This window comes from Callospermophilus lateralis, chromosome 12 (assembly GCF_048772815.1).
Source record: "Callospermophilus lateralis isolate mCalLat2 chromosome 12, mCalLat2.hap1, whole genome shotgun sequence".
In the NCBI taxonomy this organism is placed as follows: domain Eukaryota; kingdom Metazoa; phylum Chordata; class Mammalia; order Rodentia; family Sciuridae; genus Callospermophilus; species Callospermophilus lateralis.
The window spans coordinates 70,862,104-70,934,192 of record NC_135316.1 but is presented as its reverse complement, the minus strand read 5'-3'; the positions used below and the strand labels follow the sequence as shown (position 1 = coordinate 70,934,192).

General features: G+C 37.6%; 5 pseudogenes; 4 read left to right on the top strand and 1 right to left on the bottom strand.

Moving 5' to 3' along the window:
* LOC143411436 (thyroid receptor-interacting protein 11 pseudogene) overlaps positions 1-2,848 on the top strand; it is a 3,396-nt pseudogene extending 548 nt beyond the window's left edge.
* A 2,388-nt stretch (positions 2,849-5,236) lies between these two features.
* On the top strand, positions 5,237-6,341 carry LOC143411613 (serine/threonine-protein kinase Nek7 pseudogene; annotated as a pseudogene).
* A 20,363-nt stretch (positions 6,342-26,704) lies between these two features.
* Positions 26,705-28,203, top strand: LOC143411610 (alpha-internexin pseudogene; annotated as a pseudogene).
* A 3,632-nt stretch (positions 28,204-31,835) lies between these two features.
* On the bottom strand, positions 31,836-58,389 carry LOC143411617 (coiled-coil domain-containing protein 122-like; annotated as a pseudogene).
* LOC143411609 (phosphatidylinositol-3-phosphatase SAC1 pseudogene) lies at positions 53,043-54,791 on the top strand (annotated as a pseudogene).
* Positions 58,390-72,089: the final 13,700 nt, after the last annotated feature.

Here is a 72,089-nt window from a genome sequence, read left to right as displayed (position 1 = left end):
AAGACTTGAATGTGAAGTTGGCCATTGGAGGCGTAACACGCAGGCACAAGGAACAAATGATTCAGATCAAAGTGAAATCAGCAAACTACACCATACAATTAAGGTCCTGGAACAAAACCGAAATCAGGACATGGATCATCACCAACATGAAATGTCCATTTTGCAGAATGCACATGAACAGAAACTGGCAGAGTTAAATCACCAGCATCAACAGGAGTCAAATGACTATGAAGGACGGATCGCAGAACTGGAAAAGCTGTTACACCAAGGTGACTCAGGAGTTACAGTCACTGATGAGTCTCAAGTCTGGGAGATGCAAAACACTATTCAGGTTCTACAAACTGAAAAACTAGAGTCCACAAGAAGAATCAAAGAACTTGAGGATACAATCAAAGTCATAAAGAAAAAATTATCTTCTGCAGAACACGACAGAGATGTGCTGAAGAGAGAAAAGGAGCGGCTCAGTGTGGAAAAGAGACAGATAATTGAAGAGTGTGAAATCCTGAAAGTGGAATGTAGTAAATTGCAGCCTTCTCTGATGGAGCAGAGTGATCCTGCTGCAGAAAAGGGAACAATTTCTCCGCAGAGTTCATCAGTGGGAGAAGTGTTCAGACTCCAGCAAGCCCTGTCTGATGCTGAAAGAATGAGACTGAGTAGTTTAAGACAGGATACCAGCCTTGCTGAAGACAATCTGAAACTTCAAATGCATGTCCAAGTTTTAGAAAAAGAGAAGTCATTATTGAGTCAAGAAAAGGAAGAACTTCAGATATCACTTTGCAAACTGAGCTGGGAATATGAAGTCATTAAAAGTGCGGCTTCAACAGACATGAATTTGAATGTACAAATACATGACTTAACACTGAACTTGGAGGCTAAGGAGCAAGAGCTGTATGAGAGTATTAACGAAAAGGAAATGCTGATAGCTCAGTTAGAATATCTGTACAGTGAACACCGGGAAACCACAAAGCACATGAATTGGATAATAGATGAGCTATCAAAACAGAAAAATGAAGGAGATGGTCTAATCAAGAAGTTGAAACAAGATCTGAATGATGAGAAAAAGAGAGTTCATCGACTTGAGGAGGATAAAATGGAGATAACTAAAGCGTTGCATGTACAGAAAGACAAGTTAACTGAGAGTGCACTGAGCCTCTGTGGTTTGCATTTAACCAAGCAGAAGCTTGAAGTTAAAGTCAAAGATTTAGTAGGTCAGCTACGTCGTTCACAAAAAAGTAGTTTAAACATCCAGCAGGAAAACCTGGAACTTAAGGAGTACATTAGCCAAAAGGAAGAGGAACTATGTAGAGTTCAGAACCAGTTAAGACATGCTGTTAATGAAGACTCTAATTTTAAGGATGACTTGCTTAAAGAAGGGGAAGTCGAAATTACAAACTTGAAGCAAAATCTTGCAGAAGTAGAACAGCTCAATGAAAATTTAAAGAAAGTTGCTTTTGATCTGAAAATGGAAAATGACAAGTTGATTTCAGCATATGAAGATGTAAGGCATCAGTTGGAAGAATCTATTGCTGGTAACAACCAAATTTCTCTAGAAAAAGACACTATTATGGAGACGCTGAAAAGAGAGAAAGAACAGATACAAGCAGAACTGTGTCAGGCCAAAAAGAGACTGTTGGAAGAGGCAAACAATTACAGGCAGACTATTCAGGAACTCTCAAATGTATGTAATTGGAATACCTCTGCCTTACAGCTGGAACAGGAGCATGAAGTGCAACTCAGTCAAGAGAAAGACTTTGAAATAGCAGGACTCAAAAAGAATATTGAGCAAATGGCTACTGATCTAAAAGAAACTAAGGAAATATTGGCATCTTGTTTAGAAGAACAGAAGCAATTGATGCAACTTGTAAATGAGAAAGAAGTTTTTATTGGCCAACTCAAACAAGAAAGTTCAGAACTGCAAAAGGATTTAGATAAGTGTTCTCAGGCCTTAAAACAAAATGAAACTTTAAGGCAGACCATAGAGGCAAAAGACCGAAGTCATAGCTCCACGAAAGAAGAAAACAGACATCTGCAAGAAGAATTGGAAAGACTTAGGGAACAGCGGAATCAAGTTGGAGCTGTGGCTGAGCCTCAAACCCTTGATAGTATCACAGAACTAGAATCTGAGGTATCTCAACTGAATGTCATCAAGAATCGTCTGGAAGAGGAAGTTACACATCATCAAAAGGTCATTGAAGATCAAAACCAGAGTCAAAAGCAACTACTTCAGTCTCTACAGGAGCAGAAGGAGGAAACAGATAAATTCAAATACCAGTATGAGCAGATGAAGGCTGCACATACCCAATTGTTTTTTAAAAAAGACAAGGAAATTAAGAATTTGCAGAAAACCATCGAACAAATAAAAGCCCAGGGGCATGAAGAGACACAGGACATTCAAACAGAGAATGCTGATAGTTTTCCAGAAACAAAAGTGAAAAGCCTTAATATAGAAAATGGGAGCGAAAACCATGCCATATGTAAAGCCAACATGGAAAAATTTGTGAAAAGAATCAAAGGACGAATCCTTGAGATTCAACTTTGTAATTCAAAGAATGTATCTTTAACCAAACAGTTCAATCAGCTGTGTAAATATGAGGTTGAGAAACTCACTCAAATTATCCAGCAGAAAGACGTGGAGAGGGGAGCTCTTTGTGCTAGAATGTCTCCAGTTTCATACACCTAGGATGTCCTTGACCTCCAGCAGCAACTCCATACCGTTACTATGGAAAGAGAACAAGGATTATTTGGTAGTATACATTTAACTATTTCAATTGTTAAATTCAATTTTCTAGGTGTTAAATATAGCCATTTTGAATGGGAAGATTCAAAAGTGTCCCCAACATACCCTTGAGACCAGAGGAGCAAACTAGGCTTAATAGTTCTTTATCAGGACTTTTTGTTCAACATTGTCCAACTACTAAAACAAAATTACACTTGGAGGGCCCAGATATGAAATTTAGTGGTTCAATTCTAAGATTCTCTTTATCAAAATTCTTTAATCAAAACCGATCCATTTCACTATTTCAATTGGCTACAAAGTCACTTCAGGTTAAATTCAATTTTCTAGGTGTTAAATATGGCCATAAGGAAAATGATTTCTACACGTTAAATGTGAGTCAAACCAAAAGTCTTAATACATCAATCATTTCCAATGGAAAAGTTAATTTGTAAGAATGTATCATTAAAATCTGGACTGTTTATCTAAACGCTTCTCTGGGTTATCAAAAAAAGGATTTAAAATTAATCTTTTTATTTTTGTAAATTAAGATAAAAGATGAATCAAGAGTTTCCAGCTTGAGCTGGGTGAAAGTCGGAGAGGAGAGAAAGCAGATTATGTGGCAATTGCTTCTCTGACACCCGTAGTTTCTAGAACCATTAAGAACATTTTTATTAAAATTAATTTAGTATGAAACACATTTTTAAATACAAATTATATTATAATTAAATATAAATTAACATTATTACATTTAATTTAAATTTATTTTAATAATTAATTTTATGATAGTTTTATTACATTTATTTTAACTTTATTTTTTTGATGTAGCACTTAAAATTTTATTTGTATTGCTTTTTAATTTAATAAAATTAATTTATATTCAATTACAACATAATTTATATTTAAAAATTTATTAAATTTTATTTAAATTAATTTAATAAAATGTAAAGAAATGAATTTAAATAAAATTTAATATAAATCTGATTAATTAATATTCATTACATAATTTAATATTAATCTTCATACAATTAATTTTAATGAAAGTGTTCTTAGTGGTTTTGGAAGCTCCAGGTGTCAGAAAGTTATTTGTTGTATGATCTGCTTTTTCTCTTCTCCGATTTCACCTAGCTTGGGCTGGTAACTTTTGATTTATCTTTTTTCTTAATTTACAAAAATCAAAAAGATAGATAAAATACCTGGTAGCTCGAAATATATATCATCTTTTCTTTCTTTTTTATTTCTTTTTTAAAAATTTTCTCTGTTTCAACTTTTTGGTTTTTTTACACACGATAATTAAAATACCTAACATAGAAAAGAAGGCAAGAGCACTAAAAGCTGCAAGAGAAAACCATCAGGTCTCATTTAAGAGCAAGCCACAAAGGCTAACTTCTGGCTTCTGAACTCAGATCCTAAAGAAGAACAAGGCCCAGAATGAGATATTCAAAGAAAGCTCTTAAAGAGAAATTTTGTCAGTCAAGATTTCTAAATCCAGCAAAGCTCTTTCAAAATTGATGTAGAAAGAATTGCTTTACATGACATGGATAAGCTAAAAGAATTAATGATCACCCAAGAAGCACTACAAAGAATACTCAAAGATAAACTGCACAAAAATATACCCAAAAACTAACTCCCAAAGCTCCTAGATAGATGATGACCATGAGAAGAGCAACCAAGTAAATGAAAATTAAGACAGAATTAAATGTAGTAAACAAACCAAAATATCAGAAAATTACAAACGCATATTCACAATAACCCTGAATGCAACTGGCCTCAACTCCTCAGTTAACAGACACAGATTAATGGATTGTATCAAAAAACAAAATCCAACTAAATGTTCTTTGCAAGAACCCCTATCACCAGCAGACAGGTCATCCAAGTATAAAATTAATAAGGATTTTTCTGACTTAATACTATAAATCAAATATACCTAATAGACATCTACATACTATTTCATCCCAAAACAGCTGAAATGAATTTATCTTCTTCTCTGAAGCTCATGGAATCTTTTCCATTATTGATCATATTTTAAAATGAGTACAGCTTGCAAGACGATATTTATTGAGCTCTCCACAGCTGCACATTCTTTGATGTGCTTTGACATAAACATGTGTTTTTCCAATAGCAAACAAGTATAAAATAAATCAAAGTGTTGCTACAACTGCAGTTCCTAGAACCCATTATTTAAAATCCATTTTTTTAATTAAAATGTGACTCTATATTTTCAGAAACATGGGTTAATTATAAACCAAAATTTTCTTGCTATATTTCATGATATTCCCTGTAAAGTATATTTTTAATTTGTTACATTTATGTTCCTCTCAACAATGCTATAAAGCTACATCACAGTTTTCCTTAGAAATAAAATCATGGTGCAGGGTGGGTTCCTGAGCCTGCAGTGTCCGTGGGGGCGGCGCGGAGGGAGGTGGCCTATAGGCTTCTGCCCTCGCAGCCTCAGCCCCTGGCCCAGCAGGCCTCTCCACCGAGGTGCCCAGCAGAGCCACGGGCTCACTGGGTGTCCCTCGAGGGCGGGAGAATGGAAAACTCTCAACTTCCTGAGTTCTGAAATTCCTATTGCTTCAGACAATGGATGAGCAATCACAAGGAATGCAAGGGCCACCTGTTCCTCAGTTTCAACCACAGAAGGCCTTACGACCGGATATGGGCTATAATACATTAGCCAACTTTCAATAGAAAAGAAGATTGGTCGTGGACAATTTAGTGAAGTGTATAGAGCAGCCTGTCTGTTGGATGGAGTGGCAGTAGCTTTAAAAAAAATACAGATATTTGATTTAATGGATGCCAAAGCACGTGCTGATTGCATCAAAGAAATCGATCTCCTTAAGCAACTCAACCATCCAAATGTAATTAAATATTATGCATCATTCATTGAAGATAATGAACTAAACATAGTTTTGGAATTAGCAGATGCTGGTGATCTATCCAGAATGATAAAGCATTTTAAGAAACAGAAGAGGCTAATTCCTGAGAGAACAGTATGGAAGTACTTTGTTCAGCTGTGCAGTGCATTGGAACACATGCATTCTCGAAGAGTCATGCATAGAGCTATAAAACCAGCTAATGTGTTCATTACAGCCACTGGCGTGGTAAAACTTGGAGATCTTGGGCTTGGTCGGTTTTTCAGCTCAAAAACCACAGCTGCACATTCTTTAGTGGGCACACCTTATTATATGTCTCCTGAGAGAATACATGAAAATGGATACAACTTCAAATCTGGCATCTGGTCTCTTGGCTGTCTACTATATGAGATGGCTGCCCTACAGAGTCCTTTCTATGGTGACAAAATGAATCTGTACTCACTGTGTAAGAAGATAGAACAGTGTGACTACCCACCTCTTCCTTCAGATCACTATTCAGAGGAACTACGACAGTTAGTCAATATGTGTATCAACCCGGATCCAGAGAAGCGACCAGATATCACCTATGTCTATGATGTGGCCAAGAGGATGCACGCATGCACTGCAAGCAGCTAAACACGCATAAGATCATGAAGAATATGAAGAAAATATTTAAAGTATTTTTGTGCAAATCATACCTCTCCCCTTTTTGTCTGGATATTAAGATTAGTATTTTCAGAGCTAATGTGCTTTGAATCCTTAACCAGTTTTCATGTAAGCTTTATTTTGTACCAGTCAAAATCACCTTTATGGAAACTCAGAATGTCTTCAGGATTATGAAAATGCATGTTAGGAAAGCAAGTTAGTTTTTCGCCCCCATACCTAAAGGCTTTTAGAATTATGGCGTTTTCTGCCGATAGACTGAGTGCCAAAGATTGGAAGTGCACTTGGCGCACATGAGGAGGGGTGTGAAACCTGATCAAAAGTATCTGAATATTTGACTTTTGCTTTTTAGTCATTTATGGATATTGAAATGAACACCATTGTGAACTTTTGTGATTTTTAACATTTGAAGCATGTGTCTTAGTTCTTAGAATTACATATCTGACAGCTACAATGCTAATAAGTGTAAACAGACTTTGAGAAACATTTAAAACTCAGCTTTGACATTCAAAATGCAACTATTAAATGTGAAAAGATTTGGGGATGAAATGTGAGTTAGACACTGAAAAGTTTTTGTTTTGCTTTAATAGCGCTGATATTCTCTGCATTTAAATGGTATAAATGAATCCGTTTAAAAAGTGGTTAAGGATTTGTTTGGTGTAAAGTTGCACCTTGCTCAAGGTTTTTGTTTTTAATATTTGTACATTTGAAACATATTTGAATAATTTTGCAGTACTAGATTTCTTTATAAATCTAAAGGCATTTTATCTCATTGTACACTATAATGTAAGCATATGTTTTGTTAAAGTCCTGACTGCTCCCCTTCAGAAATTTTTATATTCAAGTTATTTTCTTATTTAGAGTTCATTAGTGTTTGATTTTGAGAACATAATTCCCTTTTGAGAAATTTTCAGTATACCAACAATTTCTCAGATTGAAAACTTAAAAAATTTGGGCCACCTTGTATACACGTATTTTGTTAGAGGAAGAAAGGATGTGTATTATAATGTACCTGTGAATGTTGACATAGTTTTCATTTGACAATGTTATAATTTTTAACTGTTCAAGGAAATGAAAACTGGCCATTGTGACATTAATATTTCTGTTGAGAAACTTGAGCAGAGTACTGTAAGCATGAAGATGAGAGATGGTAATGCTTAATATAGTTCAAGGAAATGGGTAGAGTTTAGTAAATGCTGTTATGGAGATGTGTTTTCCCTGAATGTAGCAACCAGTTCTTTACAGAATTTTGACACCGAGTGGCAGTCACTCTTAAAGGACGCTGTGCATGCCACCACCAAGTCTTGGGTTGGATTATCTTGCCAACCTGAAAACCTTATGTTCAGGCAATACAACTGCTGGCTTCCCCCACCGTAGTTTTCTTTGGCTCATTTGAATACTTTCAGCTAACTTGTAAAGTTCCAAACTATATACAGGGCAAACAGTATACATCTTTCAATTTAATAGGTTGCACATATCTGAAGGGTAGTGTTTTCTAGGAATAGGCAAAGGAAACCTGGTTGGTGTTTTTAATGAGGGCTGGATGCATTGTATTTCCCAGATTCTGGTGACTCAAAACATTTACACTGTGCATCAATAGGTTTATCCCCAGAAGCCTGAACAGGTGGGGTTTTATTGACCATTAGTGTCACTGTTGTTTTAATATAACATAATCGACTAAGAAATCTCTCTGGTTGGAAGAGATCCTCTTCCTTGCAGTCTTGAACACATGAATGTAAAGTTCATTAGCTTAATTCCCTTACAGTGACAAGATTTCTTCTCTGAGCCTTCCTGCTAAAAAGTGACTACGAAGAGTTTGGTCAGGAGAATGTTACTATTTTCTGTTGATGCAAACTTCCGTTTCAATGTCTTTCATCCTAGTGTTCCCATTTTTACTGAAGAAACCACTGGGTAAAATCAAATTTAATTTTGAGTGAGATAATTTTTCAAAATTAAGATGATTGCAAGTTCTAATTGCCTATGAATGTTCTAAGATTTAAACATTTGAATTGATTTGAAAAGTAGAAATTAGAAGGTACATCCGATTCTAAACCTTATTTAAACATTGGTACCAGTTACTCAGGAAAGCCTCGAGTAACTTTTGTATGTTGAGGTTTAGGAATGGTGAATGAAGAGTATCCATATAAATAAAATGCTCAACAATGTGCAATGATTGTATAGTTAGTAAGATACAGCCATTTCATGAATGCTCTACCATTCTATGTAGTGTCTATTACAAAACACCTTCCTTGTATTCATATACTTCAGGTGTTGCCGTTAACATTTACCATGATATTTATTTTAACCAAGATGTTATTCATATTGTTTATTCTTTAAAATGAATGTATTGTTTATAACCCATAAATACATAATTAGTCTATGCCTCATATTTCAGCAGTACTGTAATATGGACTTTTGTAAAATACTTTTATTTTGTTAAGCTTTAAATACACGTAGAAAAAGATCCTGTTACTAGCTTTGAAAATTGTACAATATCCTAATATATACTAAAAATGAGTACTGTAAAAAAAAAAGAAATAAAATCATATACTTTCAAAGGCTTTTGATGACTATTATTGTGGGGCCAAAAAGGTAAAAGGTTATAACTTTCAAATGTCATTTCTAATTATAGTGAGCAAATCAGAAAGTGATTTCTCTGTATATTACTGATAGAATCTCTATGAGGGTTTTCAGTAGTACTTCCTTCACCATCTATTTTTGAAATGCACAGAATCTTCTGAAACCCAATGTGGGACTACAACTTAAATGTTCTTGTGTATAGCCGTGACAGTGACTGGTACAGAGTTAGCACACAATCAATTCTTAGAGAAGCATGGAAAGAAATACATGGAAAAGATGACTAATTTATATTAAGCACCATTGATCTATTCCCTCTTTAAAAGAAAATATTCTGGGGCTATGAATAAGTGCAGTTCAATGCAACTTAGGTAACAAACGTTGGCCTTTCTTTAGGCACTAGTCCAGAAGTTTTGACTTTTGAAGATCTCAGTAGACTATTAAGACCTATTTTCAGTTTTAGAAATCATTAGATTATTTAATTGGCATTCAGTAAACTTAGTTTTTCAGTGCACAGACTGAGTGACCTCCACATCCTTTGTGGTGGTGCAAGAAGCATGGTCCTCTCGTGGAAAGCATGCTTCATTCTTTGTTTTGGTCAGTAATTCGGAAAACAGTCTGTCTCAGCAGGTCAGTGTTACAGAATTGTTTTATATAATGGTTACGTGTACATGTATCTTTGGGAATCTTTCTTGGCCCAGAAAGGCATTGCCTTTCTGACCTTTTCCTGCCATATCTCCTAGTGATATATATCTGTAGAGCCAACTTGGACCAAGATGATCTAGGGGTGTGCCTATGTGGTAACCCTTGGCAATGGCTCTATTATTTTTATCACTTACCTCTGTTAGAAAATATTCCCTGTTAGAGAAATCTCAGAGATGGAAGTTGGTTTTGAATCTTTAAGGTTTTCAGGAGTACCCACTAAGACTGCAAGTCCCCTGAGCAGTGTAGTACCCAGTGGTGTGCAGATAAGCCAGCTCCTCACAGGCCAGTAGGGAGTGTTAACAATGCCCATTTCCTGGGTATAAGCATTTCCTCCAAGGCTGATGACTAGCTTCCAAAAGTTGAAAGTTTGCTTGTAAAATTCCTGAATATTGAGCAGTTATCTCTCACAAGCTGGTACCCTTTGGCTCCAGCATGCCACTGGCTTAATTAAGTCTTTATCAACCAACTGCCTGAGGAGAATGATGACAGTTACCTAAGAGCGAGGATTTTGAGAAACAAGGCAATGGAATGTGAATAGGAAGAGAGAGGTGAAAGAAAAGGGAAGGGAGGCCTGAGAACACAGACTAGATGGTGTCATGCTGTCTCTGGGAAATGTAGCTGCCTAGAGTTGTACCAGTTGCAGGTGTGCAGGGCCCTTCTTGAACTGGGAGCTTGGTTTGAGCCAAGAATTGGAGAGAAGTCTGTCCTCAAGTGAGATGATGCCCCTGGGTTCCTGTGTAGGGGCCTCCTTTCTTATATCCATTGTATTTCAGAACAAAGAAAACGTGCCACTTGATATTGCATTCTTTCCAGAAGTAATGCTTCCATTGATAACAAGATTATCTGAAATTGTCAAATAGAACTAAAATTAAATCAGTAACCACCTCCTTAAGCAAATCAGCAAGTTTGTGATTTTAGGGAAACTATTTTCATTAACCTTTTGGGCCATACAAGGAGACTGACATCCCTAAAAACTAAGAAAATTGTGGGGTTTATAGACTTTTAAACTAAGGTTAAAAATAGAAATATCAACTTTCACTCTCTAGGAAAGGCCTAACCATGAGAAATTTCTTTTCAAATCATCAGCCGGAATATTTTAGCTCTCTTCTCTCATGACAAGCTTTAAGATCATTATGCTGAATGTTACCATATCCTCAGCACATATTGTTGAGCAACATGATAAATAAATAAATAGGCAATCTTAGAAAAAAATATTTAAGGCAGTTTTCCTTATATAAGGAAAGTAAATTAACTCAGGAATATACCTACTATAAATTGAGGTGTCAAATGCCATGAATAGTTTCATATTCAATGGCTCTACAATTTTTACAATGCTGAACTTATTTGGTTCATAATATGTATAGTCAACACATCACAATGAGTATAGAAAGAAACTTTCTTATCATATTTACAAACATAATTATGATTTTTATTCATAAGCAGTATATATATTGTTTAAGAGCATGAAATTCAGAGTGGTTATACCAGGTTTCAAATCCCTTTTGAACATTGTATGGGATCTTTGACAAATGAATTATTCTTTCAAAACCTCATTTTCTTTACTTTTTTAAAAAGAGAATTATTTAATATTTATTTTTTTTAGTTTTCGGTGGACACACATCTTTATTTTATTTTTATGTGGTGCTGAGAATGGAACCCAGTGCCCCGCACATGCCAAGAGAGCACATTACCGCTTGAGCCACATCCCTAGCCCTCAAAACCTCATTTTCTAATCATAATATAAAGATAATATAAGAAAAATATATGATAAATGCCTGACACTGAGTGAATCCTCAGTAAACAGTAAAAATTAGAAACATAGGATTTAGGTAATATTGGGCTACAGAATACTTATTGCTTACATGGTAACAAAGCAAATTAAAATGAGAGAGTGCTACCTAAATACCCAACTGTTAAATCATGACCCAATGAGTTACATAATTCATCATCTATCGTGTTAAAATGAAACCTTTGTTTGTAATGGAATTGAAATGGAATTGAAAAAAATGGCCTCTGCCTAAACCTGTCAACTTGAAGGAAAGCAGGAAATCAATGATGGGACCATTGTCAGCAGAGGATTATAGTGTTTAAGCCTATTCTAAAGACAAATTCGAAGACTAAAAAACGCACAGCAAAACATACATCATTGAGCCTGACTGAGTCCTGAGAACAGTAAAGAGCAAGTCAAATTTGGTGCTGTGTTTCTTCACTTTTCTTGTTTAGTCTTTTGCCTTCGTTTGCTTTAGGACTTGAAGGCACTGGGTAGCCCTGGAAATTGATGTGTGGGTGGCACAAGAATTTGGAAGATTAGTTAAAAGTCTGTACAGAGGCCGCCTAGGTATCTTGGCTTTCTCCTCTACCTTGTGCTCCTGGACAGCAGCACTCCCCTACCATACAAAAGGCAGGAACTATAATGGAGACTCCTACAGCTTAGGATAGGCCAGGAGTGAGACCATACAAGGAAGAGATGAAGTTAAAGTCTACCCCTTTCCTTACTTGGATCCAAGGAAGCTGCCATCTCTCTCTCTCTCTCTCTCTCTCTCTCTCTCTCTCTCTCTCTCTCTCTCTGTGTATACATATATACACTTCTTGGCAGGAAATTAGCAAAAGTCTTTTTGGACAGTATCGTGCCCAAGGCAAGAATATATTATTTTTAAAGGAGAAGAAAAGTAAAATATATTGCAACGGAATTGAAATTATGATAGAGAGTTTGGGGATCATAGAAAGCAGCTCAGTTTGGTTAGATACAGTAGGAGGGCTGTATAGGAAAGCTGGAGAAAAGGGGGAAGACTAATCTTGTATCATATTATCAAGGTCATGAGATATTTTCCTGAAGGCAGTGGAAAATTAAGCAACCCTTTAATTACCTTTTATCACTGTGAGGGAATAATTTTTATTTATCTTTCTATCTGTGTCCACAGAGAGCATACAGAAAACTAAATAATTAGTGAGAGAAAATTTATTCATTAAATGGCAATTCATACAGGTTGCTGGACATTCTAAGTAGAGTTCCCATCAATTCTTTTGAAAAACATAGTTTAAATATGATGTAAACACATTCTTAGAGATTAAGTCATCTGGCTATTTCCAGATACAGGGTAAAAGCTTTAGAAAGATGGTGCAGAAAGTAACCATTTTTTAAAATTTTCTTTTTCTTTTTTGATTTACATAGAATATCTTCTTATTTTCTGGTTGAATGCAAAGTAGGTTCACAACAATTCGTGTCTTCATACGTGTAATTTGGATAACGATGACCATCGAGTTCTTTCCCTAAAACTTTACAGAGACTTGCCTGTTCACCAGCCCTACCCTAGTGCAAAAATGCCACTTTTTTTTTTACAAGTAATTTTAAATATTAATGGGTAACTTCTTACATGATGTATGGAATCAAAACAAACAGAAAAAAAAAGAACTTTGAAATATAGGGGTGGTACAGATAGTTGAAAAACATTTCACAAAAGGACAATTGATATTCTCAGAGAGGTAAGAAAATATATTAAAATCAAAAACTGAAAATGGATAATATTCTAATGTAGGAAATCTTCAAAGAACAAGGAAGACCTCTAGAAAATTAAAAAGTGATACAAGGTTAAGAAAAGTTGACATAAGGTATTGATGTTAGAGAAGACTTCCAAAACCCAAAGAAAGTTAAAATAGAAAAAAAGAAGATGGGGAAGTTGTATCTAATATGAACTCTAGGAAGAGAACAAGAGGGCAGAAAAGCACACAAAAAGTAATTTCAGAAAATTTCATGAAACAACAGGTATTAGTGTAACAAATGGGAAAGCATATCCACCTGAAATTTTAGAGCCTCATAGATAATGAAGCAATGATGAAATCTTCAAAGCTGGAGGCAGTGGAAAACAGGTCATATAAAATGTGGTAGAAAATTCTAACTATCATGACTCAAATCCTAATGGGAGTAATATGGGAGTACTGGGGTTGTAGCTCAGTGGTAGATCACTTGCCTTGCATGCATGAGGCACTGGGTTCGAATCTCAGCACCACATAAAGATAAATAAATAAAGATATTGTGTCCATCTACAACTAAAAATATATTTAAAAAAAGAAAGAAAGAATGAAAGAAAGAAATCCTAATGGCACTGGCCTTCTTGGCAGCATTAGAAGTCAAAGGGAAAATCATTTCCAACCTAGAGTTATATCTAGCTGCACACTAGTAGTCAGGTGTGCAGGTAGGAAATATTGTAAAAACACTGTCCAATTTTCAAATGTTGTTTTTTTTATTGGTTGTTCAAAACATTACAAAGCTCTTGACATATCATATTTCATACATTAGATTCAAGTGGATTATGAACTCCCATTTTAACCCAAATACAGATTGCAGAATCACATCAATAACACATCCACATTTTTACATAATGCCCTATTAGTAACTGTTGTATTCTGCTACCTTTCCTATCCTCTACTATCCCCCCTCCCCTCCCCTCCCCTCCCATCTTCTCTCTCTACCCCATCTACTGTAATTCATTTCACTCCTTGTTTATTTTCCCATTCCACTCACAACCTCTTATATGTAATTTTGTATAACATTGAGGGTCTCCCTCCATTTCCATGCAATTTCCCTTTTCTCTCCCTTTCCCTCCCACCTCATGTCTCTGTTTAATGTTAATCTGCTGGGAGCCATCAGCCAAGTAGGTATGACAATCTCCTTGCCAGCTTACTCCCATGCTGTCTAGTGGAAGGACTTCTGAAAGGTGACCTTGCTCAAGGACCAGGGTGGTTTAGCATAATAGGAGATTAGGGTGTTCCCGCTTTAGAATAGGGCAGTTTAGCATAATAGGAGATTAGGGTGTTCCCCCTTTAGAATAGGGCTTATCCTGCTGCTGAGTTCCTCTTGAGTTCTTAGGGTCAGACAGTATATTTTGGGAGACAGAAGCCCATGTGGAGTGGATTTGGGCAGAGTAGTGGATTTGGGCAGAGTAGTGGATTTGGGCAGAGTGTGGATTTTTGGGCAGAGAACGTGGATTTCCCCAGAACGTGTTTGTAGACGGCCGGTGTGAGTTCGGGAATAAAGAATTGCTGTTTTAATCTACAAGCTGTGTGGAGACTCGTGATTTGTGCCCAGCCAGAGACTGCGGCATTAATCTTTTCTTTCTGCTCTTCCTCCCTGCTCTGTTCTTAGTTGATCTCATTAAATCAAAGAAGACATTTGGTATTTATTTTTTAGGGATTGGCTAGCTTCACTAAGCATAATTTGCTCTAGTGCCATCCATTTCCCTGCAAATTCCATGATTTTGTCATTTTTCAGTGCTGCGTAATACTCCATAGTGTATAAATGACACATTTTTTTTATCCATTCACCTATTGAAGGGCATCTGGGTTGGTTCCACAGTCTAGCCATTGTGAATTGTGCTGCTATGAACATCGATGTGGCTGTAGTATGCTCTTTTAAGGTCTTCAGGGAATAGTCCGAGAAGGGCAATAGCTGGGTCAAATGGTGGTTCCATTCCCAGCTTTCCCAGGAATCTCCATACTGCTTTCCAAATTGGCCGCACCAGTTTGCAGTCCCACCAGCAATGTACAAGAGTACCCTTTTCCCCACATCCTTGCCAGCACTTGTTGTTGTTTGACTTCAGAATGGCTGCCAATCTTACTGGAGTGAGATGGTATCTTAGGGTGGTTTTGATTTGCATTTCTCTGACTGCTAGAGATGGTGAGCATTTTTTCATGTACTTGTTGATTGATTGTATGTCCTCCTCTGAGAAGTGTCTGTTCAGGTCCTTGGCCCATTTGTTGATTGGGTTATTTGTTATTTTATTGTCTAATTTTTTGAGTTCTTTGTATAGTCTGGATATTAGGGCTCTATCTGAAGTGTGAGGAGTAAAAATTTGTTCCGGATTTTAGGGCTCTATCTGAAGTGTGAGAAGTAAAAATATTGTAAAAACACTGTCCAATTTTCAAATCTTAAAAAAAAAAAAAACTTGCATTCCATACAATAAGAAGATGTAGCCACAAAGAGGAAGACATGGGTACAAAGAGTGGCTTTAACCAGGAAAGAGGCAAATATAATAAATTCCCATTAAGATAGTGACAGAGTGTCCTAGCTGTGCAGGGGGCCTGGAAACAACCTCTCCAAAATGAAGAGGGAAGACACAGGGTCTAGAAAGAGTAGATATCTTATTTTTTTCCTGGTATGGGGACTGAATCCAGGGATTCGCTATCACTGAGTTAGATCTCCATCCAGCCTATTCACTCATTCACTCATTCATTCATTTTGAAACAGAGTCTTGCTAAATTGCTTAGGACCTTACTAGGTTTCTGAGGCTGGCTTCAAACTTGCGATCCTCCCCCCTCAGCCTCCCAAGTCCCTGGGATTACAGGTGTGAGTCATGGTGCCCAGTTGGATGTCTTTTTTAACAATAGAAAGGAACTAGTAATGTGACAGACTGGTGACATGAGAAGAGCTCACAGGTTTGGTGCAGAATTGTGGAACAATTAGAGATAGATACATAAAATAGAGTTATGAATTAATGAAGAGGCCTTAAATAGAACATTGATTAGTGGAGAAAATGAAAATGTAAAGTATGTAGTAGTAATATACATCTATATAAAATAGTATATTAATTATATAGTAATGTGTATTATTTTATGGAAATATATATATACTAGTATATAATTACACATTTCTTTACACACCGAAGCATACTATCATACTTATGTAGTAACAAGTTAAATAACTAATCTTTATTGTTTATGATACCATTCTATTAGAAAGATGAGAGGAGGAAAAATGATATGTATTTGAGGTGAAAAGGTAAAATAATCCTTGCTTCTTATAGTAGGAAGTCAATAGATTATCTCTGAAAAGTAAAGATAACATAAACCAGGTGTAGTGGTGCATACCTATCCCCTCAGGAGGACAGGGCAGAAAGGTTGAAGTTCAGGGTCACCCAAGGCAACCCTGTCTCAAAATAAAAAAATTAAAGGGGATGGGGATATAGCTCACTGTTAGAATTCCCCTAGGTTCAGTCCCCAGGACTATAAAATAATAACAATAATAATAATAGTAATAATAAATAAAATATTATTCCAAAATATGGGAGTAAATAGCACAAGTCATAGTAAGCAGAGCTTTAGCAGTTGCCTTTAGGGGCTAGGAACAGATGATGGGACACAAGGTTGCTCATTGGAGGATGGGTCCCACAGGTATGTAGCTTTTCCTCAAGGATGCAGTTGAATCACAGAAGTTAAATTACTATTTTGTTTTTAAGTAATAATCTTTGTAGAAAAGTTGTCTTCTGTGTCCCACGTGTATGTGGTGCCAGGGATCAAACCTGGGGCATTGCACATACTGGGAAGTGCTCTATCACTGAGCCACATTCCCAGCCCTGGTGGTCTGTTTTTAAGGGTATCTTTCTTAACTGCATCCTCCTTCTTAGGGTTTCTGCCCAGAGAGGTAGGAAAAGAATCCACCTTTCTGTGCCCTGTTGATATCAAGGTTGTGATAGGTAACATTGTTACTGATCAGCTTTCCAGAAATTGTTTCAAACCTTGCTCCTGCCCACTGATCTCTACCCTCAGTTTAAGGAATATGAATTTTAAAATAATACTAACGTTTGTTCTTTTGTTCATACATATGCAAAATTAAAATTTTTAATTAAAGTTTTACACAAGTGATTAAAGAGACATTTCTTAGTCCATTTGTGCTCCTTTGACAGAATACCATGGACTGGATAATTTGTCAAGAACAGAAACTTACTGCCTCACTGACCTGGAGTCTGGGAAGTCCAATATCAAGACTCCAGAGGGTCTTCCAATTCTGATTCCAGGTAGTGCCCTTATTTATCCCTAGAACACCTAAGATTGAAGGGCAAAGAGACAAAAGAGAACTAAATTTACTCTTCTATAGTAATAGTGGCCCCAGGCATGAGGGCAGAATCCTGAGGACCTAATCATCTCTCAAATATCTGACTTTTTAATATAGTTACAGTGGCAATTAAATTTCAATAGGAGTTTTAGAGGGAACAGACATTCAAATGATAACAAGAAACAAGGCCTGACAGGCCTTAAAATGATTTTCTAGAACTGGTTTATTTGAACCTCTGCAGAATTTTCTGGTGCGAAGATGGTGGTATGAGAATGGTCTTCCACAATATAATTATTGCTCACATTCCAGGCAGAGCACAGCACACATATTTCTTCTAAACCTATGGCCCAATATCAGAGCCACCCCTGCCCTCTGCTCATATCTAAAAACAGCAGAAAACATTGGCTCTTAGAGAGAAAGATGCAATGCATTTAAAATGGAAAGGTGAAGCCCTTAGCTGCTGGGCACAACAGAAGCCTGGCTGGGGCACAAAGCCTGGAAACTAGACTGGCTGGTCTGTCCCAGAGGAAGCTGGCATCTCATTCACTTAGAGTTGCTTTTCTTTCTCAAACTGCTTTGTTTCCATGGTTTCATTTTCATTTTATTTCAGCCACGTTTGTGTACCCATGAAATAAGTGTGACATTAAAAAGTGAATTACTATTGATACTCTGCATATGAATAAACTTAAAACTACAATCTCAATGAAAATTCTATACTAGGGAATAGCCTTCCAGCAGTCCCAAGCTGTAATTAATGCCTATGCATCCAGTATGCTCACATGGGCTAGGAATGTCGCTCAGAAGTAGGGCACTTGCCTAGCACACACAAGGCCCTGGATTTGGTCCAGCACAAAAAAATTAAAAAATAAACAACAACAATATTTACATTTGTTTGTCATCACAAATACTTTTTTGGTGGATAAGTTTTCCTGTCATGTCGTCATATTTTTAATCTATGGCTTTATTTTTAGAATCTCAGTTCTTTTTTTATTGATTTAAAAAAAATAATGACAGTGGAATGCATAACAATTCTTATTACATGTATACAGTACAATTTTTCATATCTCTGGTTGTATATAAAGTATGTTGACACCAATTCATGTCTTCATACATGTAATTTGGATGATGATGTCTATCACATTCCACCATTCTTGCTAACCCCCTGCCCCCTGCCTTTCCCTCCCACCCCTCTGCCCTATCTAGAATCTCAGTTCTTTAAATTCTGTTGGTTTCCTCTGTCCCAGTATTTCTAATTTATTTATAAGTATATAACAACAGTGTTTATAATCTAGGTCTGGCTCCAATAAGGTTAATGAACCACAATTTCCTAGGGAGATTGCCGCAGTCTGGCTGGGCACGATTCAGGAGCCACTTGTCAAAAGAAACAAACTTTATTTTTAGAACAAACATACCAAACCACACAGCTCCTCAGGAAAATCTTCAGAGCCCAACTGCCACCACCGGCTTCCCACAAGCCTCTCCACCTCCCCCACTCCTCCTGCTCTTGAGGCTGATTGGCTGGGTTGCATGGGCAGAGCCAAAAACAAGTCCCCCAATGAGCAGCTCCATGGTCTGAAAGGGCGGGGAAACAGCCCAATGAGCATAACCGCAGAGGAGCCAATCAGTTGGCAGCTAGAAGTTTGCTGGGGCCGCTGTGAGCCAACCATCAACTGGCAGCTGGAAGTTTGCTGGCAGCTGGAAGTTTGCTGGGGCCCCTTCGGCTGTGGCTCTCAACATCTCCCCCTCTCTGTTTAAACAACAAGCATGTAGCTTAGGGACCGTGCCTGCCTTAGGTTGTCCAATAGTACATATGGTTCTTACCCGTTATCGGATGAGCTGACCTCAAGGCTTCAGCCTCCTGTCTTAGGTTGGTACCATTGCAATTGGATCTTACCCGTCACTGACTACCGGTCCAGTATACAGCCACACCTGTGGATAGGTCTTTGTACCAGCAGGGGGGGCGGTGAGGTTCTTTGCCTCACCTCTGTTGGTCCCCAAATTTTAGCTGAACGACCATGACAAGCAGAAGGGAGGAAGATACACCAAGCCAATTGATGGTTCCTTTTGGAAAAACTGTACCACCGATGACATCATCAGCAAAAATACCCCAACACTACCACAAGTCGCTGCACCAACAGATAGTTCACAATGCATACAGGTGAGTTCACAATGCATACAAGTAATTCATAGTCCAGGCAAGTTCTGCAAGCAGTTCAGTGATGGCTCCTTTTGGAAAAATTTTACCACCGATGACACCATCAGCATAAATACCCCAACACTACCACAAGTCGCTGCACCAACAGATAGTTCACAATGCATACAAGTGAGTTCACAATGCATACAAGTGATACATAGTCCAGGCAAGTTCTGCAAGCAGTTCAGTGATGGCTATTGCAGAAGCTGTAGATTGGTTTTATCTTTTTCTTCACCGGCACTGGGATGAAGATAGGAATTCTGGCAATAATGGCTAAAGAAAAAATTATATAACATTCCAGAAGGCACTAGAAGAAAACAATTTTCTTAACAAAGTACCTTATCTTCAACAGAATTATTAAATATAATGAAAAGGAAAGGTGAAAGTAAACAAACAGATCTGTTAACCTCCTTTTTTGTTCATATATTAAAACAATCCTCAACAGCTGTTTACCCAATTTAAATTAAACCATTTAAATCACAGGAAAAAAAATATTTGGACCCATTTTTTCATGAGCACTCATCATATACAATATATGGACATACACACATTCAAACATCTAATACAAAACACAAGTGTGCACACATAATATAATACATACAACATATAACGTGATAGGTAAGGCCTTATAATTTTTTACAGGTGAAATCTCCATTGCAATGTTTAAAAACTCTATAGTCAAAAAATAGAACTGATCAGCAAAACATTAACCTAGGTCTGTATGAGCTCAAAAAACAAAATAGAACTTCATGATGTGGGAAAGGGCAATAATAAAATAGATATTGAAAAAAGCATCCTGGTTCTGTCGCAGATGTAAGGGTAGCCAAACTGGAGTTCTGGAGATCAGCTGTTATGGATTTGAGCCTAATCATCTTATTTTTGGTCTGTAGAAATCGCTTTAGTTAATCTCTCTGGAATCCAAATCGGCTGCTGTTCTCCCTGTGGAAACACACAAACAGACCCCCGACTCCAGACAATCACTGGGTCAGGACCTTTTCATTGTCCTGTTAGAATATCCTCCCAACGTACCTTGGGCTTATGCACATTTTTTGGACACATATGCCTTTCTGCAGCACTAAGTCCTGATGAATCCAAATTTAAACAGTTTAGAGTAAAAAGCGTTATTTTAAGTTTATCTTTGGGGGATATATACCCCTTCCCATTTCCTCTTTTTGCTTTAATAAGTACATTTTTAGTTTGATGAGCTCTTTCAACTATGCCTTGTCCCTGTGGATTGTATGGGATTCCTGTTATATGAGTAATGCCAAATGATGAGCAAAATTGTTTAAGAGGTAGAAGTATAACCAGGGGCATTATCTGTTTTTAACTGTTTTGGAACGCCCACAGTGGCAAAATTTTGTAAGCAATGAGCTATAACATCTTTAGTTTTTTCTCTGGCATGAAGGGAGCCCATTAAAAATCCAGAAGAAGTATCAACTGTAACATGCAAATATTTTAATTTTCCAAATTCTGGCAAGTGTGTGACATCCATCTGCCAAATATGGTTAGGTATCAGTCCTCTAGGATTGACTCCAAGATTAACTTGTGGCAAAAAGGTCACACAATTTTGACATTGCTTTATTATTTGTCTAGCTTGTTCCTTAGTTATTTTAAAATGCTTTTGTAAAGTATTAGCATTGACATGGAACTTTTTATGAAAATTTGTAGCTTCTTCTAGTGTAGAGAAAATATGTATGTCATGTGTAGTTTTATCTGCTAAATCATTGCCCAAACTAAGGGCTCCAGGCAATCATGTAAGTGCCCTGATATGTCCTATAAAGAATGGATCTTTTCTGTCCCAGATTAGACTTTGTATAGTGGAAAGCAAAGAGAAAACAGTAGAGGAAGGGTAAATCCTACCAGCATCTTCAAGGGATACTATAGCATTAACTATATACTGACTATCGGAAAATAAATTAAATACAGAATCTTTAAACATCACAAAAGCTTGTAATACTGCATTAAGCTCTACCTTTTGAGCTGATTGTTTGGGTACTAAAAATGTAAAAGTTTGATCAGGTGTAACTATTGCTGCTGTACCATTATTTGACCCATCAGTGAATATATTTGGAGCATTAATGATAGGTGTTTTTCTTGTCATTTTTGGAAAAATTACAGGATGCAATGACCAAAAAGACAATAAAGGATTAGATGGTAAGTGGTTATCAAATGAAACATTAGATTTGCACATGATGATTGCACAAGTATTTAACTCATTAGCTAACTCATCAATTTGATTCATAGTATATGGAGTAATAATTTTATTGGGAGAAATTCCAAACACTCCCTTTGCTGCTTTTATTCCTTTGAGTATTAATTGTCCTACAGCCTCAGGATACCTAGTGAGAATACTGATTGGCTGGGTCACAGCTCACCCAATGAGCAGCCCCGTGGTCTGTAAGGGCAGGGAAACAGCCCAAAGAGCATCACCGTAGAGGAGCCAATCAGTTGGCAGCTAGAAGTTTGCTGGGGCCGCTGTGAGCCAATCATCAACTGGCAGCTGGAAGTTTGCTGGGGCCCCTTCAGCTGTGGCTCTCAACAGAGATGATGGTGATCCAAGCTGTGTCATTGGCAAGTTGTTATCTATTGAATTCAAGAGGTTCTGGACAAACAGTAGATATTTGAGTCCTTTGAAAATCATTAGCCAGCTTGTTCTGGTGCAGCACTTACTGTGGACCTGCCAAGGTAGGCCCTACAGGGAAATATCAGAATACCCATCATGGTTTTTATTTTGGGGAGCTTAGACTATATACTTTGGGAGACAAAACTGAAAATCGTAAAGTAGCAGCAAGTGCCAAACAATGTGTAGTTCAATGTGAAATGAGGGATTTGGGCCCTTGTGCTGTAGTGTTTCACAGGAGAGGTATCTGTGATGAATTTTATAAACAAAGGATTGAAGCTTAGGCTGTGCTTTTAAATGGATGTACTTAGTTAAAAGATGAGGGAGAGGCATTCCAGCATTGCATTCCAAAAAACACGACTGCAAACATACCTAAAAGAATGATCACAATGTGTTTCCCTAATAAAAGGAAGATTTGTGCTACAGCTTGGGTCACCAAAAATGCAGTGATGACCTGGGAGCAGTTGCCACAGGAGCAGTGAGTACATCCAGCTAAGCACAAAGCCCTAAGGGCAAATCCAGGCTCAACACCGACCATCCCAAGGAGGTAGCTGAGCTCATGCTAGAGCAGAGGTTGGGGTGAGTTCTGAGTCTAAGCATAGAAACGTGTGGGTTAGCAAATTGCAGAAAATAGAGTATTGGTTAGTTTCAGCACAGAATTGCTGACACAGGGCATTTCTAAAGTGAAGGAGCCAGGTGTGGTGGCACCCACCTGTAACCCTAACAGCTCAGGAGGCTGAGGCAGGAAGTTCAAAGCCAGCCTCTGCAACTTAGCAAGGCACTTAGCAAATCAGTGTTACCCTCTGTCTAAATAAAATATACAAAAAGGGCTGGGGTTGTGGCTCAGTTGTTAAGCACCCCTCAGTACCAAAAAAAAAAAAAAAAGCAAAGGAAACTTGCCTTCTAGGCAACCATGGTCTGTCCTCAGTGCATCCTTTAGCCTGTTGTAAGAGGAACCTGACCAAAGCAAAGGTCTCTTTGGGCAGTGGCTCAATAAGGAGCTATAGGCAGCGAAGAAAGCAGAATGTGTGAAAGCTGCAGTGAGGTCTTCATGATCCCTAAGACTGGGAATTGCTGAAGCTCATTGTATAGGAAAGGTTTGACGCTGAGGCGGTATTAGGAAGGTGGACTTAAGAGAAGTGGATAGTGAGGGAAAGATCCCCCAGTGAAATGGGGCAACTGTGAGTCCAAGATAATGACTGGTGTGAGCTGATAGAGACTGGCTGAGTGTGGGCCACAGAGGCAGATGCTATGGATGTTTCTGTTTGAGTGTTTGGCAAATGGCAGAATATCGAAGGAATCAGGAAAACTGGAGAGGAGACAGGGCTCGGTAATTTTGAATACACTGAGTTTGAGATAATGGTGGATAGTCAGCCAGTAATTGAAATAAGGAACTATAATTGTAAGCAAGCAAGAGAGTTATGAAGATCCTTACCAGAGAGAAAATGGTCAGATGTCAAGGAGAAGAGGAATAGTCAACATCTCTATTAATCAGGTAAATACATATCAAAACTACAGTAAGGTTTAGCATCAATGTGGTGAATGACAATGATCAACTGCGAATAGTAGCAATAAATGTTGGCAAAGATGTGGGACAAAAGGTTGCTCATACATTTTTGGTGGAACTGCAAATTAGTGTAATCATTCAGGAAAACAGTATAAAGATTCCTCAAAAATGTAGGATTAGAACCATCATATCATAGGATCCAACTATCCCATCTTTGGTATTTATTCAAAAGAATTAAAATCAACTTACTGTAAAGGTACAATCACTTCAATATTTCTAGCAGGACAGTTCACAAGAGTCAAATTATGGACTCAGCCCAAATGCCCATCCATAGATGAATAGATTAAGAAAATGTGGAACACATACACAACGGAGTTTTACTCATTCATATAGAAGAATGAAATTACAGTGTTTGTTGGTAAGTGGATGGAAATGGAGAACATCATTCTAAGCGAAATAAGCAAGATGCAGAAAATCAAGGATCTAATGTTTTCTATGTAGAAGCTAGAGCAAAATAAGGGAAAGAAGTGATGGGAGGATCTGATATTATAAAGACATAGGCAAGATGAGTGGAGTAGAAGATTAAGAGGGAGGGAAGATGGAGAGGATGGGAAAGAGAAAATGAGAAATCAATTTAACAAAATCTGGTACACATACACACACACAGAGCAAAGGGAATTGCACCTTTATGTACATATAGAATACACAAATCAAAAATAAATAAATGAATGAAGGAAAGATCCATAGAATAGGGGGAGGGAGAAGGGGAGGAAAAAGTGATTACACTGGAGGAAATCAAAGTCCATGCATGTGTGATTTTGTCAAAATGAACCCAACTTCTATTTATAACTATAACACTCTAATTAAAAAAAAAAGTTTACTATTCACTCATGAAACTGATTTGTGCCCATGGAAAGATTTAAAAAATTTTTTTCTCGGGCTGGGGATGTGGCTCAAGCGGTAGCGCACTCGCCTGGCATGCATGCGGCCCGGGTTCAATCCTCAGCACCACATACAAACAAAGATGTTGTGTCTGCCGAAAACTAGAAAATAAATATTAAAAAATTCTCTCTCTCTCTCTCTTCTCTCTCTCACTCTCTCTCTAAAAAAATTCTTTCTTTTTAGAAAACGACATTACATGCTCAATTTTCAAGAAATTTAATCAAGAAATACTACACCAATAATATCAGATCTAGGAGAGATTTCGGTTAGAAAGATTGGGAGATTTTGGTAGAAACTGTGTTTGAATGACTGATTTGTTGGTTATCTTATTCATGAATTCACTCAACAGACATCAGAACATTATTCTTTGCCAGTTGTCTGTTAGCTGGCAGAGATGCAGGGGAATAAAATAGGAGCTTTCAAAGTCTAATGAGAGGAATCATCTACCATAAGAACTTTAAGAATGAGAATCTGTTTTAAAGCAAACTTCAAAAGTCATCTCTTCTTTTAACCAACCCCTCCCCATTTGGAAAATATTGCTCCTTATTTTGTGTTTCCAAAGTAAAAGAAGGTCTTGGTTTATTCTTCTGTGACAGTATGTTCTACAATTTATTTGAGTCTTTTATATACATGAGTGTATCTTTCTTGGCAACTAAGTTGGCCTCTAGAATGGAAAGAATCGTCTCATTCTTATTTCTGCAGATACCTAACAGAGAGGACTTATAACATGTGAAATGGTTTAAGAGTTTTTCATCATCAATTTTGTGTTTTCAAACCTAATTCATGTTAGTGAACTTTTTGAGGCTATATAACAAAAGTTGATATTAAAAATCTTCTCCTATGGCTGTCCCCTACTTCTGCACGTGTGTAACATTGTGTAGCAGTTTAAAATTATTTTTATATAAGCTACAAATTTTGAGGGCTAGCAATATCAATGTTTATGATTATTGTCAGTTCAAGTGCAAAAAAAGTTAAATTGATGTTCACAAAAAATAAAATGATTTTCACATCACTGTTATTTTTGATAAATTATTACTAATATTAAGTTTTGACATCATAAAGATTTCAGGAAGGTAGTGTTTGGTATTGACAATAAGAACTCTACCCACCCCACACACCTCTGTGCTGCTAAGGATTGAACCCATGGAAAGCAAGTACACTATCACTGAGTTACATCCCAGCCCAATAACAAATGCTTTTAAAGTTTCTATAAATTGTCTGTAACTGTGGTGATAAATGCTGACAACTGCATAGTCATACTATGATATTTTACAATGTCTGTCCTGTAGTTCCATTTTCCTTGTCATTTTCTGAGTTCATAGCTCTTGATCTGTATCAAGTGGTTACTCTAGTGTTCTTGAGCTGGAACAAAAATGAAGAAAGGAGAAACTGCTAATTTTTAAACATAGAAAAGATAGGACAGAATGGTCTGTGAGAATGAGGATGATTAGATGATGACATAAGTTCTGTGGATATGCACATGATTTACTCATGTCCCTGTCCCTGTCTTTGTCTTCTAGTTGGAATTGAAAGCAGCCAGAAGATTTTCCTCAAATATGAACTTTTTGTCTGGTTGTTTGAGTCTTCTAGTAAATCGTTTAATGTCATGTGACCTCAACACAGTTGAAAAAATATTCTAAGCTTTCACCCTTGAGTTACAGAAGCAAGATTTACTTACTGAATGTGTTGTTTGTAGCAACGTGGTGGTTCTAAGAGAGTCTATCCAAACACTAGGCTAAAGGTCTCATATTCTAAGCTAGATTCAGTTATACAGAAATAAAAATAAAAAACTTCAATTTTCCAACCTTAGGCTTTATGATGGGGCTGAAATGTCATATCTACCAATTCACTAGGTTTGAGGTAACTTCATATTTTAGTTCTTGATTAATATTAAACTCTCCACTATCTGAAATCATGTTAAAGATTACAAAGAGAAAAAAATGCTTTCTCTCAAATAATTGAACTGCCTCAATATTGAAAACAATTGTATTTATTATTACTGATACTTTTAAAAACTACATTATCGGCCCAGCCTGCCGCACCTCTAGCGTCCGCAGTAGCTCCAGCTGCTGCCGCTCTCCAGGCCCTGATCCTGGCACCATGAGCTTCGGTTGGGAGCATTACCTGTGCTCCGCCTCCTCCTACCGCAAGGTGTTCGGGGACAGCTCTCGCCTGTCTGGGCGTCTCTCTGGGACTAGCGGCGCGGGCAGCTTCCGCTCGCAATCACTGTCCCGCTGCAATGTGGCCTCCTCGGCCGCCTGCTCCTCGGCCCCGTCGCTTGGCTTGGGCCTGGCCTACCGCCGGCTGCCGGCGTCCGACGGGCTGGACTTAAGCCTGGCGGCAGCGCGCACCAACGAGTACAAGATCATCCGCACCATCGAGAAGGAGCAGCTGCAGGGCCTCAACGACCGCTTCGCGGTGTTCATCGAGAAGGTGCACCAGCTGGAGACACAGAACCGCGCACTGGAGGCCGAGTTGGCTGCGCTGCTGCAACGCCACGCCGAGCCGTCGCGCGTGGGAGAGCTCTTCCGGCGCGAGCTGCGCGACCTGCGCGCGCAGCTGGAGGAGGCAAGCTCGGCGTGCGCGCAGGCCCTGCTGGAGCGCGACGGCCTGGCCGAAGAGGTGCAGCGATTTCGGGCGCGCTGCGAAGAGGAGAGCCGCGGGCGCGAAGGTGCGGAACGCGCCCTGAAGGCACAGCAGCGCGACGTGGACGCCGCCACTCTGGCCCGCCTGGACTTGGAAAAGAAGGTGGAGTCGCTGCTGGACGAGCTGGCCTTCGTGCGCCAGGTGCACGATGAAGAGGTAGCTGAACTGCTAGCCACGCTGCTGGCATCGTCGCAGGCCGCGGCTGAGGTGGACGTGGCTGTGGCCAAACCAGACCTGAGTTCAGCACTGAGGGAGATCCGCGCCCAATATGAGTCCCTGGCCGCTAAGAACCTGCAGTCAGCCGAGGAGTGGTACAAGTCCAAGTTAGCCAACCTGAACGAGCAGGCGGCGCGCAGCACCGAAGCCATTGGAGCCAGTCGCGAGGAGATCCACGAGTATCGGCGCCAGCTACAGGCACGCACCATCGAGATCGAGGGCCTGCGCGGGGCCAATGAATCCTTGGAGAGGCAGATCCTGGAGTTGGAGGAGCGGCACAGTGCGGAGGTGGCCGGCTACCAGGATAGCATTGGACAGCTGGAGAATGATCTGAGGAATACCAAGAGTGAGATGGCACGCCACCTTCGGGAATACCAGGACTTGCTCAATGTCAAAATGGCCCTTGACATTGAGATAGCAGCTTACAGGAAACTGCTGGAAGGTGAAGAGACAAGATTTAGCTCCAGTGGATTAAGTGTTTCAGGGCTGAATCCACTCCCAATCCAAGTTATCTGCTTCCTCCTAGAATTCTCAGTTCTACAACCTCCAAAGTCTCATCCACTGGGGTGTCACTTAAGAAAGAGGAAGAGGAGGAGGAGGCTTCTAAGGTTGCCTCTAAGAAAACCTCCCAGATAGGAGAAAGTTTTGAAGAAATATTGGAGGAAACAGTAATATCTACTAAGAAAATGGAGAAGTCAAATATAGAAGAAAGCACCATTTCAAGCCAAAACATATAATTCTGTTGCTTAAAAAAAGTTAATGCTTAAGAGGGAATAATATCTATTTGACTTGTTAAACAGCGTATACCTGAACCGTAACACCTGTCACCACTACATAATGTCTTCAAGGCTTCAATCCTATTTAGTGTTGAGTACTTTCTCTAATAGGAAAACTAGCCCTTAGATTGGAGTAAACTGCAGTCCTGGAGCAATCACAAGGAATTATCTAAGAATACAGCTTTCTCACCTAAAGCTCAGGCTTCACAGTGATAGATGATTCAGGTGCAGAGGAAGTACAAACTAAGGTGCTAAATCTGTGATCATCATCATTTGCTGTGAGCTAAAAGCAAACCCCATATATATTTACTATACCCAGCCAGTAAGCCAGTACCCAGCTATATAATCTTACTCTAGGTTCCTAAAACATAAGATCACTGCCAAATGGTGGTGTACATCACTGCATAAACCAATGGTCCATACCCAATTCCACTCTAATAGAACTAAGTCACAAATGATAGGTATTTAATGGACACTTTCTTCCCTACTCCCTTCAATTCCACATATCCTTTTCTTCCATCCAGGAAAAAAAAAGAAAAAAAAAAAAAGGTCTAGTGTAGTATGTTTCCCTTTTGAATACATTTAGGTTTTTCTCAAAAGAACTTACCCCCTTTTAGGTCTCTTTTGCTCAATGGATAAAATTAGATGCATGTCAACCATTTCTGTGATTTGTGTAATAACTTACCCTTGCCCATTTCATGTACTTTCTGTAGGTTAAAAAAAAATGGCCGTGATGAAATTTTAATGGTTTTCCCCAACAAGCAAAATAATGGAAATAATCTCTAGATGTTAGACTTTGAACTTATTCAAATCCATTTAATTAGGGGAAAAAAACCACTTTATTAAGAATGTATCTTTCACCTTAACTTTAGAAGTACAGTAATAGTTCTCCCAAGCTGTGATTAAGCTGACCTTAGATGTAGTAGGATGTTAGAAGAGGTGGGTATTCTAAGAATGGAAAAAGCCAAGGTCTCATCTGTGTCAGACTGTGTGGTATAGAACTAGCTTTTTTGTGCCCTTATCCTTAGAATCCATGTGTTCCCCTTCTCACTAGTCTAGGTCCTAAAGAGGCCTTGCTTTCACTCTCCTATGCGTTTAAGAATGCTAAGTAGAGGATATTTTATCACCAGGACAAATGCTATTGCCCAGAAGTTAAAAAACAATAACAATATCACTTCTGGTCAATCAGCATCACCAGCAAACATAAAAAAGAAATCATTCTCTTTTTTCTAAGAGTCTTCCCCCACAGTTGCCTCACTGCTGCATGGTTGGCAGGTGTCCCTTCCCTGCTGGAAAGGCAGAGACACTCAGACCCCAGAGGGGTGTGCACATTGCTTCTCACTTCCTGGACTGTAGTCTGGAGGGTCAGTTTTTCATCCACCTGTGTAGCATCCACATTGCCCTGTCTGCCACATGTGCCAAGTTTGATGCAGGACTCTGTCAGCGCTTACTTTCACAAAGCTACAGCTGCCCCTGTCCCTGTTCCACGACTCCATTATGAGCTCTGGTGACAAGGACATGATGCTTTTACTGAACTTCCTTATTCTAGCACATGCTTCAATAGTTCAAAGAACTCAAAAGACACTTTTCTTCCTATCCCTAACTTTATTCCTCACATTTGCTGTAAGACATTAGTAAAATAATAAATTAAAAGTCACATGAATCCTACCAAAAAAAATAATAATAAATAAATAAATAAAAACTACATTATCTGAAGTAGATTAGACCTCTCTATATTTTTTTATCTTAGTTTAAAAGTGAACCTGAATGCAGCCATCTTGAATTGTAGCCACCATGGGTGCCTCTGAGAAACCTCTGGCCTGTTTGCCTTATAGTTACCCAGACTATGACAGATTAACAAAATTGTTAGAGAGGTACGTGGAGCTTTATGACCAGAACCTAGCACTGTCAGCTCCAGGAATATGCCTGACACCTTTGATGTTAGCTTGCGATAAATCCAGGTATATTTCTACTTGGGTGAAAGCCACTCTTTTTAAGCCCACATTGATATGGATCCACTAGTCTTGTTGTCACTCTTGACCATAGTTGTGTCAGTAAGTCCCCAGTAACTTGTACTCTGTGCAATCTGGGATCTATTTGCCCCTTTCTGTGGTCTCTTGACAACTCTCAACTAGTACAGTCACTTCTTAAACACTGGATTTTCTTGAAACTACAACTCAAGGTGTTATTTATCATGTATAAATATTTTGAATCTCATGATAAAAAGTTTAGAAAACTTTTATAAGGTATAGTTAAAATTATGAAGTAACAATATAAGAACTCTTAACCTACAAATTATTTTAAAATGTATTTATATGATCAGAATCTGTATCAGCCTTATCTCTAGCTGACTTTAGTGGGTACTCTCTATAATCTGTAAGTTTAACCATTTTCATTTGTAGCTGTGTTTCTGAGTCATGGACCAAAGCTGATTATGTTACAGGATAAGCTATTTGAAACGTTAACCACAGTAAGCCAGGCTAAGCCATGATAAGACTATTAATGTCAGACATAATGAGATTATTTATATTTGGTTTTATATCAACTACACTTTTACTGAATCTCAGGCACATAGAAAGGTGAGGAGAAAAAGGATTTGAAATGACTTATTAATGTTGCTTTGAAATCATTTAATCCTACTAGAGAATATTTAAAACAGTCCCTGAAATAATTAATATTTTGTTTTTTCCACCAAGTATTTGGCTCAATGGAGCCACGAAATAGCCATAACTTATTTTAAAAGAAAAAGTTAACATTTGATCTATTGCCATGGACATAATATGCTTCCTGAGTGAATGAAAATGTTTGTCTATATTAGTTAACTTCTTTCAAGCACTTGCTTGTATGTTTGCTTTACATGATGTTGTAATTTTAATTTAGTCACAGTAGAATAAAGTATGTATAGACAGAAAAAGGAACAAAAATATTACACATTGTAATACTCTAAAAAATGTTCTTTAATAAGAAAGAAAAAATGATTGTTACCTTCTGGATAAAAGAGAAATCTGAGTGAAATATCAGGAACATTAAACATATAACAACATTGTTGTGAATAATAATATTTGTGGGCTACTATGAAGGGAGTCATAAAAAGCATGATCTAATAAAAACTTTGAAAACAACCCAATTTAAATTACTGAAAATTCGATTGTTTCTCTTCTTCTAATTTTTTACTTTGTAGGGTAATGAATACAACATTCTTAAAATGTAAGCATAATGGGGGTCGGGGCTGTGACTCAGTGGTAGAGCACTCACCTGTCACATGTGAGGCCCTGGGTTCGATCCTCAGCACTACATAAAAATACACAAAATAAAGGTATTTAAAAAAGATGTAAGCATAATATATTATTCACACTTGTCCTTCCACTGTTTTCTTGTAAGCATTGCTTTTGTCTATCTAGTGCCATCTGTTGTAAGGTTGGGAGGTACTTTAACCAACAGATAACTGATTCAAAAAAGAGAAAACACATCTGTCATTTAGTCAGGCCTCTGCCAGTGGAAGTTGGTTGTTAAGCAACCAAAGGGTTTTCTTAAAATTCTGTCCCCAAAGTTTTGTTGTCATGGTCTGTGTTCCACATTGCCCAATGGCAATGTCACTCTTTCATTCCAACACATTTTCTTAGTTCCAGCTGCCGTTTTTTCCAGCTGTTGAATGCTCCATTGCCATTGTCTTCTATGTGATTGAAGCTTGTTCACCTGACAATGTAAACGCTTAAGAATTGCATAGCACCTCTTATGTTGCACCTGTGAAGAGAACAGCATACATCAACAGGGCTTGAGAAGAACAGTCAACAGCCATGAAAGATCTTTTGCCTACTCTAAGAGGAAAGCATTTGATTAGAAACCATTGTAAATAATGATAATAGTAAATGTAAATAGTAATTGTGTGATTAATATTTATTCAATACTTATTACAAGTTAGATGCTGTGCCAAGAGATTTCTGCATATAAGTAAATTCTCAGAACACCTTATGATGGGGGTATTATCATTCTCATTTTTCATGAAGGAACCAAAGATCAAAGAGTCATTGGTCCACGCTTTCATAGCTAGCAAGTGCTAGTGGTGTTTGAGAATTGAACCCAAGTGAGCATCCTTGATGGAACACATTCTGTTTCTCAAGGCAGCATTAAACTAAATTTATTCTGACTCCCTTCTCAGAACTGTGACTTAAATTAGTATGTGTAATGGTTTGAATCTGCAATGTGCTCCCCTCAAAAAGAAACAAACAAACAAACTTCTGTGCTGAAAGCCTGGTTCCCAATGCAACAAGGTTCAGAGGTGAGGCTTTCAGGCAATGATTGGATCCTGAGGGCTCTGATCTCATCAGTGGATTAATCCATCATTGATAGCTGATTGTACTACTGGGAGGTGGGACCTAGTTGAAGAGTTTTTGTTCTCCCTGCTAGTACCCTCTTCTCTTCTCTTGGTGGATCTCTCTGTCTCTATCCTTCCTAACTGGCATGAGTTGAACGGGTGTCCTTTGCATTGGAGTCAGAGGACAATAGACAGAGACCTCTAAAACTGTGAGCCAAAATAAATTTTTCCTCCTCAAAGTTGTTCTTGTCAGGGATTTTTGTCACAGTGATAAAAAGCAGACTAATATAATATATAGCCTAGCAGAGAACCTAATGTAGGAGTATACTTTTGTAACAAATGGCCAAGTCTCAGACAATTACTGTAGCCATGCTTCCAGTCAATCACAGGCTGCCACCTGATCAGAACATGTTCAAATAAGGCCAACACTAAGCAGTGACCAATCAAACTTTTCTCTACCTCACTTTCATTTTCTGTCCAGAAATGCTACCTGCTCATATTATGGAAAGGATCTCCTGAACCTCTGCTGGTTCTGAGGGCTGCCCAATTCACAAATTGTTCTTTTAATAACAAACTGTTAAATTCAATTTGCCTAATGTTTTTTCTTGCCATCATTTAATAGAAATGATTCCATTTCCTATATTCAGTGGTTCACTGAGATAGACCCATACATCGATCTTAAGATCTAAGAGATAATATAGTTATTTCTTTCCATTTTTCCAGGATGTGACATTTACTTATCAATTATTAAGAGTACAAAATCATTAATAAAATGTGACACTAATTTACATTTTTCAGATTTTCCCAAGATGCACTATTTTTCCCAAGATATACTATTTTATTATTAACACATGCCAAACTACATAACCAGACACTAAGTCTCCTAACCTTTCATTAACCTTTAAGTTTAAAGTATACCTGTACTTTATTTCTAATCTAAAATTCCCATCTAAAGAAGTCCCCTTAAATATTATACTTAAAATATCCTAAAGTCTATAAACTATTCTTAAAGCATATTAGGAACCCATACAGCTAAAAATTTAAGAATTCTAAACCCAAGAATCTAAATAAAATAATATTTCTAACATTATTCTAAAAATGTCCTATAAAGCTACTTAAATTAATTCCAACATTTATTCTCATAAAACTGGTTGATCTGATTTCTCAAAGAGTTTCTTAGTCAAGGTGCACTCGTTCTTATATCTTTGTAATCTCTTTCAGTGAAAGGCAAGTTCTAAATATCAGTCCACTTATGGACAATATTAACTATGCTCATCTTAAGTCCCTATGTGAAGTAAAAGAGGATTTATAGAAAAGAGGAGAATGTATCTTTATATGCCTTAACTTTCCTAGGTATATAACATAACTTTTCCTTAATCAAATAAACCTACATATGATGGGCTTTGTGCAATAAGCATAATGATTAGGCTTTCTAAGAGGCCGGAAATATGGGCTTGTGTTCTTAGTTGATATAATCAATGTGGTGCCTAAAATTCTCGTGAGCTTTCAGAGAATGATTGTTGTCCATTACCAGTTTTGTCCCCAATGTTCTGAGATAGAAGAACAGCCTTCTATTTTTGTTCTGGAAATGCTGAGGGGTAGTAGAACATCCTTCAAGGCATGAACTACCTGTTGTGTTCTAGCCATCTGAAATTTAATCTGGTTTGGCATTAAACATATTCATGCTTCCTGTTGGGAACATGAGCATGAAAATGAAAAGTCTCAATTACATAAAAAAAAGGGTTCCGTTTCCCACCAGCATGGCTTTGCCAGCACTTATCCTCACAGTGAGAGAGGGAGCACCTTTACCACCACTTATTGTGATTCAGCATCCCCACCAATCTTTCTCTTGTTATGCATTTGCCTACATTTCATTATAATGGTATCATATAATATGTTGTTTTTGTGACTGAATTCTTTCACTTAGCATAATGTGTTAAGGGTCATCTATGGTGTAGTATGCATACTACTTCATAGGATGCATTAGTACTTCATTCTTTATACTGTCAAATAATAGCCCATTATATAATCTACCACATTTTATTCATCCACTTTATCACTTGAGGGATGTTTGAGTTGTTTGCACTTTTTAGCTATTATGAATCATGCTGCTATGAACATTTACATGCAAGTGTTCATGTGCATGTTTTTATTTTTCTTGGGCATATGCATAGGAGAATTAGTAGGTGACATGATATTATGACTTGATAACACCATATGACTAACATATATAATGATATGAGGTATGCCCTGAAAAGCTAATGGTGTTAGGCAATTCAAGAATTTCAGTGGTGAAATGAAATGCTTACATTCTGAGAGCTGTAAACTATTCTGTGCATTAATCCACTTGGATTAATAATTTGAATGGATTATGGGGTGGTAACTGTAGGCAGGTGGGGTGTGACTGAGGCAAGTAGGACTTGGGCATGTGACTGGGGCATGCCCTTGGGGATTATATTTTGTCCCTGGCTCCCCACTCTCTGCTTCCTCGATGCTGTGAGCTGAGCAGCAGTCCTCTGCCATGCCCTTTTACCATGATGTTCTGTCCTTTCTTAGGCCCACAACCATGGAGTCCACTGACTATGGATTGAAACTCTCCCACTTTCAAAGTGTGAACCCAAAATAAACTTCTCCTTCTGTAAGTTGTACTTATTGGATATTTTAGTCACAGCCTTGAAAAGCTGACTGACACATATGATAACTATGTTTAATCATTTGAAGAAGTGCCCAAACTAGTTTCCAAAACGACTGCGCCATTTTACATCCCCAAGGGTAATGTGTGAAGCTTCCAATGTCTTCATATTCTTGTTATTGTTATACATATTATTGCCTTTTTGGTCTTGGCTGTCCTCAGGGGTGTGAACAGATATCTCTTTTTAGCACTACCTTAACCAATACAATGAAAGAAACAAGAGACTTACAAAAGCTATCTATTTCATATATATTTTAGAGGTGCTCTAGCAAGTCAGGAAGGTGTTTTTTGGTCAATTCAAAGAAGGATCAAGTTTTCAAAATCCTAATTTACAAATGTATAAAAATAATTGATTTGGCAAAACCATATAGGAGCCATGCTTCTTAGTTTCCAAGGACTTAGGACCATGTGCCATCTCTCTATCCCTCAGTTTCTCTTCCTCCTAGGACCAGATCAGGCTATCTGCTGAATCTTCTCTTTGGTTCCCTGTCTCTTTCCTACCTTTCCCATTAGCCCAGGAGTCCTTTACCTTGACTTTGCCATGGGTCCTTCTGATAATATAATGAAGACCATGGACACCTTCACACAATTTTTTGTTAAATGCATAAAATAAAACATACACAATTGCAAAGGAAAATAATTATGTTGAAATTCAGTTCTTCAGGTGGAGCAGAGAAACTAGAACAGAAACAATCTAAGCATTTAACAATACTGCTGGAAAAACAAAGTGAGAATCTGTCAACTAACATTTCACAAAAATTGCTTGGAACTTTATATCGAAACTTTTAAGTTTTCAGTTTTTGTTATTTCTGCAAATGTAGAAAATTTATCCCAACTGGTAAACTAGTCTTATTGATCTATGGGCAAAAAAAACACCCTTAAAATATTAGAAATGAATGAGTTTAATTTGAAATATGTTAATAATGAAACTATATCCAAAAGAAGTTTTAAATACATTGAATATATTCAAGAGGATATGTATCCATTTACACATACCATATCCATTCTCTCTCTCCATATATACATATAAAATGTTAATAAAAACATGTCACTGAATACACTCACATTCATGTTTATCAGATGTATTAATAGTAATGAAATATCTAGAGCAAACTTTTGGTTAGTAAATTTGGTCAGTTGTAAATTGGCCCACTTCTAAACTTATCCTCCAATAATTAGGCTATGAAATTAATTCACAATGGTTCAGAGTAAAGATGTGCAGAGTCCCATTAGTAGAACTCTTGTTATTAACCATAGACAGACTTAAAGAAGACATTCATAAATCTAAAGGAAAAATATATCTTCAGGAGAGTGTCATAAAAAGGGTATTACAAAAACAGGCAAGTGAAGGAACATGTGCTGGAAGTTCTGTTCTGGTACTTTCTTGTTAGAGTGTGTAAACAAGTCAGGATGGCGCCTGGCATTTTGCCAGAGAAATGTTAGAGTCTGTAAACAAGTCAGGATGGCGTCTGGCCAAATGCTAGAGGAAGTGGTTTGTGAAGTAAGGCCATTAAGTGTGGAAATTCCTTATTGGTTGACTGCTGTATCTATTTTATGCTAATTAGATAAGCTGTATGGAATGTATAAATACCGCTCCTGTCCGACAATAAATGGCTCCCTCTCCTGCTGTATCAATCTACACAAGTTGTTCGTCACCCCCTGGTTATTTTGCCCAGCAGCCGGGCTGCGGCACTTTCTGACAAGTATAGATTTGTATTGGGCTCAGAGGTGATTTCATGAAGGCAAAGGTCACTTTGTGAGCTTTGTTAGAGGCCAGTTCATTTGTTGAGACTCTACAAGTAGCATTGTGATTTGATATGTGTCCTAAAATTAAAACTTGATCAGCATTAAACTGTTAAGGATATAGAGGTTCTATAGAGAAAACTTCTTTATAGCAGCCAGGGTTGTAGCTCAGGGGTAGAGTATTTGCCTAGCACATGTGAGGCATTGGGATAAATCCCCAGCACCACATAAAATAAGGAACTAGAGAGAAAAAACGGTATTGTGTCCATCTGCAACTAAAAAAAAAAAAAAAAATGGAAAGAGATAGCTTTTGCCCTAAGACATGGATGGTTACATTTACTTAATGACTGTTGCCACCCAAGCAGAGATAAAGCCAATAGAAATAGGTTTGATATTCACAAAACACACTGAAAAAAGTGAACAAGAACATATATAATCAGAATAACACCCAATCTCATTTCCTACTAATTTTCTCTTCATTTTCTCTACTCTGGACACACTGTGCTTCTATGCCCTGAGCCCAGACACGTTTCCATTTTAAATCTTTGCATACCTTTCCTTTTGCCTGGAAAGCTCTTCCTTAGATATTTATATACCTATTTATATTTATATACCTATCTCCTTCACATATTTCAGGGTGTTCCCCCAAAGAGACCTTCTCCATATTTGTTTCTTAATCCTCCTATTTTTATCTAAAATGCTTTGTTTATCTTGTTTATGCCTGTCTCTCCAACTATAGTGCAGTTTCCATGAGGTACGTGATACTTATTAATTTTTTTTCACTTCTCTATCATCAGAACCTAAGACAGTAATTGTAATAACTGCCTGATGTGAATTGGTCATTAATTTGAATAATGTACTTCTCAAAACAACCAATTTTTTAAAGAGAGGATAATACCAGAAAGTTTTTATTACTTATTTCTTATTTTTGAGTCTTTTTTTCTGTCCTTTCTGAATATCTTACTGACAGCCTTTGTAGATTTTAAGGGTTGCATTGCATATTTTTTAATGTCAATGTTTCTTTTATATTTTTTGGTTCAGAAAAAAAATGAACATAGTTTTTAGATATCAGTATTTTTTTCCTGTCAAATAAATATTTTTAGTATTTCTAGGTTATACCTAAATGAAAAAAATTTTCCAAATATTTATCCCAAAATGTCTTTTTATCCCCCTGTCTATTGTCTACCTTTATACATTTTGGAAGAAGGGAACTGAAGATGAGAGTGGAGAATAAAGATAAGCTATGAGTCATTGAGGGAAAAATTGGGGAACCAAAAATACAAAGCATACAAACTCAAATATTCAAATACAAAGCATTGAGCAACAGTCAGTGATTTTTAGTCCAAAGTTAAAAAAGAAAAATGTTATTTGCCAAATCCAGAAGGAGATTGGAGCAGTGCAGAATTTTTTAGCAAATGATGAGTGCTGCAAACAGTGTTTTGTGATAACAGACATTTTGCAAAGTATTCGGTGGTTTACTCTTGCCTAAATTTTGAACAATCTGAGCTGAAAATTTGAAAAGACAGGGGGATGCACTTTCAGAGCTCCTGGAGATCATGAACAAATCTTGTATAACTTGATACAATACAACATGTAGCTGTACAGCTGAAAAATGTATTCATGTATTAATGTTGGCTGCAGAATGACTACACAGCTAGATGCCAGTTCTATGAGAAAACCCCAGAGAAGCAAGGGAGAAAAGGAGACCTAAAAGGCACCATAAGATTTGTTCAAGTAGACAGCTAGAAAATGTGGTAACAAATTATTCTGTTGTGGAGACAAGTGCATGGATTACTGCTTACATGGCATATGTTAAGGGCATCTGAGTGGCAGGCCACTCCCCTTGTGCTAGGCAGGTGATCAGCAGTCTGCTTACCCTGTAGGCACAGCCCTGGGCTTGAGGCCACGTGTTGAAGTCCCTGTGCTTGCTCCAGGGTTCACTCCTCAATTAGTTGCTGCAAGGGCAGTTAGCAGAATAGCATTGGTGGATGCTGTAATCAGCACTAACACCAGAATAACACAGAAGTTACAATTACCTGATGAGCATTTTAGACCAAGCATTATAAAAATACTTCAACAAGCAATTACAGACATGCCTAGAAAAAGTAGAAAAAAAAGAAAATTGTGGCAGATGAATAGAAGATAAAACATCAAATTAAAATTTGAAGAATTAAAGACAGAATAACCCAAATGATAAATCTACATGGATTTCAATAGTAGCTGGAGATAACAAGAGAATTTAATAAACTAGAAGAAAGAGCACTAAAAACCTACTCAGTTGGAGCAATAGATGAAAAATAGATTGAGAGGGGGAAAAGAAGAGAGTCTCAAGGGCCCATGAGACTATAGGAAAAGTCCTAACTTTTCTGTCATTCAAGTTCTGCAATGAGAGGACAAAGAGAAACTGAAAAAGTATTCAAATACATAATGGATAAAAAAATCCAAATCTGGCCAAAGACTAAACTTTTAGAATCCAAAAGGTGAAAGAAACACTAACAGTTAAACTTAAATAAATACATGTCTAAACATATCATAGTATAATTTATGAAAACCAGAGATAAGAAAATCTTGAAGAAACAAGAAACAAACACTAGTGTGGGGAGATTGTCTGCTGATGGCAGATTTCTCATTGAAATCATGGAAGCCAGAAGGGTTCCAGTAGTACAGTATTTTTCAGCTATGGAAAGAACGGCTGGCCCACAATTCTATATCCTATATATAGCAAAACATTCTTCAGGAGAGAAGGGGAAACCAAGATATTCCCAGATAAAAAAATAAATAAATAAAAGAATTTGGCACTCTCAGACCTACCCTAGGATAATGAATTAAGAAGTTTTCTAGCAAGAAAGGAAATGAAAAAAGACAGAATCTTAGGAGATTAGGAAGGCAGAAAAAGCAGGGTGGAACAAAATTAGGGATAAAACAAGGACAGATGGAGAAGTCACAGTGAAAGTAATGGGTTTCTTTTGAGGTGAAGAAAATTCTTAAAATTTGGATGATGGTTGCATAAATCCATAGATATACTAAAATCCACTGAATTAAATAATTTGAATGGTGACTGGAACATGAGTTATTTCTCAGTAAATCTCTTTTCAAAACTCAGCTGATGAAATTGCAGTTTGCCTATGAAAGGGGCACAAAACAACTTTCTGGACATGCTGGGAAAGTTCTATGTCTTGATCTAGATGATGGTAACATAGATGCATGTTTACATTAATCAAAATGAAAATCAACTCAAACAAACTGGAAATCTATATGTACTAAAATAAAATTTAATCCCTATCTTCACCTGGCACAAAACTCAACTCAAAGTCGATCAAGACCTAGGTATTAAACCAGAAACACTGCACCTGCTCGAAGAAAATGTAGGCCCAACACTCCAACATGTCATCTTAGGAATCAATTTCCTTAATAAAATTCCTAAAGCACAAGAAGTAAAATAAAAAATCAATAAATGGGTTGGTATCACATAAAAAAGTTTCTTTTAAAATTTTATTTATTTATTTTTATACACAACAGCAGAATGCACTACAATTTTATTACACATATAGAGCTCATTTTTTCTGGTTGTATACATAGTGTACTCACACCAATTCATGTCTTCATACATGTACTTTGGATAATAATGATCATCACATCCAACCATCATTAATTACCCCATGCCCCCTCCCTTCCTTTCCTACCCCTTTGCCCAATCTAGAGTTCTTATATTCTTCCCGTGCTCCCTCTCCTTATTCCACTATGAATCAGCTTCCTTATATCAAGAAAACATTCAGCATTTGGATTTTTTGAGATTGGATAACTTCACTTAGCATTATCTTCTGTAACTCCATCCATTTACCTGCAAATGCCTGGAACAAGACAGGGAGGCCCTCTTTCACCACTTCTATTTAACATAGCTCTTTAAACATTGGCCAGAGCAATTAGACAGATGAAAGAAATTAAAGTGATACATATAGGAAAAGAAGAACTCAAATTGGCACTATTTGTTGATAATATGATTCTATACCTGGAACACCCTAAAAGTTCCACCAGAAAACTTCTAGAACTAGTAAATGAATTCAGCAAAATAGCAGAATATAAAATCAACACTCATAAATCAAAGGCATTTCTGAATATCAGTGACAAATGCTCAGAAAGGGAAGTGCCGCAGTTAACGGGGGGGGGGGTGGGGGGGGGTGGGGGGGGGTGGGGGGGTGGGGACGAATAACTTGTGTACGTTGATACAGTAGGAAAGGGAGCCCTTTATTGTAGGATCTGAGCGATATTAATACATTTTACACAGCTTATCTAATTAGCATAAAATAGATACAGCAGTCAACCAATAAGGAATCTCCACACTTAATGGCTTGCTTTTGTTACTTCACAAACCACTCCCTCTGGCATTTTGCCAGGCGCCATCCAGACTTGTTTACAGACTCTAACATATCCCCCTTTTGTTTAATTTAAATAACGACCATAGTGTTTTTTACAGAAACACCATAAATAACCTGCTAGAAACAGAAAGGGAGGATACAAAATGTTACAATATTAATCCAATTGATGGCTCCATGCAAGAAGCCCTTGGAAAAATTATACCAGCAATGACACCATTAGCAAAGATACCGGGTTACAATTTGTTGTAGATTACAGTTTGTTATCTCAGTCCAGGTAAAACAGTGTCTCAATAGATTAACTCACAGTCCAGGTAAATCACAGTCCAGGTAAGTTCTGCAGGCAGCTAGCTTAAGTTGTAGCAGCAGAAACAGCAACAGCTCCGAAGTCTCTTCGGGTTCTCAGCCGAAGTTTCCTCTGGTTCTCAGCAACACTGTAAATTCTTTCACCTTTGTTTCACCGGCACTGGGACGAAGGCAGGAACTCCGGATGGCTAAAGAAAATTCTGTAGCATTTCACTAAGAAAACAACCTTTTGAACAATTTAGTACATTATTTCAAGGTTTTTTACATTTGAAATAAGCCTTAATAGTACTCATTACTCATCAGCCTCCAGGTGTGGGAGACCCATTGTAGTTACTGGCCTTGGAAATGATCAAACTTCAGGGACGCCAGTAGCGTCTTCTGCCAGCAGTAGCATCCCGGGCAGCCCCAGATGGCCCTGGGGAGAGTCCCAGAATCAAATTGCTTCCTGGCACAGGGAGCAAAAGCCTGCGAGACTGTGCCTCCAGGTCAGGTCTAGATTTGGGCTCACAGTGGCGTTCTGCTCCCCCGGGCAGGGGGGCGGGGAAGAGCCAGCAACTGCCGCTTGGAAAATTCTTGCTGTGCCATGATCGGCTTGGGCAGGTGGCAGCCGCCTTGTCATTTCACGTACCCTTTGGTATCGAAAAGTATTCAGTAATAGCCTTTTGCTGCAACTTTTTTCTTGATAATCCTTCTTCTTCTGAACTTTCTTTTTCTTTCTGACTAGAGTTTCTGGGCTTTTATCAACACATGCCCTAACTATTCTTGGTTCCACTGGGGTGCCTTTTTCCCTTATCAATTTACTTCTCACCCCTTCCATATTTTCATCACAAAGACAATACAACATTTCAAGACAAAACAAGACACAAACATACTGCATCAATCTTCTCCATTTTCTCGAAATGGCCATTTTTCCTCTCGCCCTATCTGCCTAGGGACGAGCAGATTGCTCCCGTCCTATCTATGGACCGGCAGCTTTTTTCATCACTTACCCCCGAGTGTCCCGGGGCTCCCCGTAATGGGCCACCATCTGCCGCAGTCCGGCTGCAGCAGAATAACCGGGGGGTGACGAATAACTTGTGTACGTTGATACAGTAGGAGAGGGAGCCCTTTATTGTAGGATCTGAGCGATATTAATACATTTTACACAGCTTATCTAATTAGCATAAAATAGATACAGCAGTCAACCAATAAGGAATCTCCACACTTAATGGCTTGCTTTTGTTACTTTACAAACCACTCCCTCTGGCATTTTGCCAGGCGCCATCCAGACTTGTTTACAGACTCTAACAGGGAAGTGAGGAAAACTACCCCATTCTCAATAGCCTCAAACAAACAAACAAACAAACAAAAAAACCTTGAGAATCAACCTAACGAAAGAGTTGAAAGATCTATATAATGAAAATTACAGAACACCAACAAAAAAGTTTCTTCACAGCAAAAGAAACAATCAAGAGTGTGAAGAGAGAGCCTACAGAATGGGAGAAAAATCTTTGCCACCCGCACCTCACATAAGGATCTACAAAGAACTGAAAAAGCTTAACACCAAAACCAAAACTAAAAACACCCAAATAACACAATAAGTGGGCAAAGGAACTAAAAAGACACTTCTCAAAAGGAGAAATATGAATAGTTAAAACATATATGAAAAAATGTTCAATGTCTGTAAATCATATAGAAAATAAATGTCAAAATACACTTTGAAATTCAAAAACAAACAAACAAACAAGCAAATACTACACTGAGATTTCACATCACTCCAACCAGAATGATAATTATGAATACAAGTAACAATAAATGTTGGTGGGATGTGGGTAAAAGGCTACCCTCATACAATGTTGGTGAGACTACAACTAGTGCAACCATTCTGGAAAACAGTACCAAGAGTCCTCAAAAAACTAGGAATGAAACCACTATTTGATCTAGTTAGTTCACTATTCAATTTTTACCCAAAAGGTGTTAAAATTGGCCTACTAAAGTGATTAAGTTACATCAATGTTTATAGCAGCACATTTCACTATACTTAAACTATGGAAACAACCTTGATGCCTATTAGCATATGAATAGATAAAGAAATTGTGGTATATATTCACAATGGAATGTTAATCAGCCATAAAGAAGAATTACTTTATGACACTTGCCAGTAAATGGATGGATCTGGAGACTATCATGCTAAGTGAAATAAGCCAACCCTAAAAACCTAAGGTTGAATGTTCTCTCTGATATGTGGATGCTAACCCACAATAATAGGATGGGGAAGAAAGAAGTTCATTGCATTAGACAAAGGGGAATGAAGTGAAGGGAGAAAGAGATGGGAATAGAAAAGACACAGAATGAATCTGATGCAACTTTCCTATTTACATATATGGACATACCATAGTGAATCACATCTTCTTATACATGTACAAGACCGGGATCCTTATTAGAATAAAATATATTCCATGCTTGACTAAATATATCAAAGTGGATTCTACTGTCATGTGTAACTAAAAAGAACACATAAAAATAAAAAATCAAACATTTACAATTTATGGACTTATGACAATTGTGCCTTGATAAAACATGTCAGCATAAGAAAAGTACTACATAATCTCAAATTCCTTTCCAAAATGCTTTTAACAATGTATACAGACACAAATAGTGTTTAAAACTCCAGGTGTTCTACACCTTACCAGCTTCAAAAAAAATTTAAGAGTTGAGTCTTGTCTTCTCTATTGTTATGGTGTACTTCCATGGTATCTCTTTATAGAGAACATGAAAGGGTGAGGATTTTATCTTTAATACTTCAGATGCTTTTTATATTGTGTCAGATTAGTCATAGTCAAGTGATAATAGGCATCTTCTTAGTTTTCATATTAATAATGTCATAGTAGAAAGCATTTTTACTATTGAAAATGTGTTCTTTACCATATTTGTTCTCCATTCATGTAAATAATAATTCACTGTAAAAGTCTGCAGGTGATGAGAATTTTGTCTCATTTTTGGTTTTACATATTGCTTTTTTTAAAACTTGGCTCTTGAGAATTACAAATATGTAATCAGAGAGATTTAGAATGAGGATGATTTCCATTGTCTTTCACTTTATTTCGAGGAGTATCTGGTGTCTAGGAATTGTCATCTTCTATGACTATAGCCTCTACTGTCTTGCCATTAAGCAGATATCAAGCTGTGGGTGCAATGAGACCTGAAAGAATTCTAGGCCATATTTAAATAGTAGTACTTTCTTTGCTTGAACATATTCACATATTTGAACATCTTTGAATGAGGAGGTCTATCTATTAATAATATGTATTTATCTGCTGAATTTTATAATTTTTTGTGCTCTAGCTGTTTTGATAATTGAGAGTAAACTATGGAAACATGAATATAGCATACGCTTAAAACCTGATCTTATAAAACATTGAAATCTCAATAATTAACACTTACCTCTATTTCTTTTGTTAATTTTTCATGTCTCCTTTTTTCTTCCTCAAGAAAACAAGTTTTTTCATTGATAGATTCTTTTACAGTTATAATTTCATTCTTTAGCTTTGAAATGTCTTCCTGTATAGTTATTAAATTTAAAATATACAAGTCAGAAAGGCATGGTTCATATAAATCTGCAACACTCAGTGTGGCCATATTTTAAGAAAAGTAGATAAATTAAATTTTAATTTTGATACCTGGGATTAGATTATGACTTTTATAGGTATACTGGATAAATAACTATTATTCAAACAAAGCTACCTTACTTTGAAAACTCAGAAGTACAAACAAATTAAGATAAAGGAAAGTGATATTTATTGTGGCATTTGCCTGACAACAATGCAAAGGATACTTAATTCAATAGCAAAAAAAAAAAAAAATGGTATTTTAAGTTTGTACTTATTATTGACTTCAAAGAATAGTAAGAGAAATACAAAGATGTTTAAAGTGCAATTCTTAATTCAGACTCTTTCCATAACAGCATACTAAATTGGTTGGAATTGGTCTGGATGCATTGGCATAGAAGCTAGAACCTCAACCTTTCTCTGAATTTATACTTTCTGCAACACATGGATTAATTGTTCACTGTGATTTTGTTTAACTATATATTTTTAGAAATCCACAATGTATTTGTAAATATTTCCTTTATGCATTTGCACATTTGAGGTAGTTGTTATCTAAATTCATGTACTTATCCAAGTTCTTAAAAATTGTGAAAATAGTTTCTGAATGTAATAAAATAGCATTTTATTAACTTAATGATGAATGTACTATTTAATACATACTAGAATGAAAGAAAAAGTTTTGATAAGTAACAATTCAAACCTGTATTTGTGTCATTTGGTTCCCTCCTGGATTTTGGAGACCTTGTATAAGTTCCTCTTTCATTGTCTTTAGTTTTTTTACTAGATCTCCTTTTTCACAGAGTTCAATCATAAATGACCATTGGCTTTCTATCTCCCCCAAACTGTCTTTATGTGCTTTTATTTTTGCATAGTAAGTCTTATATTTTATCATGCGTTCCTCAAAATCTTCTTGGGCCATTTCGATATCAAACTTAAGCTTCACATTCTCTGTATATAAGGACTTGATTTAAGATTCCAGGCTTCCACACTGAAGTCTGGAATTCTCTATGGCAGCATCCTTCTGATAAATTTGCCTCTCTGTTTCTTTAGTTTCTGCAGAGATGGCTGCTATTTGCTTTTCAAATTGATGAAGTTCATTCTGTAATATATTTCAACATTATCATTATTAATTCATGGCACTCAGCATGAGAGGAAAATTGTTTTGATCCATAATGCATATAGGAAAATCACTTAACATAAATATATACATTAATCAGATACAGAAAAGAACTGATGCATAATAGAAGGAAATATGCAATAATGTAACAATAATTACTTTCTCAGAAAGATCCCAGAGTTATTTATTTCTTGCTTTTTATTTTTATTTTTTTTAATTAATTTTTATTGTAGGTTGTTCAAAACATTACATAGTTCTTGATATATCATATTTCACACTTTGATTCAAGTGGGATATGAGCTCCCATTTTTACCCCATATACAGATTGCAGAATCACATCAGTTGCAGAACCATTGATTTACATATTGCCATTCTGGTGTCTGTTGTATTCTGCTGCCTTTCCTATCCTCTACTATCCCCCCTCCCCCCTCCCCTCCCCTCTTCTCTCTCTACCCCGTCTACTGTAGTTCATTTCTCCCCCTTATATTTTTCTCCTTTCCCCTCACTTCCTCTTGTATGTAATTTTGTATTTCTTGCTTTTTAATGGTCATCTAATTCTAAATGTTAAATTTCATCATTTTGTTTTAATATTTTATGTATAAAAATATTAAAATCATTTAATAATATATTTTAATAATATATTTATGGGTGTCAAGGAAGACAATATAATAAAAATGATAAAACCCTGACTCAAGAATTAAAAGACCCGCTGGGATCGTGGTCAGTGGTAGAGCACTTGCCTCTTATGTGTGAGGCACTGGGTTCAATTCTCAGCACTGCATATAAATAAATGAATAAAATAAAGGTCCATCAGCACTAAAAAATAATATAAAATAAAAGACCTAGACCTAGGTTCCAGCAACCCTTACTGCTGTTCACTATTTTGTGTGATCATGCATAACAAATTTAATTACCCATCCCACCTTGCTTCTTCACTTGTAAAATGAGTATTAAGATATCTACAATATCTACTTTACCTCTCTAGGGCATTGGGCATGGCTAACTGGTGCCTCCTTAAAAGGAGTTTTCCTAGCACCACTCTTCTTCGTTTTCCTTAGCTATCTCTGAGCATTCCTTCTTAATCTCAGTGATTTCTTCAAACACAGGTCTTCCTCAGAGTTCAGTAATTCATCATTCCCTCTTCTCCCTCTCTACATACATAACCCTTGGGTTACCTTGCCCATACTTATAATTTTGAGCTATGCATCTACTGATGATACGGAGAATAAAAGTGACTTTTGAATTCCATAGCCAGATGCCCTTGGCCGTGGCAAACTCATGTCCCAAAAAGACTAATTTTTCCTCCCTTCCTAGCCTATTTCCCCTTGTATTAGTTATCTATTGCCAGAACCACAAAACCTCAGTGACACAACAACAAATAGGTGTTCATTATTGACATGACTGGGAAAAGACGGGGTTGGCTAGGTGATTCATATGACTGGGAGAAGAGGGGATTGGCTAGCTTGGCTAGGTGTTTCTAATCACATCTCAAACACCTGTGTGTGTGTGTGTGTGTGTGTGTGTGTGTGTGTGTGTGTGTCTGTACCTGAGGATCAAATCCAGGGCCTTGCATTCTAAGCAAGTGCTCACTGGAGTCACATCCCTGCCCTGGGGCGGCTTATTTTCAAAATTTTTGCTTTTTAGGCAGAAATTTTAAGTCCCCTTACTCAGGAAACATATTCATTTAGTTTCTTCTCTTGGCATTTTTGAAAAAGGAAAATATGAAATTAATCACAGAGTTTTGGATCCAGTTTCCCAAGTAAAACTAAGAAATGAGAAGCAATGGTATGGGTGAGTGCCCTCATCAGTTGCCATTGTTATTCGCTCTGTATGATAATGAAACTGAGGTTCTGAGATGTTGAATAACAAAGATAATTCATCATTTCACCAGTAAGTGTCAAATACTGGTTTTGAATTTTGAACTCTAGTCAGGCAGTTTGTAATTTTTTTTGTTTCTCTCCTACATTAGTATACAGGTACTATGTACTATGTATTATGTCTTTTAAATATACAGGTACATCTGAAATTTAAGTATTTATGTATTTACCAAAGAAAAAAATGTCTGGGATTTGGCTGGTTGTAAGATAATTTAGGTTGGCTTTGAACTGAGCTGGCAGGGGTGTCTTGCTTCTACATTATGTCTCCTGTCCTCCAGTGGGTCAGTCCAGGCGTGTCCTTCTCATGATGATAGCAGATACAGAAAAGCCAAAGCTCAACTATTTAAGAGCTTTTAAAAAGCTTTTGCTGAAATCATATCTGCTAATGCCCCAGCCAGTCACATGATCAAACTCAAGAGTCAAGGAGTGGAAGTATGTCTACCCATGATGTGAGAACATTATAATGATATGGGAAAGGGTGTCGATATAGAAAGGGATGAAAAATTGAGAACCAAAATGCAAATTAACATAACTCTATATTCCCCCAAAGTACTTAACAGTATGGCTTTTTTTTTTTAAAAAAACTATACATCAAATTCTATAAATCCTCCCACCAAAATAATTGCTGGCTATCTCCATTCCTTTTTTCTAGTCATTCTCTTTAAATAAAGTTTTAATGTTGGGAGGAAGGTATTGTATTAAAAAGACAAAGGCCTTCAATCCTTTTTCTGACAGAGACCAAAAAGATAAGTACATTAAAAAGTACAATATGCTGGTGAAACTCAATTTTGTCTTCAGTGCTAATATTTCAAATGCTCACTTGACATTTCTGTTTGGGTGTCTAATAGACACCTCAGTTAGATATATTCAGAAAATATTTAAGTTACACACGGTGTTTGCCTTTCATTGCTGAGACCAAAATACCCAACAGGAACGATGGAGAGGAGGAATCAGGAAAAGTTTATATTGGCTCATAGTCTTAGAGGTCCAGTCCATTCCTCTGGGCCCAAGTGAGGCAGCACAACATAGTTGAAGGGAGTAGTGGAAGACATGGAGGCAAGGAAGTAGACAGAGGAAAGTAGGAAGGAAGTCAGAGGGAAGATGAACCCTTAGAGGGCACTTCCCCAGTGACCTACCTCCTTCAGCCAAACCCCCAGCTGCCTACAGTTACCATCCAGTACATTCACACTAGGATGGACTGATTAGAAGGTTAAAGCTCTCACAATCCAGTCATTGCACCTCAGAACATTCCCGCACTAACACAGGAGCTTTTAGGGGACACCTTATGGACAAATCACACCACACACCAAACATGTTCCTCCTTACTTCTGATTCCAACAAACTACACCATTTTCCACCTGGATAATCCAAAGCCATAAAGTTATTCTTAATTTTTCCATTTCCCTTATCCCACATCCTACTTCCCACCAAAATGTGAGAATTGGTTCTCTAACATAAATCCCCACATTTACTTCTGACCAATCTTTGTGGTGTGGCCTAATTTCTAATCATCTTCCTACTATCATTCTTGTCCTTCTCTTAGGCTCCATTTATCAGGAAGAAGGATCTTTGAAAGACATTTATCATGTCATGCTACTTCCCTGCTCAAGATTCTCCAGTGATGTCCCATTGCATTAATAATAAAATTCAAATTCACCACAGTGGCTTATACGGCTCTATATGCTCTAGTACCTAACGACTTTGCTATCTTTCTCATCTACAATTCTCCCTTCTTCTAGCCTCCTTTCTGTTTATTAAATAGGCCTAATTCCTTCCCAAGAGCATTTGTAATTGTTTATTTTTCCATCTACCTTATATTCTCAACCCTGGGCTGGAGATAAAGCTCAGTGGTAGAGCACTTGCCTGGCAATCATGAGTCCCTGGGTTCAATCCCCAGCATGACATAAAAAAAAAATTCTCTAACACTGCTGGGTCTTGTCACAATTCAGCTTTATTACTATTCCTCCAAATAGGCTTCTCGGATTCAAAATATAATTTAAACACCCTTTCCCCTCCCACATTTACTCTCTATACATTGCCCTCCTTTACATTTTTTTTTGGAACCCATCAGTGTCTAAAATTATCCATTATTTTATTATTTTTTTAAGAAAACTTCCTTAATTTTTGCCTCCCCTAACTGTAAAGTAACTCTATGGTTGCAGGAATCTTTTCTGTCCTTATCACCATGTTCCCAATGCTTACGATAGTACTAGCACAAAGTAAGTACTCAGTGTTTATTAAGTGAGTGATGCACATGGTCAGGAAAGAGACAAGTGTTCTGTCAGTTACATTAGGATATCAACTCTATTTATTAATACAGGGAGAGGAGATGAACACTACTTTGGTCATCATCTCCTCTCTTTTCTGATCAAATGTAACAGGCTGTTAAATTTTATTACTAGCTTTAATATCTTTTTCCTTCAATACATTTCCAACTTTAAATTACTACCACTACTCCTTCCTCTTCTTCTTCCTCTTAATCAGCCTCTTGTTTTTCATCCTCCTCCTCCTCCTCTTTTATCTTTCTCTTTTCTCTTTTCTCAGTCTTGTATGCTCCTTTGCTCTAGCTTTTTGAGGCAAAGTAGAATGAAAGAAACTATACATACTGAAGCTGCAATTTGATGAGTTTTAATATTATTATGTTCATAAAGTCATCACAACAATTAAGATAATAAACATATCCATTACCCCCAAACATTTTCTCCCCTTTTCCTTCCTACCTATCTTCTTTTCTTCCTAGGAATTTTCCTTCCAAGGAATTTTCCTGGCATGAAGATATTCAAGTGTTCTTCTACTATCTAATGTTTTAAAAACTTGGTCTTTTTTGTTTTTTGTTTTGTTTTGGAATGAGGTAACTCTCAATGGACTTCTAGAGAGCTTCAGAATGGGGACTGGCTATCAGAAAGGCTGAGACTTGATTAAAGTCCTTATCTACACTGCCCCCACCTCTTGGGAGAGGAGAGAGGCTAGAAGTTGAGCTAATAATCAGTCAACTTACATGATGTAACCTCCATAAAAAATTTTTAATAATGAATTTTGGAGACCTTCCAGGTTGGTGAACACATCCAGGTTCTGGGAAGGTGGTGTGCGCCATATGGCAGCTCTATGCAAGTCCCTTCCCAGCACCTTGTCCTGTGCATCTTCTCTGTTTGGCTGTTCCTGAATTGTATCTTTTATAATAAACTAGTAATAGTAAGTAAAGTGCTTTTCTGAGTTCTGTGATCCACTCTAGCAAATTGTTAAGCCTTGAGTATGGATGGGGGGTAGACATGAGAAACCCTCATTGTGGTTTGGATCTGGTATTTTCCCTGAAGTCTCATTTCTTGAAGGCTTGATCCTCAGTACAGCAAGGTTCAAAGGTGGCCTTTTGGAAAATGATTGATCATGAGGGCTCTGATGTCATCAGGGGAATAATCCACAGACAGCTGCATGGACTACTGGGAGGTGGCAGGAACTAAAGGAAAATGAGGCATTTGGAAGGATATAGATCACTGGGGCACACCCTGGGGACTATTCATCCTAGGCACCTACTTTTCTCTGTGCTTTCTGACTGCCATGGGATAAGTACCTTTCCTCTGCCACACTTTGTTCCATGACATTCCTGCCTTGGAGCCAGCTGACCATGGACTGAATCCTCTAAAACCATGAGCCAAAACAAAGCTAAGTTATTTTTTTCAAGTATTTATGATAGTGATAAAAAAAAACTGAATAAAATACCCCTGATTTATAGTCAGTTGGTCAGAAGTATGAGTATATGAGTGGTCTGGGAATTATCATTGACATTGGAAATGGGGAAGCCTTGTGGGGATGATTCCTTTAACTTGTGAGATCTGATGCTAACCTCAAATAATATCAGAACTTGAACTATTCAATATGAAGTTGGCATTGCAAGAATCAGAAAATTGTTTGTTGGTGTTGAAAAATATCCAAAGTAGTATAAGACTTCCAACATTGTTCTTCAAAATTATTTTAGCTGTTCTAGGTCCTCTTTTGTATTTCCATACAACTTGTAGAAATCAGTCTGTCAATTACTCAAAAAGGAAGCAAACAACAACAAAACCTTCTGTGATTTTTACTAGTACTGCTTTTAATCTATAAGTAAACCTGGGAGAACTGACAGTGGTTTCTGATTTTCAACATACTGTCTCCATTTATTTAAGTGTTGTTTAATTTTTCTCATCATCATTTTGCACTTTCAACATATAGATTTGATAAACCTTATGTCAAAATGATCCCTAAGTATTGCATAGTTTTGGTACTATTGTAAGTGGAATCGCTTCAAAATTTTTAATTTCTGAAAATTATAGAATTATAGAATTTCTGAAAATTATAGAATTCTATATATTTCTGCCAATATATAGAAATACAGTGGTTTGTTTTGTATATCAATGTTCGTTTTTGTATATCAATCTTTTATCCTACAACATACTTTTTAGTACTAAGAGCTTTCTTGTAGATTATTTGGGATTTTCTGAAAATAATCATGCTACCTGTGAATAGAAACAGTTTCATTCTTCCTTTCTCATCTGGATACCTTTTGTTTCTTTTCCTTACATGTTTGTACTGGCTCCAACTCCCAGTAACTTCCTGAATAGAAAAAAGGGCAGATATCCTTGCATTTCTACTCATGTGAAGAAAGAAATATTTGGTTCTTTCCATGGGGTGGCAAAGGGATGGGGTGAGGCGGGCACAGTGGCTGGGGTACCAGGGTGACAGGTAGGCATTAGCAGAGGTGGTGGTGAGGCTCAGGGCAGGCCAGCGAGGCAGAGAAGAAGAAGTGGTGGTGTAGGATGGCAGCGACGACTTACGAGTGGCTGAAGCTGCATATTATACCTGAAAAATTTTATGTGGAAGCTTGTGATGATGAAGCAGATGACATACTTACCATTGACTGTGTGTCCACAGAGGTCACCCTTATAGCCAAGAAAGATGTTCCTCCTTCAGCTGTCACAAGACCAATATTTCATATACTGGGCACAATCCATCTGGTGGCAGGTAATTATCTTATCATCATTACCAAAAATACAAAAATAGATGAATTTTTTAATCATGTAATCTGGAAAGCAACAGATTTTGATGTCCTTTCTTATAAGAAGATAATGTTGAACTTAACTGATATTCAGTTACAAGATAATAAAACTTTCATTTTGATGCTAAACCGTGTCTTGAGTGTGGATGGGTTTTACTTTTCAACAACATATGATTTGACTCATACTTTGCAGCAGTTGTCCAACACTAGTCCAGAATTGCAAGAAATGAGTCTCTTGGAACGGGCAGATCAGCGATTTGTATGGAATGGTCATCTTCTAAGAGAACTGTCTGCTCAGCCTGAGGTTCATCGTTTTGCTCTTCCAGTGTCACATGGTTTTATTACTATGCACTCATGTTCTTTCAATGGAAAATACTTCAATTGGATTCTCATCTCCAGGAGGAGTTGTTTCAGAGCTGGCATGGATTATTATGTAAGAGGAATTGATTCTGAAGGCCATGCAGCTAACTTTGTAGAAACAGAACAAATTGTGCACTATAATGGGAGCAGGGCTTCATTTGAGGATCAATCCCTGTCTTCTGGTCCCAAAGACCAAACCTCAAGTACAATCCATGGCCACAGATCAACAAAGAAGCAAATTATATGAATGGTTTCCAAAGCATTTTGATTCACAAGTAATTATTTATGGAAAACAAGTCATAATCAATCTGGTAAACCAGAAGGGCTCAGAGAAACCACTTGAACAAACATATGCAACAATGGTGTCTTCCTTGGGAAGTGGAATGATCAGATACATTGCCTTTGACTTCCATAAGATATGTAAAAATATGAGGTGGGATCGACTAAGTATTTTATTGGATCAGGTATCAGAAATTCAAGATGAATTATTTTCTAGTAGACTCTGCTGGCAAAGTGGTGACAAACCAGGAAGGCGTGATCCCCAGCAATTGTATGGATTGTCTAGGATAGAACTAATGTGATCCTGAGTTTGTTAGTTCGTCGGTCTTTTCAGGCCCAGCTTCAGAGACCAGGTGCTTTGCATGTGGGACAAAAGCTTGAAGAACAAGATGAATTTGAGAAGATCTATAAAAATGTTTGGGCTGACAATGCAAATGCTTGTGCCAAACAATATGCTGGAACCGGTACCTTGAAGACTGACTTTACCAGAACTGAGAAGAGAATTCAGTTAGTACTCATAAGGGATGGTTGGAACTCACTCAAATGATATTACAAGATCAACTTTTCTGATGGATTTAGACAGGATTCCATAGACTTATTTCTTGGGAACTATTTAGTGGATGAATTAGAATCTCATAGTCCTTTAAGTGTTCCAAGGGACTGGAAATTCCAGGCTTTGTCTATTATTATGGTTGTTGCCTTTTCAATGTGCATTTTCTGTTTGCTTATGGTTGGTGACACTTGGACAGAAACACTGGCTTATGTACTTTTCTGGGGAGTTGCAAGCGTTGGAACATTTTTTATTATTCTTTACAATGGCAAAGATTTTGTTGATACTCCTAGATTGGTCCAGAAAGAAAAGATAGACTGAATCTGTGTTTGTGGAAAGTGGCTTGGCTTGGAAGATTCCATGATGCAGAACTGGAGTCTTTACTAACCCCTTTCCATATCAGCCACTGTCTTTTTAAAGCCTTTATCCAAAAGCACCTCTTGTGCTCTGTGTGGAGGAATGACTTAAAATTGATCTGATGTTACTGCCTTGATGATCTCTTTACTGTTGGGATGGTTATATTTATAATTTGAAGCTATATTATAATTGAAAAATAACCCGAATTCAGCTCACAGAAAAGAAGGAATATACTCATTGTTAAGTTAATCAGCTATTGCAGATGAGTAATATTTTTTAAAATTACCTTCTTTCATTATTTAAAACAGAACAATTATTTTTCTAGGTGTTTCGTTATTGTCATTGTAGATGCAATCACCATTAGCATGCATATTTTTCCACACCTTTGGACTTTTCTTCAAAGTTTAATAATGAGCTAACTCTACTATGTCTATAAAATGTAAGTCTCTTACTTACATCAGATGGCATGATGAAATAGTCTGTGACTTCACGGGAAGGAGGAAGAGGATGGGGGTCTGGATTCTTCAGTTTCTGGTGGGCTGCCTCCACCTCAGTCAGCTTGAGCTGCTGCAGTACACCAGCAGTTTACGTGTGATGAAGGGTCAAGACAGACTTCTGTCTTTTTACCAGGTGTGCATGGAATCAAAGAATGGGAAGTCTCTCTCTTATGCTAAATGTCCAAAGCCTCTACTTTTTAAGGACTGCCCCATTGTGGGAAATACCCTTGACTGGCCAGCTGCTTCCTCCTGTACATTTTGGTTTCTTTGGGGGTTATTCATTGAGACCCAGAGGCCTCTCTAGATCTGATATTGCACTTAGGGCAACAGCTGCTTTTCCACGCAGGTTACTATTGCTTTTCTCTCTGTCACGTTTTTTTGTTGGCTATCAATAACTGTGTCTACAATTTAGTGCTTCCAGGTAGTTAAAGTTCTCCAAATCAAGGACCAACTTCAACTTCAATTCATGTGCAAAAACAAACCTGAAAAATATGCTTCAGAAGCTGTGCATAGTTGAAATTGTAAGTCAGATTGTATATTCAAATTGTAATTATGAGGTTTCAACAATAGTACAGTATGTAAGGTAGTGTAGTTACTACTATTTTGAAACAACTCAATTAAACACTGCTACTATATTTCAGTGTTTTGCTTGAAAATATGTACAGGTTTTTTCCCAATAGTAGTACCTTATGTTGTCCTTAAATGTTTCTTAAAGCGCCTTCATTTTAACATTATCTTTTCCAATATAATCTTTTACAAACATTAATAAGAATTGTTGCTTTTAGAAGCTCTGAAAGAAATAATAGTTTGGAAAACCCCGTGTAGCTTAAAATCAGTCATTAAAACTCACAGTAGGGTAAGTAGATAGAGCCACCTATTCTTAACATGTAAATAAGCATAATTTGTTCCAAAGATGGAATATTGACACATAGCTCATGTCTACTGTAATATATTATCCAAAAGCTACTGGGCATTTCACGGTAATGATGTGAAAACTACTGCATCAAAGACCAAGTCTGAACCGCTAATGTGGTTGCTTGCAGGGAATGGACTTATTGGTATGTTAAGTCATAAGCTATGAATATTTCAGAACCTTGTAATGATTTTATTTCTTAATCTGTGTACTGTATATCCATAAGTAAAAATAAAATGTCATATACTTTTCTAAAAAAAAAAAAAAAATTCAGTCTTCCAACCTTAAGTATATGGTTGACTTTAGGATTTTTTTTTTTTTTTTTTAAGATGGACAAAGTACCCTTCTGATACTAATTTTCTGAGACATTTTTGTCATGAATGGATGTTGAATTATAACAAGCACTTTATATATATTTTTAAAAAGAATTGTCTCTATATAAAAGCAATTTTTAATTTGCTTCTTGTTTAAAAACCGAAAGTTTCTCATCACTGTTAGAATAAAGTCCAAATTTTTTATCATGGTATATATCTTCCACCTCTTCTCAAAACATACTCTATACTATACCATTCTCAAACTACTTAGGGTTCTATGAATGTACAATGCTGTTTCAGGCTTCTGTGAATTTCTCAGATTCTGTTAATCTGGAATATCATCCTCCTTATCTCAGTTCCCTTAATCTTATAACTGGCCAAGATACCCAATCAATCAGTGAATTCCAACTGTCTTTTAAAACCCAAGATTGAAACATCACTTCTTTTGCAATCACTCATGCTTCAGTGTTAAATATGTTGGGTTCCTACCTCTATTGTTGATGCTATCACCATGAGTGCAATTATTTGTTTACTTGGACTCCTTCCCAAATAAATCATGAGCAATGCAAGGGTAAGGACAATGTTGAGAAAAATGCTTAGCAAAATTCTCAATCGAAAGTGGGCCCTAGTTTAGCTATTGTGAATTGTGCTATTATAAACATTGAGGTGGCTGTGTCCCTGTAATATGCTGTTTTTAAGTCCTTTGGGTATAGACCAAGGAGAGGGATAGCTGGATCAAATGGTGGTTCCATTCCCAATTTTCCAAGAAATTTCCATACTGCTTTCCATATTGGCTACACCAATTTGCAGCCCCACCAGCAGTATATGAGTATACCTTTTTCCCTACATCCTCGCCAACACTTATTGTTGTTTGTCTCATAATAGCTGCCATTCTGACTGGAGTGAGATGATATCTTAGAGTAGTTTGGATTTGAATTTCTCTAATTGCTAGCAATGATGAACACTTTTTCATATATTTGTTGACTGATTGTATAGTGTAATTAAAATTGATTCCCAATATGAAGTTCTCTTAAAAAATTTTGTCACTATTAAATTTTGAAGACATTTAAAGGATTATATGAAATAAGTTACCTGTCAATGAAACAGAAGTTTTTTGTTTCTTTCTATTTCTGATGTTTGTGATTGTTGTTGTTTTGCAACTTGTTTTACAACTTCAGTTAATGATGATGTATCTTCTTTGCCTACAGCTAGACAAAAGAATAAAGTACATGATAAAAACTAAATGCAGACATTTTAAGACACTTATGTTTCTAAAATGAAAAAAACACTTATGTTTTTAAAATGCAGACATTTTAAGACACTTATGTTTCTATACTGGAACATGAAAAATTAGGTGTTTTTTTCTGATTTAAAAGAAAAGTACATTTTGGATTGATAATCCTCCCTGATTCTAGACAAAATCAAAATCAAAGGCAATAATAGCAGGCAATTCAGGCAACTCAAAGCTGTCTTCTGCAATGCCATAACTGTTCTTTTCTGGAAGAGTATAAATATTTTGATTGACCTAATTTTTTTTTATCTGGACCACTTGCACATATACTATAGCGTCACCACAACAACTCAATAGCAATTATAGCTGATGGATTTTCAACATAGGCCTGTATTTTCAGGTTGTTATGGCTTTTCTAAACACTGAGTACATTTCTTCCTGGTGAAATATAACTGCCTCCTTCTACTTTAATTTATTATTCCTTTCTACATAATTGTCTTTTGGTACTACTTTTTGTTGATGTTCTTTTAATTATTTATTTCTTAAGATTGATTCATTACCGCCTTTAGGAACTTCTTCACTCTTCCTTTCCTTGTTGCCTGACATTCTCATTGTCTTGTAATCTCCTCTTTTCCACAGTCTGGTTCACCTTCTTTACTCCTACAAAAACATCGATATTGTTATAAATTGTCAAACATGTCACAGGAATGCAATGACATTTCACCACTGGTACCAGTAATTAAAAGACAATGAGTAAGGGAGAGATTTTGGAAGAAAAGTTGAACCGTATTTGAATCTTGGTTCTCCTGCTTTTTAGCTGTTATGACCTTGAGTAAGTTTCTTCTTTGATTCACTGTGTCCTCATCTCTACACCCTCATAGGGCTGTTGTAATAATTATAACAACCACACACACAATTGGTGAGAATAAGTTCTAAGAATGCTTTAGCAATCTCTACCACAAATATAGGATGTAGAGAAATAGCACTCTTGCCCAGTGTTATTTTGGTCAGAGTAAGACCCAAGTAGGTTGAAAATCGTGTGCCAATGTACTTGATTTAGGAATAACTGATAAGATGAAGGAGTACATATTTTTCTCCATTGAAAGATGAAGAGAAAGTTGTTCCAACATAACAATGCTGAGTTGGCGGAAGTAAGGGCATTATCAGCTTTAGGAAAAAAGGTCTCCAAATCTGCCTGTCCATTCCTATGCAGAGGAAATGGTTCAAGATTTTATGATATGTAAATGAAATCCAATGTCAATAAGTAATTTTGAAATTGGAAGTTGCCATCTCCCATTAAACATAAGGATTTTTCTATTTAGATGACTGATCCTTTTTTAAAAATTCTTATTTATATAGAACCTGTGCATCTTCCCAAATTGTACTCAAGTGATTACAAGCTTTGTAAGAAAAAAAGAAAGAAGGAAAGAAAGAAAAAAAATGTTATAAAGTAAGGCACATGCTAAGAAACGTTTAAAAACACTTAAATATATTTCCTAAATATTATAAACAAAGTACTCATGTATTAGTCACACGTTTTAAAGGATTAAAATATGATATATAAACAAAAAGAGAAAAACAATGTTAAATTGCTTCTACCTGAGGAGACTTAAGTCTATGCAGAATATCCTACTATGCAAAAGAAAGCCTGAGAGCCTTACTAGCAGATTGTTATAATCACCCCTGAGAATTTATGATTCTTTCCTGTCTCTTCAGGTCACTTCCTTCAAATCTCACCTCAAATGTACCACTTTCCTGAAGTCTTCCCTGATGCGAGTCCATTTACTCTGTTCATGTCATTATTCTAAGTCTTTTTTTCCTAGCACACAGAACTGTCCCAGATCAGTGCTAACAGATCCAAATCTGATTTTTCTCTCTAGCTTTTTAGTTTGCCTTTCATGCTCATAGACACATCCTTATTCTTCCCACCTAACATAAAATTGCATGCCTTTATATTTTCAGACAGTTCTCTCCATAAGTATTTATATTGTGCTTGCTTTATGCTGGACATTGTTATGAGTGGTTAGATAAAACAACAACAACTGAAAAACCGGCCTCTACCTCAGAGCAAAGCCTGTCCAAGGAAGGGACATGACCTTTGTCCTTGGAAAGACCCACAGAGCACTCCTAGGCACATTCCCACCCTGCTAAGTTGTTTATCTACAAATAACAGGAGATATCTGCTGCACCAGGTGTCCCTGACTCAGTCAGGCTAGGTGGGGATCCATAGCAACCCCCTAGCAACCACCAATCAGCACAAGACAGGGAAATACCTGGGATGCCAGATGACCCTCCTAGTAGTTTATGGTGGTTGATAACATGTTGGGAAACCATGTAGTTCAGCACATACACCTCTTTTGGCTTAAACCAATCAGTTCAAACGAATCCCCCTCTTGTAGTAACCAATCACCCCTACCCAACTTGTTCCCGCCAGTGAATGTGCTAATCATGTTTTAGAGTTGTTATATGATTTTCCTGCGGTTTGTGATGATTTGCTAAGAGATGCTATGATGTATGTGGGGGTCCCTGCCTTCTCCAAAGAATGTATAAAACTACTGCAAACCCTGGGCTCAGGGCCTCTGAGCGTCACCAGTTGCTGTGTGCGCGTGGAGGACCCAGCTATTGCAATAAACACCTCTTTGATGTTTACATCAATCTTGGTCTCTGGTGGTCTTTTGGGGGTCCCGAATTCGAGCATAACACAACAATGACAAAAAAATCTATATTGTTTAGTGTTTATGTGGTGCCTGGCAGTATGCTAAGTTTACAAATACTAACTCATTTGACTCTATGAGGTAGATATTATTATTATGATTTTCATTTTATAGAAAAGTACAGTGAGGCATGAATAGACCAAGAAACTTAACCAAAGTCAAGTTTGCTAGCTATTGAGATGTGATTTAAATTCAGGTATTTGGGCTCCAAAGTTTATGCTCTTAAATTTTAGTTTAAGGGTAGAAGTATATCTTTATCCCTCAGAATCAAATTAAACTACACTTTTGTAGTCATTTTGTTGCTTTAATGGCCTTCCCCTACCCCCCACCCGCAGTACTGGAGACTGAATTTGCAGCCTCTGTGCCTACTAAGAACATAACTCCACCACTGAGCTACATCCCCAAATATCCCCAGCCCCCAACTTCCTTCTTTATATTCCCTTTCCTACTATCACCTTTTAATCTTTTGGGAAATATTCAAGTAAAGCACACTGATGGAGCAGCTGCAGCTCCTGGAGACTTCCCCTGGCCTCAATATCATAATTTGCATGACTGAAGAAGGAACCCTGTGAGTTCTGCAGGCTCCTCCTAAGTTCTTGCTAGCTAAGTTGCCTTCCTGGTGAGTTCCTTTTCTTTCTGCTAAATTAGTTTCATTTCCATAATCAAAGACACTGTGATCACTGTTCCCATTATACTCTATTTCCCAAGGGCTCATTCCTGATCATAAAGACCCATCCATATTCACTTGATAAGTCCCTGAATTTGATGATGTGTTACCTCAACCACTTAATAATCCTTCCATTGTGGTCTCTGAAAAATCCTATCTTTCACAATGTCAGTGAACTTTCCCTTCATCTTTTGCCTCTAACTGAAATCCAAAAATATTGCTTCTTCATCCTCAAATCACTACTAAATCTGGAGGTAAGGCGTTGTTCCTGTTCCTTGTCAGCACTACCAAACTAGTATCCTTCTCTTCTATTTAAAACCTCTGATTCTTTGAAGTTCATGCCATCGGACTAAGCTTTACCTGTCCTTGTTGTTATTAATTGATCTTTAGTTCTCTCATCCTCAATCCTAGATTATAACTTCTGTTTCTGCATCATTTTCCCCTTTACATTTCTCTGGAGTTTCCACATTCACACAGATGGTAAATCTAATACCCTGGCCTCTGAGTTCCTTGATGTCTTCTTTCATCCACTCTCCCCAGGCATCCCCAGGAATAATAGTACCTCATACATTATTTCAGTTGCAAACTATGTTTTAATTTTATAGCTCATTCTATTCAGTATTTTGATTATAAGAATTGTTCAATCACACCAAGACTTCCAATCCATTAACACCTCTACCTTTAATTGATCCTTCAGACCTTCATGTATTCTTACTTCCTTATCTGGCTTAGATTCTTTTGCATTCACCCCCACTTCTCCTAGAGCTCTTTCCTTGACCTTCTTCCTGGAAAAATCCAACCAGTTGCTTTATTTTCGCTCAAGTAGCTGAATATGTTATTTTTAAAACAAACAAACAAACAAACTTCCCTCATCTATTTTCCCTTTTCAGCTGATAGCCTACCTTCTTATGTAATTGAGATAGTAGAAAATATCAGAGGTTACTAAGTTATTCATCTACTAGTTTTTCTGAACCTGTACCTATATATTAGTCTATCTTTTCTTACAATGAATAAAGCATCCTTGCTTGTAACTAAGGCCAATAGTCTCTCTTGGACTTTCTCATTTTGTCAGACATTATTTCAATGTTCTCTCAACATAATTCACTCTTTATTTGGACATATGTGTCATCCTGAATGACTCTGATAAATCACCACCTACCAACAGAACCACCCTTGCTTTGATTCTGTAACCCCTGTCAGCTATTCATCCATTTCTTGTTCTCATTTATAGGCAACAATACATGCTGTTCAATTCCTTTCCCTTCATTCTTCTTGAACCAACAAGAACAAACACTTGCCACTCTACTCTTTAAGCTCTTATCTGACCTCCATGTTGTTACATTCAATGGATGAGTTCAGTCTCCCTTTTACTTGTCTTAATGGCATTTTTTTAAAATAACACGTTATTTTATTTATTTATTTTTATGTGGTGCTGAAGATGGAACCCATGGCCTCGCGCATGCTAGATGTGCACTCTACCACTGAGCCACAACCCCAGCCCTAATGGCATCTTTCGACACATTGGAACTGACCACCTTCTCTGAAAAAACCACACTTGGTTTCTTTTGCCACTTCCTTCTTATCTTTCTCACTTGTTGGAATGTTCCAGGGCTCAGTTCTCATCTACTTTTCTCATACACATATAACTGGTTATGCCATCCACCATCTAGTTCTACAGTTTGAAAATCCATTTATAGACTAACAACTCCCAAATTTATATCTGTAGCTTGAATGTCTTTCTTCAAGTACAGAGTCAGGCCAAATGGCCTACTTGATTTCTCCACATGGAATTTAAAAGGAATTTCAAATTAATATGTTCCAAATTGATTCTGGTGTTCTTTCATACTTTTTCCAACTCAAAGTTACAAGTTCATTTTTCTTGTTGTTCAAGCCAAACCTCCAGATTAATTAGCAGAGAGGTCTCTAGAAAGGTAAATACCCCAGTGCAATTCAACCAGATCTGCCCCAGAAAGTCATAAAGGAGAGCTCATTGTTGTCACTTCATAGGCCCTTTGGAAAATATCTGAAGACACCCCACAGGTAGGCTGCTCAAGGATGTTGCCCCAATCATTGTCTTATACTAGAGACAATCTAGTATCTTGATTCCTTTATTATCATGCATGCTAAATACATTTTTTCATTAATTGGTTGTAGTTTTAAATTCTATAGGAATGTAATCATTTCTTACCCACTCCCAAATAACTGTCTTAGGAGAGAAGCTTTCCTGATAACTCTCTTAAAAACATGACACAATTCTTTCATCTTCTATTTCCTTGCTTTGCTTGATAGCATTTATTATTACTGACATCTATTGCCACTGACATATTTGACATTTATATCTCTTCTGTATCCTTCAATTTATGTAAACTCCATGAGAGAAGAGACCCAACACCGCCTGGCATAGCATAGGTATCTAACTATGGTTTATCTGTACTCCAAATTACCCTGTTCTGACAGAATATGGCTTCTACAACAGTCTCTGGTCATGTCATCCTCAAAATCAATCTTCAAACTTTACTTTGGGTGGCATTTTAAGAAAGCTTCCTTAATCTTTCTGAGAATATGTGCTCTCTCTCTTTTAATACGATTGTTTCTCTGCCTCACATGATAGATAACATTATAGGTTCTAGAGTAAGAAAAAGCTAGTTTTGATTCCAGGTTGTGCCACTTCATAGCTTACTAGGTAAATTATTTCTAACTTGAGGCTCAGATTCCTTATTTATACATGGGAACAATAGAACCTGCCTCACTAGTGTTACTGTAAGGACAATATGTGAAATTAAATAATGCAAATAAAGCCCTCAGCAAATTCCCACCAAAGTGGTGAATTTTTCAACACACATTTATTAATTCCATTATTTTACACTATCGTTTCCCTTCCACTATAAACTGCAAAAGGGCAAATACAATGTGTTACTTATTTTTATATTCCCTAGAATATTTGATGAAATAACTCATAGAATGAAGCAAATTAGATTTATACAATGAAAATAATCAAATTACTGGTACTTCTTGATCTCTTTTTCTAAAGCAACATAAGCTGAAGAGCTCATACATGACATTTATTTAAACCAACTAATCATGAAAGGATATCTGCTGTAAAATTGGGTGTGTGAGCTTTTTCTGTAACTCTACAATAGAATGGAAAAAAAATGAAAACAATCTACTGCCATCTACTGATAATGCATTGAAATTGCATAAATCAATGGGAATTGAACTTCAGAGCGAAGACTGAGGGACCTTTTTTTTTTTTTTTTAAGAATTTTTTTCACAATATCATTATTTTATTTATTTTTATGTAGTGCTGTAGATAAAGTAGAGTGCTAGGCAAGCACTCTACTACTGAGCTACAGTCCTAGCCCAGAACTTTGAACTTGGGAATCAACTTCACAAAAGAGGTGAAAGATCTATATACTGAAAATTACAGAACCCTAAAGAAAGAACTCAAAGAAGACTTTAGAAGATGGAAAGATCTACCTTGCTTCTGGATAGGCAGAATTTATATTATCAAAATGACCATACTATCAAAAGCACTATATAGATTTAATGCAATTCTGATCAAATTCCAAAAACATTCCCCATAGAAATTGAAAAAGCAGTCATGAACTTCATCTGAAAAAATAAGAGACCCAGAATAGCTAAAGCAATCCTTATCAGGAAGAGTGAAGTGGGTGGCATCAATATACCAAACCTTAAAATATACTACAGAGCAATAGTAACAAAAACAGCATGCTATTGGAACCAATACAGACTGGTAGACCAATGGTACAGAACAGAGAACACAGAGACTAACCCACAAAACTACAATTAGTTTACAATTAGTTAGACAAAGGTGCCAAGAATATGCATTGGAGAAAAGACAGTCTTTTCAACAAATGGTGCTGGGAAAACTGGAAATCCAGATGCAACAAAATGAAATGAAACCCCTCTCTGTCACTATGCACAAAACTCAACTCAAAATGGATCAAGGACTTAGGAATAAAACCAGAGACCCTGCATCTAATAGAAGAAAAAGTAGGCCCTAATCTCCATCATGTGGGACTAGGCCCCAATTTTCTTAATAAAATTCTTGTGGCACAAGAATTAAAATCAAGTATCAATAAATGGGATTGATTGAAACTAAAAACTGTCTTCTCAGAAAAAGAAATAACAATATGTGAGGTGAATAGAGAGTCTAGATCTTGGGAGCAAATCTTTACCCCACACACATCAGATAGAGCACTAATCTCTAGGGAATAAAGAACTCAAAAGGCTAAGCAAAAAAAAAAAAAAAAAAAAAAAAAAAGAAAAGAAAAGAAAGAAAGAAAGACAAACAAACAAACAAATCACCCAACCAATAATTGGGCCAAGGACCTGAACAGATACTTCTCAGAAGATGATATACAATCAATCAACAAATATATGAAAAAAATGTTCATCATTGCTAGCAATTAAAGAAATGCCAATCAAAACCACTCTAAGATTTCACCTCACTCCAGTCAGAATGGCAGCTATTATGAATACAAGCAACAATTAGTGTTGTCAAGGATGTTGGGAAAAAGGTACACTTGTACATTGCTGGTGGGGCTGAAAATTGGTGCAGCCAATATGAAAAGCAGTATGGAGATTGCTTGGAAAATTGGGAATGGAACCACCATTTGACCCAGCTATCCCTCTCCTGGGTGTATATCCAAAGGACTTATAAACAGTATATAACAGGGATACAGCCACATCAATATTTATAGCAGCACATTCACAATCGCTAAACTGTGGAACCAACCTAGATGTCCTTCAATAGATGAATGGATTTAAAAACTGTGGCAAATACACACAATGGAATATTACTCAGCAATGAAAGAGAATAAAATCATGGCATTTGCAGATAAATGGATGGAGCTGGGGAAGATAATGCTAAGTGAAGTTAGCCAATCCCCAAAAAACAAAAGTCAAGTGTTTTCTCTGATATAAGATGGCTGATTCATAGTAGGATAGGGAGGGGGAGCATGGGAGGAATAGAATAGAACTTTAGATAGGGCAGAGGGGTGGGAGGAGAAGGGAAGGGGTATGGGGTTGGAAGTGATGGTGGAATGTGGTGGACTTTAGTATCCAAAGTACATGTATGAAGACATGAATTGATTTGAATATACTTTATATACAAACACAGACATAAAAAATTGGGTTCTACATGTGTAATAAGAATTGTAATGCATTCTGCTGTCATATATAAATAAAAACAATTAATAAAACTTTTAAATAAAGAATTTTTTTACAATATGTTTATTTTATATATTTTTATGTGGTGCTATGGATCAAACCCAGTGCTTCACATGTGCTAGGCAAGCACTCTTCCACTGAGGAACAGCCCCAGCCCAGGATTTTCAACCAAATTTTTAGAAGTTAGAACATAGCCAGCCTTCGTACAAAAGGAATTAATAAACAAATCATGAAATTTGTATTATATACCTATTATATCCCAGTGATTTTTCCATTTTCTGGCCAGGCACTAAAATTAAAATTTCATGAAATTGAAAACAGAAAGAAACAGAAAAGGTTTGTTTTGTTCCTTAACTCTCTAAGATAATGCAGGCAGTATTCATGTTATCCATATTGCATTAGGCTTCATACCAAAGGTGGGGTTTCTCTGAATATGTAGACATGTTTTGTTAGTGCCTAACAAAACATCTCATTTGGGAGTGTAGACATAAAGGAGTTGGTCTGAAACTCTAATTGAAGCTTTAAAGAATGCCCAGGCAACCACTGCAAAATGTCCCTGCCTTTGTGATAGAAACCATAGGTCTTTGGAGAAATCTAGTCATAACCTACCTGTCTGTCTATTTAGGACATGAAGGGACAAGGTTTTTGTTTTGTTCTATTTTATAACTCTGAACAAGCAGGCAACATTTCTAAACCAAGAAGAGTTTTTGGTGGGTTGAATGGTGGCTCCCAAAATACATCCGTCCATGTCTTATTACTGAAAACCCATGAATATGACCCTAGGTGGGGAAAGAAGAAGAAGAAGAAGGGATCTTTACAGATGTCATTCAGTTAAGGGATTTTGTTAGTCTCTAAATTCAATGAAAGGTATAAGAATGAATATGTTACCATACAATGGCCAGACCACTTAAAAAAAAATAATCAGGACTCTGAGAAATGATCTGCAGCAACCTACCCAGGAAACCGACTCACTATCTATAGTTAGCAGTCCAGGAAGCCAATTTGTTATTTATAAATCAGACAACTATCTGAAGTCAGAACACTATATCTAGTAAGAACCCAGGAAACCAAATATAACAAGTGCCCCCAAATAGTCACTCCTGATTAATGATGATATTTTCCCTAATTCTTATCTCTGCTTCCAACTTTGGACCAACCAGAGAACACCAACTCCTGATCAATCACATTGGATGCCTCACTCCTAACCAGCCTGCCTGTAGCTTCCCTATGTCTATACCTCCAATCAAGTCATACTCACTCCACTTCCTGCCTCTGACTCAGCTAAAATGCAAATGGTAGCACTTCCTTGCAACCTCTGAACAAATGGCCTTCGCTTGTTCTCATTTGATTGCTCTTCCATTTATTTTCAAGCTCTCTTTATAAGAGAAAGGTAGACAGAGAGTGTTGAGATTCAGACACACAGAAAAACCAAGTGAAGATGGAGGCACAGACACCCAAGTCACATAGTCACCAGGATAGGTGTGTCTGGAGCCACCCAAAACTGGAAGAGGCAAGGAAAGCTTCAAAGGGTACAAAGTCCTGTCAACACCTCTATTTTATAACCTGGCCTCCATAACTGTGAGGGAACAAATTTTTGTTATTGTAAACTGCTAAGAGCCATAGCCAAGTAATATGATGCATGGCATTTTTGGTTGAAAGGTGATGCCAGCTAGCCATTGAGATGATATGATTATGTTAAGATTTGCATTCATATGGATATTGGACTCCTGCTGTCCACCTTGGCCTGCTATGGGACTCCTGGAGAGTTCCCATTGGTTGGGGAAGTGTGGTAGGAGGGAATTCCGGAGGAGGAACTTCCTCTTGCTCATGTGTGTGGATTGGCAATCTTCCCAGGCACATATGGGGCGTTAGCGGCAGTTTCAAAAAATAAGTTTGTTCCTGCTTGAGTGGCTCCTGATTTTGTGCCCAGTCAGACTGCGACAGTAAACCATCTAGTTTGTGGTAATTTGGTATGGCATCCCCGGGAAACTAGTTTAAGCTTTTAAGAAGGAAAACTTTATCTGTTATATTACCTTTTCATTAAAGATCCATAAATTGTAGTGGAAATGCCTTAAAAACAATGCTAATGATTTTTTTTTTTAATTTCTTTTGTTTTCATAAAATTTACATGTTAGGGTAAGTCTGGGGATTTCCCCAGCAGCTCCCCTTGAAAAGACAGACCCAATCTGTCTTCAGAATAAATGTTCTAAATCTCTATGAGGAAGAACACATATAGTCAAATAATTAAAATGGAGAGGCAGAGTAGATGCTCTCCTAGCCTATCTACATTGGACCTCTAAGCAATTAACCCTATTTCTTTTTTAAATCTTAAGTGGCTAATTCCCATATCATGCTAAATGCTCATGGCTAGCAAAGTTCCCTCCAGTGAGGCTGCCCATTTTTGCACTACCAGATGCAGGGTCCTATGAGTTGCTTGTGTTTATTTCCAATCTGTTTATGCCACTTGTATTGGATACTGTGCTTTTATAACACACACATAAATAAAATAGCATGGATATAAAGTTTATCATTTCTTTAAAAACTATGTTTAATATTTTGGAAATATCCAATAAAGCTGTATGATATAACTATAAAGATTATAAAGATTAAAATTGCACTCAGATTGCTTCACAAGTGCCTTTATTCTCCTCTTAAAGGAACAAAATCTGGGAAATCTTACTAGTGGGTTAGCTGTATGATTTATGCAAGAGATAAAATACACAACTCCAATCAGTAAACCATGTGCAAAGAAAAGGCCCTGGGCTTTCTGAATAGATTGGCAAATGAGCAGACAGCTGTTTTAGGTAAAAAATAAAAGTTTATACTGTTACACTCTTTTCATGATTTTCTGACTTAACTGCTCTTTTCTATTTTTAAAAAAGCTTTGCTTAGATAGAATTTATATAACATAAAGTTCATCCATATACAGTATACAAATCAATGGTTAGCCAACTTTTTCAATTTATTGTTTGGATAGAGGTCTGGACTGCATCAAAGAGGGTTTCTGGTATGTGAACAAAATGCTAAAGAAACAATTCTGCATCTAGGATGGGAATTCAAGGAAGGCTATGTTTGAGCTTGAAGACTGAATAAGGAGCAGTTAGTTAAACAGGCATACAAAAAGAAGGATGTCCTAAGTAGAACAAACAGCAAGTGTAAAGATGAAGTCATGTGGCCTATCCAAGGAACAGCCTTTATTTGAATGGCTTGGGAAGAAGGCCATTATTTTTTCAAAACAAATTATGCATCTAAATCACCTGTAAAGAATAAAACAAGAAAGAAAAATATGACATGCCAGGACTGACTCTAGGAGATTTTGAATAAATGTATATCTGCGGTGGGGTTCCCTGCATTATTATTATTTTTTAAAGTTCCACTTTAATTCTGATGGGTAGCCATGACTGAAAACCACTGGGGTAGGATGAGTAAGAATGGGATGACAGATGAAGTTAGTACCAGAAAGTGAAAGGAAATGACTGTAGTTGGCAGAAGTTTTTCTCCCTTTAACATAGCACATGCCTTCCATACTTACCTGCTCAATATTTATTAAATCATATTCTTGCAGGAAAGGTAACAGATGCTTAATTGTACCTTTAACACGATTCTAAGGATTGGTGCCTTCTCCAATTACAGGCACCAATAAATAAACACAAATTAACAAACTTTCTTCCCTAATAACTTCACTATTTTGAAATAGTTTCTCTTTTTGTTTTTTACTGCCACTACTGATGCATGAAAGAATTTGAATTCTCAACACTGTCTATATAAATACAGTAAACTTGCTTTAACAACTACAAGACCTATATTTTGCTTGAGGTAAAAGTTAACATAAAACAACAGTGTACCTTCTGGTTAGGTGTACCACTTACCACTCAAGGTTCTTAACAGATGTCCAGGGAAAATACCAATTTGACAAGAACAGTTGCCAGGGATAAGGAGAATGGGCTCCTATTCTGGGCTGATGCTCCCAGTCTCTGGTCAAGAAGAAACAGGTGCCCACCTCCAGAGATTCTCTGTCATTCATGCAAAGCTTCTTCAGCACTTATCACCTGAACAATAATAAGGGGACCTCTTCTTCCATCTTAGCCAGTTCTACAGAGACTCTTATTCTGAGGAGGCTGGATTTTTTCCCCTTCACTTCATAGCACATGCCTTCCATACCTTAGCTGCTCAATATGTGTGAAATCACACTCCTGGAGGAAAGGTAAGGGACGCTGTACCTTTAACACTATTCTAAGAATCGGTGCCTTCTTCCAATTAGAGGAACCCACTATTTAAAAGGGCAAAAAGGCGGGGAGGGGCATAAGCGACCCTTGTGTAGTCAATAAAAGTGAGGGAGCTGTCATGAGGATTGGCTTGTCTCAAGAAAGGCAGAATCACCAAAAGGCAAACAAAACCACACTAACCAATCCTCCCCTAGAGGCCCATGCCTTGAACCTGGAGGGGACAAGTCCTAAGAGGTAACCTGACAGGATCCGGCCTGGGCTCCATAAACCAAGTGTCCCCGCCCCACTGCTGGCTCAGAGGGTCATCGGGAAGCGCCAGCTGCGGGGAGTTCCAGTCCGCTCAGAGGACTCGCCCGCAGCCCGGACTCCTGCCCTCCGCGCGCTAGCGGCCCCACAACCGCCATTCCCGCCGCCCGGCCCTCACAGGACCCGCCGTTCCCTCCTGGCGACCGCTCCACGGCGCCCCCGCTCCCGCCGCCCCCTCTCCGGGTCCGGGGTGCCCGCCTCGGGCCCGCTGACCCGCCTGGCTCCGCCAGAGGGTCCTCCGCGGCTGCGGCTCCTGACTGGGAACTGCTGAGCTGCGGCGGGCGCTCGGCGTGGACCGGTCCCAGGAATCCCCGGCCCCCATCCTCTGCCATCGGGTTTCCACCCGGAGCGGACGCTGACGTTGCTGGGGCGCCAGGGCGCGGTGAGGGGCAAAGGTGCGTGGGGCCCGCGGCTTCCGGGTTTCGGGCGGACTCGGGGCGCGGGAAGGAGGCTGCGGGTCGTGGCCGAGCTGCCTGCAGACAGGCCGACAGCCGAGGTGAGGCGCGAGAAGGGAACCGCGCTGCTGCGAGTCTGTCCGCAGGTCCCAAAGCCCTAAGCGGGCGGGAGCGGTCGGTGGAGCAGCCGGGCGGGTGCGGAGCTGCCACCCGTGCTCCGGAGCCGAGCGCCACACAGTGGACAGGGACTCCGCGGTGACAGACATGCCGCGTGGGAATCCATGGTGTCCAGCAAAGGCGGGTGGCCACCCTCTCACAGCTGTGGAAATGAAGGGCGGCGGGAGCGGAGAGGACGAGGGGCGGCGGGAGAACAGGGTCCGGGCAAAAGGGTCACCCAAAGCGTCACCAGGGAGGGACCCTTAACCCCGCGTGGGCTGAAGGTGAGGAGTTGGGCGCCAACCAGAATAACCAGGTGGGTAGGAAGCGCCTGGGATCCAAGTGGCGGCCGCTTCCGTGATCCTGGCCCAGAAGGCACACACTGAGGGAAGTCCCTTAGCCCTCGGCTTTCATCCCACAAAACTTCGATTTTCAGGTTAAAATCTTAAACTTAAGGCCTCTCTGGGTTTCATATGAGGGAGGTGACCCAATTTAACAATTATGCAGAACCAATGGTAGAGCACGTAGATTGACACCCTGTAATTAAAAAACAGGACTTTCTAAGGCAACAGGTAATTTTCTACTGAAAAAGAATTATTGTTCTGGAAAGATGTACCCACCTGTTCACAAAAAGAATAAAAGATCACTTT